We start from the raw sequence: 51,188 nt of genomic DNA, 5'->3' as shown, positions 1-51,188 counted from the left end.
GGTTCGATTCCGGTCAAGGGCATGTACCTTGGTTGGGGGCACATCCCCCGTAGGGGGTGTGCAGGAGGCAGCTGATTGATGTTTCTCGCTCTCTATCCCTCTTTCTTCCTCTCTGTAAAAAGTCAATAAAAATATTTAAAAAAAATTATTGAGTTGGAAGAGTTCTTTATATATTCTATGGATACATAGTTCCTCATCAGATACACTTTTTTCATTCTGTGAGTTATCTTTGCACTTTTAAAAAATATATTTTATTTATTTTTTACAGAGAGGAAGGGAGAGATTGAGAGTTAGAAACATCCATCAGCTGCCTCCTGCACACCCTCACTGGGGATGTGTCCACAACCAAGGCACATACTCTTGACTGGAATCAAATCCAGGACCCTTCAGTCCTCAGGCCAAAGCTCTATCCACTGAGCCAAACCAGTTTCAGCTTCACTTTCTTTTTTCAATTTATCTTTCTTGTTGAAAGTTTTACAGATGTCCCCCTTCCATCACTCCCCATTGACCCCCTTCTAGCCCACACCCACCCCATCCCTTTTCATTTTCTTAAAACATTTTTTATATCTTTATTTTATTTTTGTTTGTTTGCTCATCCTCACCTAAGGATATTTTTCAATTGATTTTTAGAGAGAGTGGAAGGGAGGAGGAGAGAAACAGAGAAAGACACATAGATTGGTTGCCTCTCTCAAGGGCCTGACCAGGGCCGGGCAGGGATGGAGCCTGCAGCTGAGGTACGTGCCATTGACCAGAATCGAACCTGTAGGCCGATGCTTTGTCCATTGAGCTAAACCAGCTAGAACTTAAAAAAAAAAAAAAATTTTTTTTAATTTCCTTCTTTCACTTTATTTTTTAATGAACAACTAAAAACACACACACACACACACACACAAAAACCCCACCCACATATTTTTATTGATTTCAGAGAGGAAGGGAGAGAGATAGAGAGATAGAAACATCAATGATGAGAGAGAATCATTGATCACCTGCCTCTTGCACACCCCTACCTCCTGCACACCTCTTACTGGGGATCGAGCCTGCAACCCAGGCATGGGTCCTTAGCTGGAATTGAACCTGGGACCCTTCAGTCTGCAGGCTGATGCTTTATCCACTGAGCCAAACTGGCTAGAGCAGTGGTTGGCAAACCGAGGCTCGAGAGCCACATTCGGCTCTTTGGCCATTGAGTGAGGATCAGCATTAGAACCACTTCTTCAAAATAGACTCGCCCAGGCTGAAAACTGACTTCTGCACATGGGCCACGAAGTTTCAGTTGTACTGTATGTGCGTGCCTGCAGGTGGAAGAGCCACACTCAAGGGGCCAAAGAGCCACGTGTGGCTCTCGAGCTGCAGTTTGCCGACCACTGGGCTAGAGCCCTCTTTCACTTTCTCAATTGGTTTCTTTGAGGCACAAACATTTTTAATTTTGATGAAGTCCAACTTATCTTTAATAAGTTGGACTTCATCAAATTAGATTTTAGAGAGAGGAAGGGAGAGGGATAGAGAGATAGAAACATTGGTGAGAGATAAACATCCATCTGCTGCCTTAACTGCCTCCTGCTCGCCCCCCCCCCCCCCCCAACTATGGCCTGATCTGCAACCCAGACAAGTGCACAGATAGGGAATTGAACTGTGACCTTCTGGTTCATAGGTTGATGCTCAACTACTGAGCCACACCAGCCAGGCTGTCTTTTTAAAAAATAAATATATATGTGCTCAGCTGTGGGTGGACCTGAGAGGGGGTGGTGAAGGTTGGAGAAGACAGACAAAAGAATAAAGCTGGGGCTTGGTGGGACGCTGCCCTCTGATGGAGAGACAGCGCCACAGCCTGCAATCATTTATTTTATAGCCAGGTTCCACAAGGCAAAGTAAGGTCAAGATGTTTACAATGTTCTCTCAGATTTGGAATCTACTCAATTGCATGCACCTGATCAAGCTTTATTGCTGCACCTCCCACAACCTATATCACTTAGAGTCAGTGTTTCCCAAACTTCTCTCGTGATGAGAATCACCTGATGGAGTTGTTAAAATACAGATTCCTGAATCCCAACTAAGAAGTGCTGCCTCCTACACATCTCTTACTGGGGATCAAGTCCACAACCCAGGCATGTGCCCTTGGCTGGAATCAAACCTGGGACCCCTCAGTCCACAGGCTGACGCTCTATCCACTGAACCAAACTGGCCAAGGCTTGATCTTCTTTTTTAAAATAAAAAAGAGGTTGGCCTGAATCCTTTGAGTTTTCATATGATTTTAGGATCAGCTTGTCAATTTCTGCAAAGAAGCCAGCTGGGATTTTGATAGGGACTGCATTGAATCTTTAGATCCATTTGGGGAGGATTGTCATTTTAACAATATGACACCCACCATTTTACTTTTGTTTTTCTACACCTGTTTTTGTTGTTTCTCTATTCTCCCTTTACTGCTTCCTATGCACGAAGTGACTGTTTTATAGTATAACATTTTAATTCCTTTAATGGTTTTTTCAATATATTTTTTGAGTTATTTCCTTAGTGGTTACTGTAGGGCTGAACATATACATCTTACCTTAGAATCTACTTCAGATTTATTCAGCCTTAATTTTAATGACATATAAAAGTGTGACTTCTATAAGCTCATTTCCCCTTCCCCTTTTGTACAATTATTGTTATTATTGCGCTATTAATGTTGTACACACTACCTCTACATGTTGTAAAACCCCACAATGCATTGTTATAATTACTACTCCATACAATTAAATTGTTTGTCTGTTAAGGAAGCAGACAACAGAAGGGGGCAAGTATATATTTATAGAGTTGTTATGTTAACTTTCTCCTTTTGAGTTTCTGGTTCCCTTGATTAGTCTTTGTGGATTGATTATTACTTGGTGTCATCTCCTTATTCCAATACAACTTTGCTCCCTCCACCTCCTTTGTGCTGTTATGGTCAAATATATAAGCTATAAACCCAACAATACAATTAATATATATTGGATGTCACAAAAAGCATATACACACTTTGGATGATTATAAAGTCAGTGTTTATTAACATACAGTTCATCTTCAAAATTTAGAAGCATCTATAAAAATTAATCTTTTTAAAAAAATCAATCTTTATTGTTCATAATATTACAAAGGTTCCTCATTTCTTCCCCCCTCCACCAGGTTCCCACCCCACCCTCTGCCCTTTCCCCACCCCCTATTGTCCTCATCCATAGGTGCACAGTTTATGTTCAGTCTCTTCCCGCATCCACCACTCCCCTAATCTTTTTTTTTTTTTTTATCCACACCTGTTTTCAAACTGATGCCTGCCCTGGTCCAGGCACTGCTGATAATGGGAAGCATTGGAATCACAAACATCTGGAGTCATTTCACTCGGTATTTGTGTGCCCTCAGTTTGTCCACTGTTGCCGGTTTTGTACTGAAAAGTTTATCTTTCATGTATCCCCATAAACTATTTTAGTGGATAAATTTTCTCTGTTCAAAGCTTAGTCTGACTTCACCCATTATTTCAAGTCAGTTAAACCTGAAAAGGAGTGAAAATTAAGTGAATATACATTTTGGGGGGGGGAATACTGCCCTCCCCAAAAATGTATACCCACTTTGAATAATTATAAAGGCAGTATTTGTACTTCAACTGCGTTGGCAAACGTCCAGCAGCATTTTAGGATGAATTTCCCTTGTTCAAAGCTTAGTCTGACTGAAAAGAAGCATCAATTGGGCTATAACCTGTTGTGTATGCATGTTGTATTTTTATTCATCTGCTTTTTGAATAATTTAAGAGAGAAAAGAAGAAGCAGTACAGGTGTGCTTTCTTTTTATAATCACAGAATTACTTTTATCTGTGGTCTTGCGCAGACCAGGCTAGAGAGGACGCCATCCGGACGGCACTACCCCAAAGATCCATCAGGGGGCAGCAAAGCCCGTTTCTCTCTGGCGGGCAGCTAGCCTGGACTCTGGCTGGTGTGGGGCAAGTTAGAATCCCATTGATAGTTTCCCGGTGCAGCGACCCTCCGGCCCTCAGTCTTCTCACCTATTCCATGAGGCTAATAATAGGTCTCAGCTGGTAGGGTTGTGGTGAGATTTAAATGGCCTGTGATTGTTAGGACTGGGGAGGCAGGAGTCCTGCCCCTGCTGGTTGTGCCCCTCCCTGTGTGTGTGAACTCGGGGCTCTGAGCCTGTGTCCCCAAACTACGTGGAGTGAATGGTGGGTGGAAAGAGGTCCTGATAAACCCGGGGCTGGGACTGGGGCACAAATGAAGTGTCCCAGGGGGAGCATGAGATGGGCCTACGGAGAGTATATAGTGAGGACGGAAATAAAAGGGAGCTGAAACCGGCTTGGCTCAGTGGATAGAGCGTCAGCCTGTGGGCTGAAGGGTCCCGGGTTCGATTCCGGTCAAGGGCATGTACCTAGGTTGCGGGCACATCCCCAGTGGGAGGTGTGCAGGAAGCAGCTGGTTGATGTTTCTCTCTCATCAATGTTTCTAACTCTCTATCCCTCTCTCTTCCTCTCTGTAAAAAAAATCAATAAAATATATTTAAAAAAAAAAAAAAGAAAAAAGAAAAGAAAAGAAAAAAAAGGGAGTGGGGAGGAGGAGGAGGAAGTGGGGACAGAGAGCCCCAGCCTTGAGGCCTCGCACTTCTGTCTCCAAGGTCTTGGTCAGGGTGACCCACCCTGCAGCTGAAGCGGATGATCTAATGTTTGTTTTAAAGGCTTTTTTTTTTTTTTTTTTTTTTTTTAACATTGTGGCTCCCCACCGCACCCCTGACACACAGTCTTGTCCCAGTGCACCCCTCCCTTCTGCTCCACCCGGCCTCCACCGTGCAGGAATCCGAGCCGGGTAAGCTGGTTCTGGACCTTGGACCACAAGCCAGGCCCTCTCATGCTTCACCCACTCTTCCGTCTTGGCTTCTGGCACTGCACGGCTCACCTGGCTGGAGTCCTTCAGTCCCTTCCTCCTCAAAATGCCCAGACCACCCACTCCCCTGTACCCTCGCTGCCAACCCATTCAAACTCTGGCCTCCTGTCCCCGATTGTCCCTGCTCCCGACCCTCCCAAATTTATTCACTCACTCATTCATTCATTCACACCGAGGACACAGCCCTGATCGGGACAACCAAAACCTGCTGTCCTGGGGGGAGCTGACATGCAAACGGGTGAATAAATGAACAAAAACCAGATAAATAAGGAAAACATGCATCTGGGCAGAGGGATAAGTGTTAGGGAGAAAAGGATAGCGAAAAAGGGGTTCTGTGGGCTCTGCCCCTCCCCAGCTGGACCCTTTCCCCTGGGCTCAGCCTCACGAGGGGTGTCCCCGGGCGTTGTCAGAAGGGGGAGCAAGGCAAGCTGGAACCTCTTCCTTCCTGCCACTTCCCATCCCGGCCTCAGTCTCCCCTCGTAAGTGGGACCGCAGCGCCCTCCTCTGGGTGGCTTCATGGCTGCGGGAGGAAGCAGTGGCGGCTGCCCCTGCCCTGCTGGGCCCTGAACGCCTGCTTGCTGTTGTCAGGAACAATACGATTGTTTTTTGGGCTCAGAAGAACTGGTGGCCCAGAAAGAAGCTCACTGCAGACTGATCCATTTACCTTTCAGCATAACCATTATTGCTTGTCTCATTTTTTATTCTTATAAGTATATTTCCAGTAGGACATGATGTCACTCATCTGGGGGAAATGGTGAACAACACAGACTGAGGAACAAGAACAGACCCAGAAATAAGGAGCCATGGGTCAGACTGTCGGACCTCAGAGGGAGGGTGGGGATAAAAGGGAGAGATCAACCAAAGGACTTGTGTGCACACATATGAGCCTAACCAGTGGTCAAGGCCAATAGGGGGTGGGGGCATGAGTGGAGGGGGGGATTGGAATGGGAGGTTGAGGACAGATATGTGATACCTTAATCAATAAAGAAATTAAAATAAAAACAATACAAAACAAAACAAAAAACATTACGATTGTTTTGGTTCATGGTCCACCTCTGAATAAAAGCTCCAACCATTCCATTTCTCTCCTATTCCCTGTGGTTGCATATACTTTATTTTTGTATGAAGCACCTTTTAAACACTATTAACAGATACAAAATTCAACAAAAGGTAAAAGCTACAAACTAAGCCCCCCTTTTTTGCTGATCATGGCTCCCCAGTACGCCTTCCCAGTGGCCACCAGAGGAACAAGTTATTCACGTTTTGTTTTGTTTTTTTTGTTTTTTTAATATATCTTATTGATTTTTTACAGAGAGGGAGAGAGATAGAGAGTTAGAAACATCGATGAGAGAGAATCATTGATCAGCTGCCTCTTGCACACCCCCTACTGGGGATGTGCCAGCAACCAAGGTACATGCCCTTGACCGGAATCGAACCTGGGACCCCTCAGTCCGCAGGCCGAAGCTCTATCCACTGAGCCGAACCGGTTTCGGCCAGTTATTCACATTTTGCTGCAGAGAGAGTCTACACAGAGGCAACCGACATCAGCTCTTCTCCTGGCACACTAACCCTGTCCGAGTGGATGTGCTTCTCACTTCTCCCTCACAAAGTCTCCCCACGCTGTCAGCTTTGTGCCGCCGTGTTCTCTTGCACAGCTGCCCACCATTTCAGGCTGAGAATGGCCATAGTTTTCCAGCAAATCCTCGTTAGCAGGAAGTCAGGCATGTAGGTCGTTTCCGGCTGGCTGCTGGTACAAACAGTGCTGAGGTAAATAAATAACCCTGAAGAGATGTCATTCCCGGACGGCTCACTGGCTTACAGGAGACTCCGGATGCCCAGGGCCACTTCCTCAGCTCCCGGCCGAGCCACTGCCACCCCTCACAGCAGCAAATGAGGATTTGTTCCCACACACCCTTGAGGACACATTGAGTCATACCTTTTATCTGTCAGCGTGATGGGTAGAAAAGGGCCGCTCGTTACTCCTTCCTCTTCTTCCTACCCATCTTTTCAACTTTATCCTATCTAAAAAAAAGGGTGATATGCAAATTAACCATCACTCCATCACAAAGATGGCGGCGGCTCTCACATAGGTGTTTCTCTCTCGCTCTCTCCCTCTTCCTTCCCCTCTCTCTAAAAATCAATAAAAAATCTTACATGTTCTTTCGGCGGAGCATTACCGCAGCTCCTGCTGGTGTGTTTCTCAGGTGGCAGAGAGGCAGATCGCCCTGCGCCCAGCCAAAGGCGCTTGAGGCCACGAGCAGGTACACAGCCCAGCGAGCCCAGCTGTCTCCCCGGCTGACTGGGAAGCTGTTGGCCACTGGCACGCCCTTCACCGCCTGGTTCTTGGTTTACGAGTCACCTCCACCCAGTGCCCTTGGGAGTCTACAAAGAGCTCCTCAGCCGGCCGGTGAGGCGCCGGGGTTGAGCATGAACCATGGCCAAGAGGTCACCATGGTCTGGTTCCCAGTCAGGGCACATGCCCAGGCTGCAGGCTCGATTCCCAGTGTGGGGCCTGCAGGAGGCAGCCGGTCAATGATTCTCTGTCATCATTGATGTTTCTCTCTCTCCTTCTCCCTTCCTCTCTGAAATCAATAAAAATATTTTTAAACAAACAAACAAACAAACAAAGCATATTAAAAAAAGAAGGAAAGCCTGTAAGGGCTCAGTGTTTCTCTAGCTACCATCTGAGATGGCTGTTTAGCCTGTCCACGTGCTATCACCTTAACCTTCAGCTTGGAGTTGCGTTTCCCTGAGGACCAATGCGGTTGAGCATCTTTTCCGCAGGCGACAGGCTCCGCCTCCACTTGGCCTCAGGAGTCACCGCATTCCGTGCTCCGCCTGTCCCCTCCGCTGCTCCTCCATCCTCACCCTGCTCCCCTCTCCTCCATCCTCACCCTGCTCCCCTCTCCTCCATCCTCACCCTGCTCCCCTCTCCTCCATCCTCACCCTGCTCCCCTCTCCTCCATCCTCACCCTGCTCCACTGTCCTCCATCCTCACCCTGCTCCCCTCTCCTCCATCCTCACCCTGCCCCCTCTCCTCCATCCTCACCCTGCTCCCCTGTCCTCCATCCTCACCCTGCTCCCCTGTCCTCCATCCTCACCCTGCTCTCCTCCATCCTCACCCTGCTCCCCTCTCCTCCATCCTCACCCTGCTCCCCTCTCCTCCATCCTCACCCTGCTCCCCTGTCCTCCATCCTCACCCTGCTCCCCTCTCCTCCATCCTCACCCTGCTCCCCTGTCCTCCATCCTCACCTGCTCCCCTCCCACCCCACCTCCTCCCTCCTCAGAGCTCTCTGCCTGGAGAGCCCGGCAGGCCCTGAGCTCTCTGTATCTCACACCCAGCCCTTGGTGCATTCGGTGGCTTCTGCCTAGAACACCCCCTTCTCTCCCTCCCCTGACTCCTCCTCATCCTCACCGCCCACACCATCGCCTCCTCTCCGAGCCGTGTGGGTGCCTCTGGCCGCCCCGGCGCCCTGCGCTGTCCCCATGCCACACCATCACCTGTCACCTGGCCGGCCCGGCACGCCCTCGGCCGTGCACCAGCTCCCGGATGAGCTAATGGGTGGGGTGGAGGCCTGGGGAGGTGATGGGCCTGACCGAGCTGCAGAAGGGCGGACAGTGAAGTGACCTTGGAACCCAGGGCTGGCTGGACATGCTGTGGGGCTGGGTGTTGGTGGAGCCTGGAGTGGCGATTGAGGGGTCTTTGTATATGAGGGGCCCTGGATGTGTATTCCGAATGCTGCCAGGGAGAGGCTCCGGGAGGCGGTGGGGGTGGGGGGTGGGGTGGGGGCACGGGGTGTCTCTTGCTGTCTCCGGCCATGCACACGCCATGAAGCAACACGAGATGCTGGCAGGACACTCGGCTCATCAGACTCGCTCAGTCCAAGCGCAGTTTTGGGTTCGGAGCCAAGAAGGTCGCCAGGGTCAGACTTCTCCCCAGAGCCCGCGCCTCCTGCCCGGGGCTCCCGCGGACAGAGCACAGGGAGGCCCGCCCGCTGGGGGCGCTGGGCGGCCTGGGCAAGGAGGTGGGCTCTGGACACCAGAGGCCTGGAGACAGACGCTGCCGGAGGGAGCGGGCGGCGCGGTGCCGGCAGCGGGACTGGCGCTCCTGCTTGGCTTGTAACCCCCGCCACCTGGCCTGCCGGGTCCACAGGCGCTTCAGCACCTTCGTGCGCCCGGCCGGGACCAGGCGCCTGGGCCTGAGCACCTCGTGCCCGCGCTGAGCCGCGTGGCCGCCCTTGATGCTGCCCAGCGGGTCAGCGCGCTCAGCCCGTCTTCTTGCGCACAGGAGGATGTGACGCAGTCCAGCTTCCTGCCGGGGCTCTGCAGCAAACTGTGGACCCTACGGCCTCAGCCCCCAGGACTGAGGCCCCTGGCAGCGCCGGGTCAGGGGCCGTTCTGCAGCGCCCACTCGCGGTCAGGGTGGCTCCGGAGAGCCTGCCCCTCCGGATGCCTCCGATGCCTTGGGCATCACTGCCTCCATCAACGCCTCGCCTCGGCCACTGTCCCCGCCCTTTGGAGGGCCCCTGCCAGAGCAGGAGCATCCCGGCGGGGACAGCACAAGCCGGACATCGGCTCCTGGCTCAGAGACAATTGACTTCATAGACTCCATCAGGAATGCTGGAGGAGCCCTGGCTGGTTTGGCTCAGTGGATAGAGCATCAGCCTGCGGACTGCAGGGTCCCGGGTTCGGACCTGATCAAGGGCAGGTGCTCGGATTGCGGGCTCAACGTAGCGGGCCTGCCAGGAGACATCTCTCCCTCTCCCTTCCTCTCTGGAATCAAGAAAAATAATTTTATTTTATCAATAAAAATTAAAAAAAATAACAATCAAACCACTGAGCCACGCCGGCTGGCTATTATTTATTTATTATTGTATTTTTATATGAACAACTGTAAACCTGCCTTGGCCCCACCCTGTATAAGAATATAAAGTGTATAAAAATGCAACTGAATTTTGTATATCAACCTTTTAACCTGTACACTTGCTAAATTCGCTTATTAGCTCTAGTGTTTGTCATAGGTGTCCTTGGGTTTTTTATGTAAGCAACCACATGATCTGCAGGCAGGCACAGTGCTCCTTCCTCCTGTTCCATCCAGAATTCTTTTATTCGTGTTTCCTGCCTCGGGGCCATGGGCGTCTAGGAAGAGGTGGTGAGAATGGTGCAGCTCAGCCTTTCACATGAAGTGTGATATTACCGGTAGATCCTTATCAGTTTGAGGAAATTCCCATTGATACCTAGTTGGCTACAAAATTTATTCTTAAATATGTTTGTATTGGCTTCAGAGAGGAAGGGAGAGAGAGATGGAAACTTCAGTGCTGAGAGAGAATCACGGAGGGTCACTGTCAGAACTGGAGCATGCGCCCTGACTGGGAATGGAACAGGGACCTCCCGGTTCATAGGATGATGCTCAACCGCTGAGTCATGCCAGCCGGGCCTATTTTTAAATCATGAATGGGTGTCGAATTTTGTCAAATCGTTCCTGCATCCACTGAGATGATCATATGGTTTCCTGATATTTTTTCTTTGCACTCAGCGAGGCTGAGCGTCTTTTTCTGGGTTTGAGAGCCACTTGTACTTCATTTTCCTAGATTCCTAGGTTCGTAGCCTGCAGTTCCTGACATTTTCTTGTTGCTTTCAGGAGTTGCTTATATAACGAGGATGTTTCTATCCATGTTTAACTTCTTATCCGTTTCCTTTGTTCACTCCTTGACTTCTGATGGGCTTTTTTTGCCAGTAGAAAAACTGGGGTGTTTGTGCCACTGAAGTTTCCCATTTGCTCCCGGGCTTTGCCTCCTCAGAAGGGCCTCATGGAGCCCTCACACCCCCTCTTTGGAGCTGAGTGCCACCTTTGTCTGCACCCTGCTTCCCTCCTGCTCAATTCACAAATGCCGAGGTGACCGTCACCCTGGAGCTGCTGGGGCCAGAGAATCCCCGTCCTTCCTCTGTGGGCAGCAGCCTCTGTCTCAGGGCACGGGATGGGAGTGAAGTTGAGGCTGGGGGGAAGCCCAGAGCCGATACAAGCATCTGCAAGGTGGATGGTGACAAAGATAGCTGGCTAGCTGGCGCCTTCCTAGGGCCTTCCTAGACCCCTGGCCCGAGGCAGGAATTCCACACCTCTCATCCCTCCGCCCTCCTCTCCCTGAACAGCTGTATAAAAGAGGTACCTAGGCCACCTTTTGGCGGGAACTTCCCTGGCCCAGCCTCGGACCAGCGAGCTCCGCCCGGGAGGGAGCGCAGGTTAAAACCTCCCCCCTTTTAATCGCCTGGATTCCGTATTTTGCTTCGCAAACCTCTCAGCTGGGACCTTACAAGTGTGTTTGTATTTCTCTCCACCAAAGCCACTCAGGAAGTGAAAGAAAAACACTAAGCCCCCACAGGGCACTTCCTGCCACAGCCTGCTGTGGCTCCCCTTTGCTGCGGCAGAACCCAAACCCTTTCCTTCCATCCTCGAGGCCCCACCGATCCCTCCAAAGAAGTACCGGCGCATTGTGCCTCTGCCACCCTGCCCTCCTCCGGAGCACTCTGCCCTTCCCAGGAGCACCCTGCCCTCCTCAGGAGCACCCTGCCCTCCTCAGGGGCACCCTGCCCTCCTCAGGGGCACCCTGCCCTCCTCCGGAGCACCCTGCCCTTCCCAGGAGCACCCTGCCCTCCTCAGGAGCATCCTGCCCTCCTCAGGGGCACCCTGCCCTCCTCAGGGGCACCCTGCCCTCCTCCGGAGCACCCTGCCCTTCCCAGGAGCACCCTGCCCTCCTCAGGAGCACCCTGCCCTCCTCAGGGGCACCCTGCCCTCCTCAGGGGCACCCTGCCCTCCTCCGGAGCACCCTGCCCTTCCCAGGGGCACCCTGCCCTCCTCCGGAGCACCCTGCCCTTCCCAGGAGCACCCTACCCTCCTCAGGAGCACCCTGCCCTTCCCAGGAGCACCCTGACCTTCTCCACCGCCCAGGCTTGCCTCCACACCTCCACATCACTCTCTGGCTAATCTTTATTTATATATATATATATTTATTTTTAATTGATTTTTTACAGAGAGGAAGGGAGAGGGATAGAGAGTTAGAAACATCAATGAGAGAGAAACATCGATCAGCTGTCTCCTGCACACCCTGAACTATGGATGTGCCCGCAACCAAGGCACATGCCCTTGACCAGTATGGAACCTGGGACCCTTCAGTCCACAGGTCATTGCTCTATCCACTGAGCTAAACCGGTTAGGACTCTCTGGCTAATCTCATCTGTCCTTGGAGTTTAGTATCAAAGTTGCTTTCTCCAGAAAGCCCTCTCAGACTCGGGGTCTCTCCTAGCAGCCTAGGCCCAAGGGCCACGGCAACAGCTCACGGGGAAGGGATTTCCTCACTGCTGTCTCCTGGTCAGAGGGCGTGTCTGCGGTGTTCCACTCCGGGTCCCGCACCCTTCCCGCAGGAGGTGCCCGAGGAGCATCTGGAAGATTGCATCAAAGTCAGCAAGTCATTTTTGGGCCAGGGCTTGTGATAGGATTACCAAGACAAAAGAGTCCGGAATCGAACCTGGGACCCTTCAGTCTGCAGGTCGACACTCTATTCACTGAGCCAAACCAGGCAGGACTCTCTCTCTCTCTCTCTCTCAAGTTCTCCTCCTCCTCCTCCTCCTCCTCCTCCTCCTCCTTCTTCTTTTTAAATAATAAATCTTTTTTGTTCAGATTATTACAGGTGTTCCTCTTCCCCCCCCCCCCCACATCTCCCCTCCACCTGATTCCCCACCCCACCCCATGCCCCCACCCCCTGCCACTGTCTTCATCCATAGGTGTAAAATTTTTGTCCGATCTCTTCCTGCACCCTTCAGACCACCTTCCCCCTGAGAATTGTCAGTCCACTCCCTTTCTATGTCCCTGACTTTATTATATTCACCAGTCTATTCTGTTCTTCAGATTTTTTATTCACTTGATTTTTAGATTCACTTATTGGTAAGCATGTATTTGATTTTTGTTGTTGTTCATAGTTTCTACCTTTACCTTTTTCTTCTTCTTCCTCTTCTTAAAATATACCCTTCAGCATTTCATGTAATTTTCTTTGCTGTTCATGATGATGAACTCTTTAGCTTTTTCTTGTCTGTGAAACTCTATCTGACTTCAATTCTGAATGATAGCTTTGCTGGGTAGAGTAATCTTGGTTGTAGGTTCTTGTTGTTCATCACTTTGAATATTTCTTCCCACTCCCTTCTGGCCTGTATAGTTTCTGTTGAGAAGTCAGCTGATAATCGTATGAGTGCTCCCTTGTAGGTAACTAACTGCCTTTCTCTTGCTGCTTTCAAGATTCTCTCTTTGTCTTTTGCCCTTGGCATTTTAATTATGATTGTCTTTTTAAAAAATATATATATTTTATTGATTTTTTACAGAGAGGAAGGGAGAGAGATAGAGAGCTAGAAACGTCGATGAGAGAGAAACATCGACCAGTTGCCTCTTGCATACCCCCTACTGGGGATGTGCCCGCAACCAAGGTACATGCCCTTGATCGGAATCGAACCTGGGACCTTTCAGTCCGCAGACCGACACTCTACTACTGAGCCAAACCGGTTTCGGCTTAATTATGATGTGTCTTGATGTGTTCCTCTTTGGATTCCTCTTGTTTGGGGTTCTGTGCACTTCCTGGACTTGTAAGTCTATTTCTTTCACCACGTAGGGAAAGTTTTCTGTCATTATTTCCTTCAATAGGTCTTCAATATTCTGCTCTCTCTTTTCTTCTGCCACCCCAAAAATCTGGATGTTGGTACGCTTAAAGCCATCCCAGAGGCTCCTTATACTACCCTCACACTTTTGGATTCTTCTTTCTTTCTGCCTCTCTGGTTGGTGTTTTTTGTTTCCTCATATTCCAGATCTTTGGTTTGACTCTTAGGGTACGTTGATCTACAGTTGAGTTTCTGTATATTCTTTATTTCAGACAGTGTATGCTTTTTTCTAACTGGTCCTTTTCCATTTTTTTATTTTTATTTTTTTGTATTCTCATTAAGGTCCTTGAAGGTCTCTTCAAGTTTCTCAGCGGTTTTTAGAAGATTCTTGAGTAACCTTATAAATGTTATTCTGAACTCTGTGTTGTCCAATAGTTTGCTTTCCTCCATCTCTCCCATTCGTGACATGCTTCTGTGTCATGCTTCCGCATTTTGGTTGCTTTCCTGGACACAGGCTTTATTGAAGAGAAGAGTACCACTGCCGGCTGCTTCCAGAGAGAGAGTGGAAGAGAGCGAGGGCCGGGGTACAAGCACCTTTAAGGGGAGGACAGGGAACCGGGCTTAAGGCACTCAGCACACGCTGATGGGTGGTTTCATGTAAGGCCTATGATTAGGGACCTAGGGACTAGGAATCGGGGGCTTAGGGTATTTGGCAGGTGCTGATTGGTGGTTCAGTGCTCAGGAATGTCTGGCTGCAGGTGGAGTTTCCGTCCGCCCATCAGTTGGAGGAAGGGAGCATCTATCACCAGCCTGTTGAGGACACTGGCCCGAGTCTCCCCTGGATGCTGTCCAGCCTCTTTCACTGAAAAGAGGACTTCAGGAGAGTTAAACACACAAACAAACCTTCAATCAGACCCTCCCTCTGTCCCTCTCCCTCCTCACTTCCTCCTGCCCCAGGGGCCTCCTCTGCTCTTTAAACTGCTTACATTTCCACGCTTTTGTCCTTGCGGGTGCCCTCTGCCAGGAGAGCTCTTTGTCCTGCCTTGGATCTCAGCTGGATGGATGCTGGCCTTTGCCCAGTCCCACGCAGCCCTGGCCTGTGAGCTAATTTTCTTTGCTGTCCATAAAGATTAATTGCTTCCCTTACAGACAGATGGTGAGGTGTGCCCTCGGGCAGATGCAGCTGGGGGCTGGGCACAGGGCACTGGTGCATGGGAGGGGGGCGCCTCTGCCCCCTCCCAGGTCTCCTGGGAGATACACCTGGAAGCAGAACTGGACCTTTGTCTGAGACAACTTCCTGGCCTCCTTTCTGGGAAGAGCCAGCCCCGTTCCCTTCCCTGGGCATAAAATTAGTTCCTCCGGCTGCCCAGTCCACACATGCCACAGATGGGTAAACTGAGGCCTGGGGAGCTGGGGTGTTGCTAGGACCCCACAGAGAGTGGGTCTGGAGCCTGTTTGTAACCGGTGTTAACGTAAAACACACACACACACACAACACACACAAAAACAAAACAAAACATTGAAAGCTGTAAAGAATTTTTGTGAGTTTATTTGAGCCAAACATATGCCGGAAAGCAGAACCTCAACAGATTGAGATAATGCTTCGAAAAATGGTGGGTTACATTTGTATTTATACACTGCAATCAAGGAGGGACATAGGTGGATTCTCTGAAATTCATTGGTGACGGAATAAGGAGGCGGGATAAAGCAAATCGGTGGGAAACCCCTGGGACTGGATAAAAAGTAAAATGACGGACATGTACTTAGGTGGGTACAGGAACAATTAACATGATAATGAAGGAATCTGTGGTATCAGTCCTGGCGCCCACCACATCTGATTGTGCCCCAGGGGCTCCAGAAAAAGGGAAGTTACAAGTTACCCAGACATCTCACAGATACGTTATCTTAGAGGCAAAAAGGCAAATGGGTTCAGGAAAGATCTAAATTGATTTCTTTGTCAGAAAAATATCAGCCTAGGACATGACTACCCACTATAACCTGTTTGTGGTTCAATATTTGATTTTCAGACCATCTTTTGAACTTACTTTAGCTCTCTGAGTTGGCAAGACCGCCAGGCAGGCCTCCCCTGAGCTTGTCAGGTCAGCATGTGGCTCCTTCTGTCCTCACCGGACAACCAATGGGTCCCGGCTGCCTGTCACCGCCTGAGCAGACACAGGGTTGCATCAGACATGCGTGTTTATTCCAATAACGCCGGCATATGGGGGAGCAGCGGGTCATCCATGAAAATCTGCTCCATCCCTCCCCAGCAGCCACTGGGGAGGAGGTAAAGATTAGCTGGGAGAGGAAGAACTGCAGGCATGGGGAAGTGAGGAAGGCACGATGGTCAGATTACAGGGTGTGCGGGCTGAGGGGTGAGAGGGCGGGTGCCCTGGGCGTCTGTGGGAGGGAGGGGGGGAGACTGGACGGGCGGTCCTCGGGAAAGGAGATGGACTGCATTCCAACGTGAGTCCTCACGTCCCAGGGCGGACAGCTCAGCCCGGTTAGAAAGCACTTCCTCCAACCGGCACAGAACCATCACGGTTATCCATCACGGTTAACAGGACACGATCAGTGCTTCTTTTCATGAGCGCCAGTCCCCGTTTCTCTAGTTCAGCCGTTGACGTACCGAGACCCCTGCCTGACCCGCTGCTGTGCGGGCTTCTGGAAATGTCTGCCCCTCCCCAGCTGGGCCCTCTCGCCTCCCCGCCCCCGTCCCCCACAGGCGGTGACTTTCGGTAAGTGACAGCCGCTCAGGAAGCCGAGGGGCCCACACAGGAAAGGGCCCAGCGGGACTTTTCTCCCTCTGCCACCCGGCTCTGCCTCCCCTCGCTGGCCCAGGGTCCCCGCCTGCCAGGTAAGATCTGGTGGTGCCACAGGCTCTGGCCGGGGCCCGGGGGGAGGGGTTGGGGTGCATGGTTATGTCAGGGCGCGTGGAGGGTCCTGTGACAGCAAGGGCAAGTTTGCCGCCAGGCCTGCGAGGGAGGCTGCGAGAGTGATGTGAGCTTGGACGCCGGGAAGCCCTGGCTCGGGGCCTCCGTTGTGCGGGCATAAAACAGACTCCACAGCCCAGCTCTGGGAGCCTGTGCCGATCGATTGATCACTGTACCAGCTTCGGGGACCAGTTCCTGCCCGGAGCCTGGGGTGACCCAGCAGGTGGGAATTTTGGTGTCAAAACAGGGGCATTTTTCTCGTCCTCCAAACCCGGGTTTTCACCCCGAGTTCTCCTTTTTTCACTTTCGATATTTAAACAATCGTGTGGGGTTTTTTGTTTTTGTTTTTTTTTAAGATTTATTTTAAAGAGAAGACATGCTGTGTGATTCCGTTTTTATGAAAGTGCAAAGTCGGACAAGACCAGGGTGGCTGTCAGAAGCAGGACCGTGGTCCCTGCCGAGGGTGACGGGGTCCCCAGGCTCCGGGGCTGTGAATGTTCCCATCACTGGCCTGGGAGCGGGTGGCACAGAGGGGTTTTTAGGGCAAAGTCCTGTCCCTACCACACCCTCCCTCCCGGACAGGAACCACTAAGCCACCCTGCCAGGGGACTTTCCTGTCTGCTTTGGCTGGCCTTTGTCTGGTGCTTGCTCGCTAAGGTTTGAGTCCGTTACTGCAAATTAAATGGGCTGACACCCCTGGGTGGCTCAGGGGACCCCCTCAGTGAGGTGGGTGAGGTGTCAGCCCATTTCACAGCTGACAGAGAGACCCAGTGGTGGGAGCCCTGGGAGAGTCACATGGGGGGGGGCCGGGGCTGGGATTTGAACCCAGAGCCTGGGGTCTTCATCTATCCCAGCCCCAGGATGTTATTCTGAGTGTGTGACAAACACATTACTGCTGTCCCCTCTTACCCCCATTCCCTACTGTTATTTTGTAACATTTAAAAAAACACTATTATTTTGTTTTCCCCAACGTTCTCTTTGTATCTTCTTAACCCAGGCAGTTTAAGTGGGTCTTGACCCCCTGCCTGATTTTCCTCACTTTCCCCCAGCCAGGTACCCCAAGCTCTGGGGATCCCCAGTGGTGACAGAGGGAGAGAGAGAGAGAGTCAGTCTCCTGGGCTTCCGGCCCTGGGGCCTGAGATGCCCTGAGGGACTCAGTGATAGGAGTGATAGAGACCAGAGAGGGTGGTGAGGCAGACACGGAGACCTCTGTGGGCAGAGTCATCAGACTGGGTCTCCCCGCCGGGCATGAGTCACAGCAGATGCAGAAGCTTCCAGCCAGAAGTGCTTGAGCATCACTCCCTCCAACAAGGGGTGAGGACATCCTTGCTCCTGTAAACCCTTAAGCGCAAAAGCCAGCACCCACCTGCTTCCTGGTTGGCAAATCTGTACATCTGTGATCAATTGCTCCTGCCTTCATGGGGCCGGGGCTGGAGGAGGGGGTCAGAGAGGCTGCAGATGGACTGGAGATGTCTGCCTTGGGCACTAACAAGAGCGTTTGGTGTGAGTTCACACAAACCTGGGTGCAGAGTATCTTCCAGCCCCCAGCACAGACCTCGCCTGGGGGCTTGTGGCTCCTCACCCACCTTGCATACTCAGAACCCCCGCCCCCCCTTTTCCCCCATCTCTTCCTCGTTCTCTCTGTGTACTTCTGTCCCTCTCTTTCTCTTTTCCCCGCCGATTTCCTACCTCACCCAGCAGTATCTCTATTCCTCCCCCAGTCCCACCCCTCACCCCTTTCTCAATCGAGGAGGTTTGTGTAGTAAACCATTTTGTGGAGCTCGATTGAACAGATTTGGGCTATAATGGACAAAATTTCTGGTCTGTATGTGAAGAGTAATACCCTGTTAATTTTAAAATGCTTTTAACAAAGACTTGCTAATAATTAAACTAACAGGTGTTTTTTGTTGTTGTTATTAATTCACTGTTATTTTATTATTTTTGCTTCATTCTCACCCCAAAATATTTTTTCTATTGATTTTTAGAGAGAGTGGAAGGGATTGGAAGAGACAGAGAGTGAGAAACATCCATGTGAGAGAGACACAGGAGCCCTGACCGGGGGCCAGAATCAAGCCAGCAATCAAGGTACATGCCCTTGACCGAAATCAAACCCGGGACTTTAGTCCAGAGGCCGATGCTCTATCCACTGAACCAAGCCAGCTAGGGCAATCCATTGTTATTTTTAACAAATTTTGGCGAATAGACCATATGTTGGGGAAAAAACCACACTAATAATTTCGCTGACATAAATAAATGTTACATATCTACAGCTATAGTTTACATGTTTAAATCTAGGAGTCACGGCTCCTAAACGATGTTCAGGGACTGACCAGCACGTGGTCACACCACCTCACGCGTTGGCTCTGCTGTCTGTTGGTGTGACTTTCCGCAGAGGCCAGGGTTAAGTGTGCCCCCAGCCACCCCGCCCGGGGCGTTAGCTCACTGTCTGTGCCTGGCGGATGCCTTTACTAGACCTACTCAGCATAAATGTAAAGTTACAGCGATAGATGTAGAAAACTTTTCTATAAAATTAAACTGTCACTACTAATTAAAAATTTTTAAATTTAATTTAATTTTATTGATTTTTCACAGAAAGGAAGAGAGAGTTAGAAACATCGATGAGAGAGAATCATCGACCAGCTGCCTCTTGCACACCCGCTACTGGGGATGTGCCCGCAACCAAGGCACATGCCCTTGACCGGAATCGAACCCGGACCCTTCAGTCTGCAAGGCAGCGCTCTATCCACTGAGCCAAACCAGTTTCGGCCCTACTGACTTAATTTTTAAATATATATATTTGTATTGATTTCAGAGAGGAAGGAAGAGGGGGAGAGAGATAAAAACATCCCATGTGGAGAGAGAATCATTGACGGGCTGCCTCCTGCACGCATTCCTGCTGGGCTCCAGCCCACCACCCATGTGCCCTGACTGGAATCCAAACATGACCTCCTGGTTCATAGATCAGTGCTCAACCTCTGAGCCACACCGGCCGGGTGTGGCTTAATTGTAATTACACAAGTGTGTCTACATAAGCAGAAACAGGTAAACTATCTAATTTGCCAAGTTTTAAAAACATATTTTTATTGATTTTTTTTTTACAGAGAGGAAGGGAGAGAGACAGAGAGCTAGAAACATTGATGAGAGAGAAAGATTGATCAGCCGCCTCCTGCACACCCCCCATTGGGGATGTGCCTGAAACCAAGGTACATGCCCTTGACCAGAATCGAACCTGGGACCTTTCAGTCCGCAGGCCGACGCTCTATCTGCTGAGCCAAGCCGGTTTTGGCTGTCAATTTTTTGACGTACACATTCAGAAAACCCACTTTATTACATAATGGACTTTTGGCTTTAACGGACCCCCCCCCCCCCCCGCCCAAATTAGCCCGTTCTGTCAACGTTTTACTCTATGTAGTCCTGCCCCTCTGCCCAGAACTCAGGCCTGCCTCTCTCTGTCCAGGCGGCTGCGCTCATGGCACCTCCCGGTGAAGAGACACCGCTGATCCCTGAGCGCTCTTACAGCCTCTCGTCCTCCGAGCCCGGAGCCCTGCACGTGCTGCTGCCCCCTCGAGGCCCCGGGCCCCCTCAGCGCCTGACCTTTTCCTTTGGGGAGCACTCGGCTGAAGAGCTGTGTGTTCGGGCCGCCAAGGCCAGCGGTGAGTGGGCCCTTAAAAATGCGGGGCCGGAGGGATGGGTGGGAGTGAGGGACCCGGATTGGGAGCTAGAATAGCTGCCAGCCTGAGTGAGTCAGCATTGGGCCTGAGGCTTTGAGGGATGCGTAGGAGTTTGGTAAGGGAGGAGGAGGGAATGGCGTGTGATAGCACAGGAGGGAAAACGGCTGATCATCCTTTACGTAGAGAGTACAGGGGAGAGACACTCTGGGGAGAGGGGGAGAGAGCCTGAGAAGATGGTGAGTGAGTGTGAGCAGGGGTGGCGCAGTGTCATAGTTGAAGGTGCCAGGGAGCCCTGTGGCACTGCGTGGGGGCTGCAGGGGACAGATGGAGACCAGGAGGGCGCTGACGGGGGCCTCCCCTCAGGCATCCTGCCCGTGTACCACCCCCTCTTTGCCCTGGCGCTGGAGGACCTGTCCTGCTGGTTCCCCCCGAGCCACATCTTCTCCGTGGAGGACGAGGGCACCCAGGTCCTGGTCTACCGGCTCCGGTAGGAAGCACTTCCTCCCCGCCCCCCGGCCCCCCCGTACCCCCCTTGCACTGCCTGCAGCCTTTGGCGGAGGAGAGCTTAGGAAATGGGAGTTTGAAACAGTGATCCTACAACGAATCATTTCCCTGTACCTCACAATGAGTGCTCCAGGGAGGGTGTGATCACTGTAGGGAAACTGAGGCCAGAGAGGGTGGATAGCTTGCCCAAGGTCACACAGCGATTCACTGGCACACCCTGGGCTCTGTGAGGTCTTGGCACAGTCCTCTATCTCCTCCCCGCCCCTCTTCCCGGCCAATACCCCACACTCCAGGGTTCTCCCCTCCCCTCCACAGCTTTTACTTCCCCAACTGGTTTGGGCTAGAGACGTGTCACCGCTTCGGGCTTCGAAAGGACTTGGCCAGCGCCATCCTTGACCTGCCAGTCCTGGAATACCTGTTTGCTCAGGTAGGGGTCCAGGTGGGGCCTGGCCCAGGGCTGGGGGCCCGCAGAGCAACCTCAGGGGTGGCCTTGGCTGATCCTCCCTGTGGCAACCCAGGGGCGGGGGTCAGCCCAGGGGCGGGGGTCAGCTCAGGGGCGGGGGTCAGCCCAGGGGCTGGGGTCAGCTCAGGGGCGGGGGTCAGCTCAGGGGCGGGGGTCAGCTCAGGGGCGGCGGTCAGCCCAGGGGTAGGGGTCAGCCCAGGGGCGGGGGTCAGCTCAGGGGCGGGGGTCAGCTCAGGGGCGGGGATCTGCCCAGGGGCGGGGGTCAGCCCAGGGGCGGGGATCAGCCCAGGGGCGGGGGTCAGCCCAGGGGCGGGGGTCAGCTCAGGGGCGGGGGTCAGCCCAGGGGCGGGGGTCAGCTCAGGGGCGGGGGTCAGCTCAGGGGCGGGGGTCAGCCCAGGGGCGGGGGTCAGCTCAGGGGCGGGGATCTTCCCAGGGGCGGGGGTCAGCCCAGGGGCGGGGGTCAGCTCAGAGGCGGGGATCTGCCCAGGGGCGGGGGTCAGCCCAGGGGCGGGGGTCAGCCCAGGGGCCGGGGTCAGCCCAGGGGTGGGGGTCCACAGGCCACCTCAGGGCTCACAGTTGGGCTGTGACCGGCTCCCAGCACCGCAATGACCTGGTGAGTGGCCGCCTGCCAGTGGGCCTCAGCCTGAAGGAGCAGGGCGAGTGTCTCAGCCTGGCGGTGCTGGACCTGGCTCGGATGGCCTGTGAGCAGGCCCAGCGGCCGGAGGAGCTGCTGAAGACCGTCAGGTGAGGGCCTCCGGACTGTGGAGCCCAGCTGCCAGCTGGGAGTGTGCAAACATGGCTCCACCAGGGCATCCCAGAGCTCAGGAACCCCAGAAGGCTCCCTGCCTACAAGCCTGCAGTGAGACCTAGGCCTCAACCCAGTCCCATGCCCCACTGAGGCTCCAGGGCCCTGCCTCCTGCCCCCAAAGGCCTGCCTGTGTCCCTGTCTGTCCCGTGGGCCCCAATGGCCTTCACCACGCTGAGGCCCTCCTCCCCTGCATGCCCCTGCGGGTGTCCTCATGCCTGCAGACAGGCCACACTACAGCCCCTCAACTAAAGCCTGGGTTGGGGGTGTGTCCCTGTCAGTCCCTGCCTCACGTGGCTGAGAGTCCCGTCCTGTCCTTCCCCTTCCCCCCTCCGCTCACAGCTACAAGACCTGCCTGCCCCCTGGCCTGCGCGACCTGATCCAGGGCCTGAGCTTCGTGACGCGGAGGCGCATCCGGAGGCGGGTGCGCCAGGCCCTGCACCGCGTGGCCACCTGCCAGGCTGACAGACACTCGCTTATGGCCAAATACATCATGGACCTGGAGAGACTGGACCTGGCGAGGGCCACGGAGACCTTCCTTGTGGGCCTCCCCGGGTCTGCTGGCGGTCCCGACGCGAAGGGGCTGCTCCGCGTGGCCGGGAGCAGCGGCATTGCCTGGAGTCCAGGGACACAGGAGGTGCCCACAGATCTGGGCAGGGGCGGGGCCAGAAATGGGCGGGCTATTGGGGCGGGGCCCAAGCTGGAGGAGGGACTGGGAGGGCTCAGGGAGTGGCTAGCAGAGTGAGGGGCGGGGCTGAGTGAGGAGGCGGGAGTGAGAAAAATGGATGGGCGGGGCTGAGAGGGAGGGCGCTGGTTGGGCGGAGCTAACCAATGGTACAGGGAGGAGGCGGGACTAAGGGCAGGGCTTCCGACTGGACTAAGAGAGAAAAATAAAGTGGAGCTAAGCAAGGGGGTTGGGGGGTGCTCAGGGAAGGTTCCCACTGAGAGATGGAGGAGGGTTTAAAAAAAAATATATATATATATATATATATATATATATATATATATATTTTTTTTTTTTTATTGATTTTTTACAGAGAGGGATAGAGAGTTAGAAACATTGATGAGAGAGAATGATCAATCAGCTGCCTTTTGCACACCCCCTACTGGGGATGTGCCTGCAACCAAGATACATGCCCTTGACTGGAATCAAACCTGGGACCTTTCAGTCTGCAGGCCGATGCTCTATCCACTGAGCCAAACCGGTTTCGGTGGAGGAGGGTTTTGGCAGGGGCAGGGTGGGGGGAATTTGGGGATGAGCAGGGGAGGGGTCGAATGGGGTGTGATTAACAGAAGAGGAGGGCTTGGCAGGGGCGAGGTGGGAGAGGAATGGACTGGGCCCGGCCGAGAGCTGTGGGGTTCATTGTGTGGGTCGGTAGGGTTCAGGCTTCCAAAAGAAGTTTGGGGGCTCCGAGGAAGCGGACTCCCGCCCTCAGGCCTCCGCTTCCTCCCTCCCAGGTCTTCCAGCCTTTCTGCGACTTTCCAGAGATCGTGGACATCAGCATCAAGCAGGCCCCGCGCGCTGGCCCCGCTGGGGAGCATCGCCTGGTCACCATCACCAGGACGGACAACCAGATCCTGGTGGGTGCGGGAAGCCCTCCCTCTCCCGACTTACCCGGGAGCGAGGACCACCGCAGGCGCTAACGCGGCCCTCGCCCGGCCCCTCGCAGGAGGCCGAGTTCCCGGGGCTGCCGGCCTCCCTGTCCTTCGTGGCGCTCGTGGACGGCTACTTCCGGCTGACCACGGACTCCCAGCACTACTTCTGCAAGGAGGTGGCGCCGCCGCGGCTGCTGGAGGAGGTGGCGCAGCAGTGCCACGGCCCCATCACGTAAGGACCCGCCTTGCATACCCGCCGCCCTCGGAAGCCTGTTCCACCAGGTCCAAACCCTGGTCACTCCCCTTCCTGGTGCCTCAATGTCCTCGCCTTCCTCAGCCCTGGACCAGGGGTCAAGTGCTGGACAGCCACTGCTGCATAGTCAGCACTCAAAGAGGCTGGGTCTCCTTTCTGCGCCCAGGCCACCAACTGTGTCCCTCCCTCTGACGTCTGGGGTCCCAGGCCATTTCCTCCTGCTTAATCATTTGGTCCATTTTACATGGGGCGGCGGGGAGGGAGGGAATGTTACCTGGTGAGGATCCCAGAGACCAGAATTAGAACCCAGGTTGACCATAGTGCTTGGTTCCTCTGCCTCCATCTCTTTGTCTTGCAAACGTGGCTCCCTCCCACCTTCCCCCAAGCCTGGATTTTGCCATCAACAAGCTCAAGACTGGTGGCTCCCTCCCTGGCTCCTACGTTCTCCGCCGCAGCCCCCAGGATTTCGACAGCTTCCTCCTCACTGTGTGTGTCCAGGTTGGTCCACCACCAGGAGCCAGGAGGTCAGGGAGGGCTTCCTGGAGGAGGAGAGATTTGAGTCGCGTCCCGAAAGGCGTGTGAGCATGTGCTTCCTGAAGAAGGGAAGGGAAAAGACGTGCCCAGTGGAGGGAAACAGCATGTGCGAAGGCTTGGAGATCAAGATGAGCCCGTGGTTTGCCGAAACCGGTTTGGCTCAGTGGATAGAGCATCAGCCTGCGGACTGAAAGGTCCCAGGTTCGATTCCGGTCAAGGGCATGTACCTGGGTAGTAGGGGGTGTGCAGAAGGCAGCTGATCGATGATTCTCTCTCATCGATGTTTCTAACTCTTTATCCTTCTCCTTTACTCTCTTGTTAAAAAATCAATAAAATATATTTTAAAAAAAGAAAAAGATGAGCCCGTGGTGCTCAAGAAAGAGGGAGAGAGCGTGGCCCGAGCTGCCTGCTCCCCACTCAGGGGCCACTCCTCCTTGCAGACCCCGCTGGGCCGCAATTACAAGGGCTGCCTCATCCGGTGCGACCCCACAGGAACCTTCTCCCTGGCTGGGCTGGGCCGGCCCCACAGCAGTCTCCGGGAGCTCCTGGCGGCCTGCTGGGACGGTGGTCTGCATGTGGACGGGGTTGCCCTGAACCTCACCTTCTGCTGCCCCCCCAGACCCAAAGGTGAGCCTGCCCTCTCCCTTGAGCTGAGGAGTCTCTCTGGGGCCCTGCTCTTCCGGGTGTCACAGCTCTTGGGTGGCCAGTGGCAGGAAATGCAACGTGGTTGAGGGAAGAAACGCTGATGTGATGGCTTGTGGGGTGGATCACAGTCTCAGGCACAGCGGAATCCAGACTCTGAGGGAGGGAGGTCACCAGCACTTCATCTCTCTCCATCGTTTGCCCTCCCCTCTGGGTGCGTTCACTCTCAGACAAACCCCTGGGATGGGGTGGCTCTGTGGAGACCGGGGCAACACGGAGACAGGTTGACCATAGAGTAAGGTGACCAGACGTCCCGCTTTTGGCGGGACAGACCCGATTTTTAACAATTAGTCTCCAAAAATTTTTAACAATTTTTTTCAAAAAATCGGGACTTTTTTTAAAACGCCGCAGGACACAGGACAAATTGTTAAAAATTGGGACAGCCCCGCCCAAAATCGGGACACCTGGTCACCTTGCCATAGAGCTGGTTGCTCATTGGCACCCCAAGCCCCCAGGTTCTTGCCCTCTCTGTTTCCTCACCTCGGGGGCTGCCAGGAGTCTCCTCTCCCGTGAACCACGGGTCCTGCCGTCCTCACCGCAGGGCCGGCTTCCTGGGGAGACTTCCAAACGACGACAGGAAGCGAGCGAACCGTTGAGGGCCTCTGACCTCTGACCTCTGACCTCTGACCTCTGGTTTTTCTCTCTCCACCCCCGCGCCTCGTAGAAAAGTCCAACCTGATTGTGGTCCGGAGAGGCTGCAGCCCACCCACATCGTCCCCTGTCCAGCCCCACGGGGGGTGCCAGCTGAGTCAGATGACATTTCACAAGATCGCCGCGGACAGCCTGGAGTGGGTGAGGAGCCTCAGGGACCGGGGGTGGAGGGGGCCCCTCCGCTGGAGTCAGAGACCCGGTCTGCATCCCTCTCTGCTGTGTGGCCTCAGGCATGTGACGTGACCTCTCTGTGCGTCTGCTCCAGCATCTGTAACATGGGGCGAGAGGGGTGGTGGGGGTGGGAGGGTCGGGATCCCCTTACCGGCCTCTCCTGTTGTTCCCTCACCCTCCAGCGGGAGAACCTGGGTCATGGGTCCTTCACCAGGATCTACCGGGGCTGTCGCCACGAGACTGTGGATGGGGAGCCTCGGGAGACGGAGGTGCTGCTCAAAGTGCTGGACGGGAAACATAAGCACTGCATGGAGGTGAGCTGGTGGGGACCAGGCCTTTGGGGCCAGGGCTGGCTGCAGAGCGGGTCACGGGATCAGAGGCGTTTTAGAACACAGAACTGTAGCCACAGCCTCTCCGAAGGATGGAGTACGGAAGAGTCCGGGAACGCCAATGCCAATGGGAAGAGTGCAACTAACCAGTGCAAGGGTCCTGAGGCGGGACCGAGCAGGGCACATCTGAGGACCAGTGAGGAGGCCAGTGGGCTAGAGAGGAGCGTGCAAAGGACAGGGAGTGGTGTCGGTGGAGGCATCAGAGGGGCTGGGCCTTGCTTAACCTCCAAACCTCCCACTTACCTGTGAGAGATTGGAGGCACACTACGGTGCCCACTTCCAGCCGCCATCAGAAAATTATACTATGGAGTGCAGTGTCCACTCACAGTGGGACCCAGGCCCAGAAAGAGTGGGGGCCAGGCCTCCTCCTAGGGCAGGCGTGTGAGCTGTAAGTGTGGGGTCGCTGGTCGGAACCTGGAGTGAGAGGAACCCAGGCATCTTCTCTCCCTCCTGACCTCCCCAGTCATTCCTGGAAGCAGCGAGTCTGATGAGCCAAGTGTCATACCAGCATCTCGTGCTGCTTCATGGCGTGTGCATGGCCGGAGACAGTAAGAGACTCCCCGTCCCCCACCCCCACCCCCCACCCCCACCGCCTCCCGGAGCCTCTCCATGGCAGCATTCGGAATACACATCCAGGGCCCCTCATGTACAAAGACCCCTCAATCGCCACTCCAGGCTCCACCAACACCCAGCCCCACAGCATGTCCAGCCAGCCCTGGGTTCCAAGGTCACTTCACTGTCCGCCCTGCTGCAGCTCGGTCAGGGCCATCGCCTCCCCAGGCCTCCACCCCACCCATTAGCTCATCCGGGAGCTGGTGCACGGCCGAGGGCGTGCCGGGCCGGCCAGGTGACAGGTGATGGTGTGGCATGGGGACAGTGCAGGGCGCCGGGGCGGCCAGAGGCACCCACAGGGCTCAGAGAGGAGGCGATGGTGTGGGCGGTGAGGATGAGGAGGAGTCAGGGGAGGGAGAGAAGGGGGTGTTCTAGGCAGAAGCCACCGAATGCACCAAGGGCTGGGTGTGAGATACAGAGAGCTCAGGGCCTGCCGGGCACTCCAGGCAGAGAGCTCTGAGGAGGGAGGAGGGGAGGGGGGAGGGGAGCAGGGTGAGGATGGAGGAGAGGGGAGGGGACAGGCAGAGCACAGAGTGTGGTGACTGCTGAGGCCGAGTGGAGGCGGAGCCTGTTGCCCACCGTGCAGCCCCGCCCTTCCCTGTGCGGCCACCAGGCGTCATGGTGCAGGAATTTGTCCACCTGGGAGCCCTGGACACGTACCTCCGCAAGTGCGGCCACTTGGTGCCCGCCAGCTGGAAGCTTCAGGTGGTCAAGCAGCTGGCCTACGCTCTCAACTACCTGGTGAGTGCTCCTCTGCCTGCTCCGTCCTCCCTTCCCAGAAGGGAGAGGGCGTGGAGGGCGGGCTCAGGGGTGTGGGGAGCAGTGTGCTAGGGGAGGCATCTTAGACAGAGGGCAAAGCCTATGCACAGGCTCAGAGATGCCAGAGCAGAGGAAGGGGCAGCGGGTTGTCTGGATATTGGGGAGCAGTGAGCCATAAGGCTGGGTCGGGGGGGAAGCCTTCCCGAAGAGCGGGGTGTGGGGGTGTGGGGGGGAGGCTGGAAGGTTGAGTTGGAGTTCCTGGTGAGGAGAAAGCAAGGAGGGCGTGTCCGGCTGAGGGGACAGCCTGGGCCAAGGCCGTACAGTGAAGAGGGTCTGGGGGCATCATTCCGTTCGCTTGGCAGGAGATTGTGTGTGTGTGTGTGTGTGTGTGTGTGTGTGTAGGTGTGAAAGAGAGAGAGAGAGAGAGAGAGAGAGAGAGAGAGAGAGAGAGAGCGAGCTCATGGGAAGAAGGCACAGGGCTGGGCTTCAGAAGGCCTTGAACGCCAGGCTGAGGACCTCTGACCTTATCCTGAAGCCCCTGGGGAGCCTCCGGGTGGGAGAGCAGCGTTTGAGAAGGGGAGTGCCATCGTCAGGGAATAGGGGGTGGGCTAGAGGAAGCCAGTCAGGCTGCCAGTGTTCTGGGGAAGATTCCGGAGTATGGCCGGCGCAGCCCAGAGGGGCTTTGCAGGGTGTGTAGCAGTCAGCAGCCAGCATAGTCACCCATCAGACCCTCCCTGGCATTCCCGCACACCCGGCCCCCTTAGGAGGACAAAGGCCTCCCGCACGGCAATGTCTCCGCCCGGAAGGTGCTCCTGGCTCGGGAGGGGACTGACGGGAGCCCGCCCTTCATCAAGCTGAGCGACCCTGGGGTCAGCCCCACGGTGCTCAGCCTGGAGAGTAAGTGCAGAGGGCTGGGGGAGGGATGGACCCCGTGGGGCAAGGAAGTGATCCCTGCTGCCATCTCCTCCCCCCTCCCCCCAGTGCTCACTGACAGGATCCCCTGGGTGGCCCCTGAGTGCCTGCAGGAGGGCCGGACACTTGGCTTGGAAGCTGACAAGTGGGGCTTCGGGGCCACCGTCTGGGAGGTGTTCAGCGGTGTCACGATGCCCATCAGCACCCTGGAGCCCGCCAAGGTCAGCGTTTCCCCTTGGACAGCTTGGGGAGGGTGGGTGGGTCTGGGAAGGCCTCCCGAGGGGGCACCGGGGTGACTGGCTCCTCCTTCCATCCTCAGAAGCTCCAGTTTTACGAGGAGCGGCAGCAGCTGCCTGCCCCTAAGTGGATGGAGCTGGCCCTGCTGATCCAACAGTGCATGGCCTACGAGCCGGACCACAGGCCCTCCTTCCGCGCCGTCATCCGCGACCTGAACAGCCTCATCACATCAGGTGCTGCCCCGGCCACGGGGTGGGCAGCGCCTGCGTGTGGTATCGGGCCCCGTGGGAGCAGAGCCCAATCGGTGTGCCTAGAAAGATGGGCGTGTGGGTCCCGTAACCGTCCGCTGTAACGGTCAGTTTGACGGCAGCTGTAACAAACAGGCACCTGAGCTCAAGGCTGAGCATGCTGGGAGTGTAGCTCTCATTCCGTGAGGGTGGTGTCCAGGCCAACAGGCACCTCTCTGTGGACCCACCCCCGGACCTCAGGCCTCTGTTGGGTCCTCTGTAGTTAAGAACGTGGAGGGTCCCATTCTAGGTTTCCACGTGCCAGGCCTGGAGGGGTACAGAGTGCATCACCCTCATCCGTCTGAGCTCAGTCATGTGACCACAGCTCACACCAGTGGAGTCTGGGAAGGCCCTTCAATGCCCACAGCCACGTGTGGTTGCACAGGGTGTGCCCTGCCTGAGGGCCCTGCCTGGGCCCAGCGGGCACTGCTTCAGCCCTACACAGTACCCTCTGGCTCGCGGTGGCCCTGTGCACAGAAAGGGTGTGCCTGCAGACTGAAGTCACATAACAGATCCCTGTCTGCGGCCCCCAGATTATGAGCTGCTTTCGGACCCCACACCTGGTGCCCTGGCGCCCCACGATGGGCTGTGGAATGGCGCCCAGCTCTACGCCTGCCAGGACCCCACCATCTTCGAGGAGAGACACCTCAAGTACATTGCACAGCTGGGCAAGGTGAGGTGGGCCGGGCCGGGCTGGGGTGGGCAGGGTGGCACCTGGGCGCGGACACCAGCCCTGCTCTCCCTCAGGGCAACTTCGGCAGCGTGGAGCTGTGCCGCTACGACCCGCTGGGAGACAACACGGGCGCCCTGGTGGCGGTGAAGCAGCTGCAGCACAGCGGGCCGGACCAGCAGAGGGACTTCCAGCGGGAGATCCAGATCCTCAAAGCCCTGCACAGCGACTTCATTGTCAAGTACCGCGGGGTCAGCTACGGCCCAGGTGCACCCCGCCCCAAAGCCCACTTCCCCATCACCCCTCAGTGCCGCTTTGGGGGAGTCTGGGAGCCCCAGCGGGTGCCGTAGACACTGTTATTTATTCCTCGCTATGGCTTCCAGCCCTGCCCCCAGGGCTGACCTTGGATGGTGATTTTTCTGAGTTTCAATATTCCCACCTGAAAAATGGGTCATGATGAGGTGTCAGTGAGTCAGTATACCTGGTAGGAAGTATTCAAGAGACTTCAGCAATAGGAGTTGTTGCCTTCCCACCTATCTATACTAATAAAAGGGTAATATGCTAATTAAACCGGGAGGCCTTCCAGGAGACCTTCCAGACGTCCTTTTGGACAAAGCCAAGGAATTGCGGTCAAGGCAGAGGTGGTTAGGGGTGATCAGGCCAGGAAGGGAGAGCAGTTGGGGGCTATCAGGTCAGTGAGGGGTCAGTTGGGGGCAAGAAGGCCAGCAAGGGGAGGACTGTTGGGAGAGAGCAGGCCAGCAGGCAGAGTAGTTAGGGGCAATCAGGCAGATGAGCAGTTAGGGGCCAGTGGTCTTGGATTGTGAGAGGGATGTCTGACTGCTGGTTGGGCCTAAACTTGAAGTCAGACATCCCCCGAGGGGTCCCAGATTGGAGAAGGTGCAGGCCAGGCTGAGGGACTCCCTCCCTCACGAATTTTGTGCGCCAGGTCTCTAGTCTATAAAATGCTAATTAGACTGGATGTCCTTCCTGACTAAGCCAGGGCTGCGACAGCCGCCACATTTCAAGCACTGAGCTTCTAGCTTTGTAGAAAGCAACACTGAGTCCAGGAAGGTCCCACTCTGAACAGGGGGAAGAGTGGGGAAGGGAGTAGAGAGAGCTGGGCCCCGGGTGACGCCTCCGCCTCCGCCTCCCCACCTCCTAGGCCGCCAGAGCCTGCGGCTGGTCATGGAGTACCTGCCCAGCGGCTGCCTGCGCGACTTCCTGCAGCGGCACCGGGCGCGCCTGGACGCCGGCCGCCTGCTGCTCTACGCCTCGCAGATCTGCAAGGTGCGGGAAGCCAGGGACCTGCGGGCCCAGCCGGCTAGCCTTGGGTGGGAGTCTGAGGAGCCTGGGAAAGCTGACTTGGGGTCCAGGTCTGGTTGGCGGGTGAGGTTGAGTTTGGGCTAAGGTCAGGACTGGAGCGTAGGATGGGGCAGAATGGGGTTAGGCTTGGGATCTGGGTTGGGACTGGGGCTGGATCCAGGTCAGGCTCGGGGACCCTTGCTGAGTCACACTCTGTACCCCATGTCCGGCCGCAGGGCATGGAGTACCTGGGCTCCCGCCGCTGTGTGCACCGCGACCTGGCAGCACGCAACATCCTGGTGGAGAGCGAGACGCACGTCAAGATCGCTGACTTCGGCCTCGCCAAGCTGCTGCCCCTGGACAAAGACTATTATGTTGTCCGGGAACCAGGCCAAAGCCCCATCTTCTGGTGGGAAACCCGCTTCAGCCCGGCCCTCTTCCCCACAGGCTTCTCCCTCCCTGGCCACCCCCTCCCAGGGCACTGGTCCCGCCCACAGCGGCAGCTACACCCTGAGCCCGCCCTAGTCCCCTGCTTCTCCTCTCCTCTATCCGGGCCCCTCCTTTGCTTCCCCTGCTCTGATCTGGCCCCTTCTCCCCTTTTCCTTACTGTCCTGGGCCCACCCTAGGCCTGCCCCACCCACAGCCCCGGCTCCGGCCCTTCAGCCCGGCCCCTCCCCCTCAGCACTGGCCCCGCCCCCTCAGCACTGGCCCCTCCCGTCCCCACAACACAGAGTTGACAGTACCCACCTCCCCCCAACACCCCCTCCCCGCCCCCAGGTCCCGGCCTGTGGCCACAGATTGAGCTCCATCCCACAGTCAGGGGACCTGAGCCTGGAGCTGGAGTCTGACCTTCCTATAGTGCAGCCCACCTGCCCTGGACAGCCCAGTGCTGCTCCTTTCCTGTCCTCGGCCCCCACTCGCACCCTAAGGCCCCCTGGCCCCTCCAGGTACGCCCCGGAGTCCCTCTCCGACAACATCTTCTCGCGCCAGTCAGACGTCTGGAGCTTCGGGGTGGTTCTGTACGAGCTGTTCACCTACAGCGACAAGAGCCGCAGCCCTTCCGCGGTGAGTGCGCGCCCTGAGCCCCTGGCACCCTCCTTCTCCCGCCCGCTCTCTAGGCTGGCCGCCTCCCCTCAGGCAGCCCTCCCGTCACAGAGGACCCTCCCCTACCCCCGCCAGGGCGAGCCCCCCTCCCTGCAGGAGGGCTCACCCCCCATCACCCCGTTCCTCTGGCCCAGGAGTTCCTGCGGATGATGGGATGCGAGCGAGATGTCCCGGCTCTCTGCCGCCTCCTGGACCTGCTGGCCGAGGGCCAGAGGCTGCCTGCGCCTCCAGCCTGCCCTGCTGAGGTGAGTGCTCGGAGGAGGGGTCTTGGGCAAGCCCGCTGGCCCCCCTGCGTCTCCCCGCCGCCTGCTCCGCGGGGGCGTGAGGCTGAGCGTTTTCAGAGCCACAGTGACCCCCATCCAAGAGGGAGACAGCAGTGCCTCACAGGGTGGGGAAGCCCAAATTGCGGGGCTCATGTTTATCACCACAGCTTTGTGGTTTTTGTTAGTCCTCACCAGAGCAAAATTTTCCCGTTGATTTTTATGGATCTTTTTTAAAAATATATATTTTATTGATTTTTTACAGAGAGGAAGAGAGAGAGATAGAAGTTAGAAATATCGATGAGAGAGAATCATCGATCAACTGCCTCTTGCACACCCCCTACTGGGGATGTGCCTGCAACCAAGGTACATGCCCTTCACCGGAATCGAACCCGGGATCTTTCAGTCCGCAGACCGACACTCTATCCATTGAGCCAAACCGGTTTTGGCTTCCATTGATTCTTAGAGAGAGTGGAAGGGAGGGAGGGAGAGGAAGGAAGGGAGAGAGAGAGAGAGAGAAACATCAATGTGAAAGAGACACATCAATTGGTTACCTCGGTGCACTCCCTTGACCAGGAATTGAACCCACGACTCTTTGGTGCATGGCACAACGCTCTAACTACTGAGCATACCAGCCAGGGCGATCATCACAACTTTTGTGCAAGTTTCTGCCAGGCACTTGGTCATTCGTTTGGGCCACAGATGTGGAGCCACGACTGTGTTCTAAAGCTGGGGACTCAGCAGGGCCCTCCCAGTCACCAGCGGAAACCAGCGGGAACATTCTGGAGGGGCCCTGGCCCGTGTGGCTCCGTTGGCTGGGCATGATCCTGCGCACAGAAAGGTTGCTGCTTCCATTCCGGGCTCAGGGCACACGCCCAGGTTGCAGGCTTGATCCCTAGTAGGGAGCATGCAGGAGGCAGCCAATGGATGTTTCTCCCTCTCCCTTCCTCTCAATCTTAAAATCAACACAAATATTGCCAAAACCGGTTTGGCTCAGTGGTAGAGCGTCGGTCTGCGGACTGAAAGGTCCCAGGTTCGATTCCAGTCGGGGGCATGTACGTCGGTTGCAGGCACATCCCTGGTGGGGGTGTGCAGGAGGCAGCTGGTCGATGTTTCTCTCTCATTGACGTTTCTAGCTCTCCATCTCTCTCCCTTCCTCTCTGTAAAAAATCAATAAAATATATTTAAAAAGAAAAAGAAAGCCATGCTGGTGGGAAAGAGGTGAACGGGGAGGTGGTCAGGGAGGGATGGCCAGGGAGGACCTCTCAGAGGAGGTGGTACAAGAAGAGGAGCCCATCCATGGAGGAATCAGCAGCTGTAAGGCCCCGAGGTGGGAAGGAGCTTGGTGCGTGTAAATAACGGTGTGGCTGCCTGGGAGAAGGGAGGAGTGATGGAGGGAAGGAGGCAGAGGAAGGTGAGATTCTGTTCTGAGACCCTTAGGGAGCCATGGGAGGCTTTGGAGCAGGGAGGGAGGGAGTCTAAGTGTATTTTAGAACAAGAGTCATGTCCTTCCCACCACTGCCTTGTGACCTGATGTCTCCTCCTCCTCACCCCCTCCCTCCAGGTTCATGAGCTCATGAAGCTGTGCTGGGCTCCTAGCCCACAAGACCGCCCATCCTTCAGCACCCTGGGCCCCCAGCTGGAGGCGCTGTGGAGTGCAAGTCGCGGGTAGCGTGCGGAAGCATGAGATGCACAGCTTCCCTGCGTGTCTGGAGGGAGACCCTCACTCACTGTGGTTTTTATATCTCCCGCACCTCTGGGTTCTTGTCGCCATGGACGGGCCTCGCGAGTTTGGGCAGGATGCTGCCACCTGCTTCACGGAGACCCCCATGAGTCAAATGACACTGAGTTTGGGGGCACCCCTGGCTTGTGGAGCGAGGGTGGCAGCTTCGTGGCCATTGGAACTTGTAAATATTCAAGACAGACGGCCCAAGCCCTGCTCCCAGCGGGGCGGGGCCACATTTAAGCTCCTCCCATTTCCCTATCCTCTCAGAGACTGTCTTCCCTGACTAGCTTCCAGTAGGGACGTTGTGTAGCTTTAAATGTATATGAGCGCAGTCTTCTGTTTGCCCATCCTGCTCTCACTGGAGGAAGCCAAGGACAGGAGCCGCTGCTCTGGTTGGAAATTTACGTTTTGGAAGAGCAAGTTTGACTGGGACTGTGTGAAGGGCCAGGAGATGCTGGGGTCCCCGTCCACCCTAACTGTACCCCAGGGCTTGTTTCCCCGCCTGTACACTGGGGCCTTTCTCTCTTGATCAGAGGATTACACACTGATGACTCTGACAGGAGCTTTTCAGCAGCTGAGGGAAGGAAAGGCATTCTTGGCAGAGGGAACATCATGGCGACAGTGAGGAAGCTCAGAGGACAGAGTTCGTTGGAGCCACTTATTTGCTGTGTGACAATGGGCAGGTTGCTTCCCCTCTCTGGGCCCCAGTTCCAAATGCTGGCTCCTCGGCTGTGCAAAGCCCACTTGTGGTGGCTTGTGCAGGTTAAGCCCCACCAAACCTTCTCAGCTGCCTGCAAGGCTTTGCTGCCACTTAGCCTCCCTGGAAAACCTGCATTCACCTCTCAAACCCCAGCTGTCAGTCACCTCCCCGCAGCCTTCCTTCGTGTGCTCCCACTACACCCGCAAGGCCTGTGCTTCCTGCTGACCATAGGGCTGGGGTGCCGACCCGCCAGCTGTCTCTTCTGCTCTGGAGGCTCCATGGGGGCTGGGCAGGGTGGGCACAGAGGGGACTCTGGGCTGTTTGTTGAATGAATAAAGGAGTTCAGTGGAAGGGATGGTTTGTTGCTGGACTTGGGTGATGGGGAACCTTGAGGAGGGTACTATCAGGGGAGAGATGTGGTTAGGGCTGGGGGGGGGTAGAGACCCCTGAAGGGCACAGTGGGGGCCTTGGGAGAGGCTGCGGGAGGAGGACAGCAGGGTAGGGCATTGGCTGGGGCCCTGGAGGACAGAAGCCCTCCCCCAGCCCCAGCTGCTGGCCTCGGCTCTGTCCTGGGGAGCTGATTACAGGGGTGGAGGGAACAGGCTGTTCTGCGTGGGTCAGAGGGGAAGGCCCGGGTGGAAGAGATAGGCTGTGGGGCGGGGTTCGTCATCAGGAGGGCTAGTCCCTGTGTGCTCCTCAGGGCTGCTGGGAAGGCATGGAGAATGAGAGAGAGAGAGAGAGAGCATGGGAGAGACAAACAGAGCCCTCTCAGCCAGGAAAAGCCACCTGCTTTGGTGGGAAGTGCGGGGTGAGTCGGGCTGCAGGCTGCTCTGAGCTCTCTACCTTAGCTTCCGTGCTTGGTGAAACGGGGTCCCAAGGCCTCCTGGGCACCAGGTGCCACCCCATAGGTGCTGAGCAAATGCAGCCACATTAGTTCTGGGTCCTTCCGTCTCTGCCCAGGGGACCCTAATGTGAGAGAGGAAGAGCCAGCCAGCACCCGCATTCCAGGGCCCGCCTCCTGTGACCTTGGGCAAGTGAGGGGTCCGCTCTCTGAGCCAGTTTCCATATGTGTACCCTAATAGCAAGACTGTAGACAGCCCTGGTCTCAGCTGGCTGAACGCCACCCTCACCCCATGAAGTTATTTCTCAGTTTATCTCTTTCACTTCTTTCAAACAGTTAAAGATAGTCATAAAGACTCCTCAGCCAGCAGGCCACTGGAGATGGGGACACCCTTGCCATTTTATGTCCCTCACAGCCTGTCAATAACCAGCGCTGTGGCTGGACCAGCCCCTGAGCTTATTGCGAGTACAAGACGCCATCAGTAACCATCCGGGAACTCTGAAAAAATCAAGGTTTATTATTTATTTAGAACCTGGAAATGGCACCACACACGTGGGGCCACACAGCCAAGTGGCAGGTAGAGAGAGAGCCTGACCAGGTTGGGGTTCTGCTTTTATTGGCATCAAGGATTGGGGGGCTTTGCACTCTCATCCTTTATTGGTGACTTAAAAAAATATATTCTTTATTGATTTTTTACGGAGAGGAGAGGAGAGAGATGGAGAGTTAGAAACATCGATGAGAGAGAAACATCGATCAGCTGCCTCCTGCACACCTCCTACCGGGGATGTGCCTGCAACCAAGGTACATGTCCTTACCGGAATCGAACCTGGGACCCTGCAGTCCGACGCTCTATCCACTGAGCCAAACCGGTTAGGGCCTTTATAGGTGACTAAAACATGAGAGTGGTCATTTAAAGTGTCAAAGAGAATGGGCAAGTGGCCCCAACGGTCAGTGATCAGAACCAAACAGAAGCCTGGGTGGGGAAGGGCGCCTGGCGCTCCATCTGGCTGCTTGGCAAGCGGGTGTTTCTGGAGATGGCCACATGGGGGGCGGTCACCTCCACAATCAAAGCTCCATGAAGTCAGGCACTAGCATGACAGCAAAGAACACGGCGTCAGGGCTCCCGCTGCATTCACCCTGACCCCGACCCTGACCCTCTCCCTGGGCCCTCTCGCACGCCGCCTCCTTCCTCCAAGGCCCCCAGCTGGGGCGGCCGGGAGCCTATAAGGGGGGTGCCTGCCGGGCTCGGGCGCTTCCCGCCGCCATGGCCCCCCGCCAGCTGCCCTGGACGCTGGTGCTGCTGAGCTGGGCCCTGGTGGCGGCGCCGGGTGCGCCCACCCCGGAGGGGCCTGGGCCCGAGAAGCTGTGCGGCCACCACTTCGTCCGCGCGCTGGTGCGCGTGTGCGGGGGCCCGCGCTGGTCCCCGCAGACCGGGCGGCCAGGGGCTGGCGGAGACCGTGAGTGGGGCGGGCAGGGCTGTGCTCCCGGGTTTCTAAGCCGCACGGGGCGCCTGTGGGCCTCGGGGCGCGGGCGGGTGTGTGCGCAGCGGACCGGGATCCACCTGCCGGCTACCAGGAGCGCAAATCCGCGGAGGATGCTCCCCCGCTGGGCGGGACCGGCGCGAGGCTTAGCGGAAGAGTCTTGCAAGTGCAGCCAGATCCTCTACCATTTCAGTAATTTGATCTTTTTTAAAAATATATTTCTTTATTGATTTCAGAGAGGAAGGGAGAAGGAGAGAGAGATAGAAACATCAATGATGAGAGAGAATCATGGACCGGCTGCCTCCTGCACACCCCTCCTTGGGGATTGAGCCCACAACCCAGGCATGTACCCTGGGCTGGAATTGAACCCGGGTCCACTCAGCCCGAAGGCTGACGCTCTATCCACTGAGCCAAGCCTGCCAGGGCGATCTTCATTCATTATATATATATATATATATATATATATATATATATATATATATATATATATATATATATATATATATATAAAATTTATTTTTTTACAGAGAGGAAGGGAAAGGGACAGAGAGTTAGAAACATCGATGAGAGAGAGAAACATCAATCAGCTGCCTCCTGCACACACCCCAACTGGGCATGTGCCCTTGACCGGAATCAAACCTGGGACCCTTGAGTCCGCAGACCAATGCTCTATCCATCGAGCCAAACCGGTTAGGGCCATGCATTTTCGTATTAATTTTGATTTAAAAAAAAATACTGCATTAAAATGATTTTCATTGTTTTGGCATGACCAGTGCTCACTCTCCTCCCCTAGGCCTGGTGCAGAGGGCATAACACAGGTTTGTGTGCACGTATGTCACACAAGTGTGTGCTGTGTGGGTGATGTGTGTGACATGAGTGCAGAAAGGTGTGTAGAGGTGCACATGGCAGGTGGGGGCAAGTGGGGAGGGGTTTGAGGGCATGTTACTTGTGTGTGTGCTCATCCAGGGGTGTGCTCGTGTCCATGTGTACCCACTGTCAGCACACCCATGCACATGAGTGTGTCACATGCGTGTGTGTACTGCAAGGGGCTTGAGTGTGGATCAAGCATGCACACGCCTGGATGGTTGGTTAAATCTGTGCCCAGTATACAGTAGTTATTTAATAGGTGCTCACTATTTGCGTGCATGATGTGTTTGGTGGGGCACTTAGCAGGATGTGAGCAAGCAGGGGTGTGCACTCAGAATGGGTGTCTTCTGGGGCCCCCTATCTATGCTGAACTCTACCCTGTCCCCAGGTGAGCTGCTGCAATGGCTGGAAGGACGGCATCTCCTCCATGGCCTGGTGGTCGAGGACCAGATGCTGGTACTGGACCCCCAGCCCCTGCCCCAGGCCTCTCACCATCACCACCACCATCACCACCACCACCACCACCACCGCCGCCGGGCAACTGCCACCAACCCTGCCCGCCACTGCTGCCTTAGCGGCTGCACCTGGCAGGACCTGCTGACCCTCTGTCCCCACTGAGCCCTCCTAGGGCATGGCCTCGGGGGAGTCGGAGGCCCAGAGGTTCTGGTTTGGTGACCTCCTGAAGCCATACCGTACCATAAAGCCCCATGTGTGTGTGTGTGTGGGGGGGGGGCATTGTTGATTACATCCTGGGACAGGGAACTCACTGCCTGACCTAGGTCACCCATCTTCTATGGGGTCACTGGGGGCGGGGCACCCCACCACCCTGGCTTGGAGAATCCTTGATTTTACAGCGATGTCAGACACCAAGGGCCAACTGTCCTCCCTCTGAGGAGCCCCAGGCACCACCCTCTCTGCACTTGTGACACCCCATCTTGCTGTCTCCCCAACAATAAATAAAACTGCAGAATTCAAAGTTTGTTTGTTTGTTTTGCATTTTCTCAAGAAAAAGGGACCAGTCTAGGTCGGCCCTCATGGCAGCCATAGGCCCACCAACTTCTGGGAGTTTGATAACTTGAGAGTCATCACAATCTCCTCCTCCCTTTCTCTCTCACAATAAAAAATGGAAAAATTAAGGCCCTGGGAGATGACTGCTGGCCAAGATCAGACAAGGTGGGAATGACCAGGTGCGAAGCAGGATTCAAATCCTGGGAGGGCCTTAATGTCATTTAATACCCATTAATGGTGCGCGCAAGTGTGCGAGCACACACACAGTGGGTATTCATTGATCCAACTCTGACCATTCTTCTCACCTGCATCCTCCCTTCATCCTGAGATGGGGATCCTATGATGCGACCTCCTTGCTATAAGGTGGGTCTGTGTCTCTGACCCTTCCCCTGGGCCTGGGAGTACAGGGAAAGGTGTGCAGCACACAATAGGTGCGCGATAAACACTTAAAGGGAGAGGAGGAGGCAGGATGGAGGACAGCAGAGGGACAGTCCTCACGGGAGGAGAGAGGCGGTCGGGTGGGATTGGGAAGGGGCCTTGCCAGAAGCAGGAGCCGGAAGTGGGCCCAGTGTCCCTTGCCGACAGGAGCAGACTCAAGCCGTAGTGAGACTGCCACCAAGCCGGCCCTGAGAGTCAGACGTGGGGTGTATAAGCTTAGGGCTCCGGGAGCCATGGTGGGTGTGTGAACAGGGATGAGGTAAGGTCAAATCAGCATGATTGAGATTCCTGCAGGTGTATATTTCCTACTGGAAATGAGGTTTTTATAAATAAATGTAGATTGACCTGAGCTAAAACTTATAAACAACAACAACAACAACAACAACAACAAAAGACCCCAGGTCTTCACCAAACATTTTATTCCCTGAGGACCCACTCCCCAATCTGTGCTCTGCTGCCTGAGGTGCCCACCACCAACCGCCACCTGTGAGGCCCAAGACCCAGACATTTGCCAAGGCCAGCAGGATTGGGGTTCACCCGTTCGCTTAGACCTCCCTAATCAGAAAGACACTCTGGGTTGGGGGCCAGTCCTGTGTCCCAAGAGCTCAGGGTCACTCCAGGATCTGAACCTCCTTCTTCTCAGGGCACTGGGGTGAGTGTCTGTGTGGCCTTGGGCCCAGGAAAGACCCCTCTGGGCCCAGTACTGTTTCCGGAGTTCTTGGGGGTCCCAGGTGTGGGGCCTGGGGCCGGCCAGGTACTCCAGACCGAATTTTCATAGCCTGAGACAGACCGCAGCCTTCCTCCTCTGCAGCCTTCCTCCTCTGGCCAGTATTTCCGCCACCAGAGCACTTAATTCCACAGGCAGGGAGGAGCGGTCCCATTCGTGGCCGCTCTGACCCCTCCCACCATCTGAGGGTCCAAGGCCCTTCCTCTAGCTGGAAAATGCTTCTCCCTCCAGCTGCACGTGACCTTGGAAATCAATTCCCAATTGGCAGTGAACCATGGCCCAACGCACCCACGATTAACCACTGCGGACTCACTACCAACGAGAGGCTGGCACTCTTTGGGGGCCTGCCCATGACCGAGGTTGGGGCTGGGATGTGGGATTTTGATTCAAACGGGCTGGAAGCAGCAGCAGCAGCAGCAGCTGGGACCCTGGCCGACGTGCCTCTGCCAGTAGCTGCCATGGAAAGAGACGGTCCCTCCAGCGAGAGTCTAGGAAGGACGATGAAGCTGGTCTAAGCAGTCCTGGGCGAGTTTTGAAGGACGTGTAGGAATTTGCCACAAACCTCTTCACCCATCAGCCCTGGCCAGGGTGGCTCAGTGAGTTGAGCACTGTCCCATGTTCAGTTTGATTCCTGGTCAGGGCACACGCTGGGTTTTGGGCTCCATCCCCAGTGGGGGCATGCAGGAGCCAGCTAATCAATGTTTCTCTCTCTCTCTCTCTCTCCCTCTCCTTTTCTCTGTTTCTCCCCAAAATAAATAAAAATGTATAGATATATAATTAAAAAAAAAAAAAAAGCAAACAAACAAAACTATTCACTGGTCAAACCCTCGCTGGCACTTCCCTATGGACCCCCTCCTGGGGGGTGGGGGTGGGAGCCCGGGGCTGGGCCCTGACATCTCAGTAGACCCGCATGCGCCGGCCGCAGGTGAGGTTGGGCTGGCTCAGCGCGTCCCACATGAGCCGCATCTCGTAGGGCAGGAAGCGGTGCACCAGCAGCAGCTCCCGGTAGAAGCAGGGGTCGAAGGAGGACAGGCGCTTGGAGGGCGCCCAGATGCCGGCCGTGCGGATGCCGCTGTGGGAGGCGGGCTGGAGGCCGGCGCGCTGCAGGCACATGCCCAGGAAGACGTCGTCGATGGGGAAGAGGTCCAGGGCGCGGGCGGCGCGGCGCAGGGCGGCGGCCGTGAAGCGGGACAGCAGGAAGCCGCCCCCGCCGCAGTAGGGCGGGTAGCGCTCCTCCTGCGTCACCACCGTGGGCACGTAGTACTTGCTCCAGGAGACCCGGATGGGCCCCACGTTCCGGATCAGTTGCCCCACGAAGAGGTGGCGGTCGGGGTCGTGGCCCCGCAGGTAGGAGACCATGTTGTCCGTGTGGGCGAAGACGTCGTCGTCCCCGTTGAGGAGGAAGCTGGCGTTGGTGCACCGGGCCTCCTGCCACTGGAGGAAGAGCACCTGGGGGGGGGGGGGGGCGGGTGCGTGGGCCTCCGGGCTGGGACTGCCAGCCTCAGGTCCCGGATGTGTCCCCAGGCAACCCAGCCTGGGTTCAAGGTCTCCCCCGCCCTCCATCCTGTGGGGTGACCTCAGCAACCAACTGCTCTTTCCTGTGCCTCAGTTTCCTTTTCTTTTTAAAAAGATATTAATTTTTTAAAATATATATTTTATTGATTTTTTACAGAGAGGAGGAGAGAGCGATAGAGAGCTAGAAACGTCGATGAGAGAGAAATATCGACCAGCTGCCTCTTGCACACCCCCTACTGGGGATGTGCCCATAACCAATGTACATGCCCTTGACCGGAATCGAACCTGGGGCCTTTCAGTCCGCAGGCCGATGCTCTACCACTGAGCCAAACCGGTTTCGGCTGTGCCTCAGTTTCCAACTTTCCACTAAGGCCTCATCTCAGGACCTGCCTGCAGGATGGCTGGGGATTCAGGGAGACGATGTCTGCTAATAGCGCCAAGAAATGGTCACATTTATGTTTATTGTTATTCCTTCCCACTCTGCCTGGTTGAGTGCCGCTGTTATATAACACCCATTGTGGGCTTCGTGCCCCACAGGGGCCAGACTCATGTCTAAGCTCATGTTTACACTCATGTTTACCATGCCCTTGGGTGTTCTGTGTTAAGAACTCGGCGTGTTGAGGGGTTCTGGCCCTCTGTTTGCTTTGGCTTCCGTTTCCTCCATCATGACCTTTGCAGCCTGCCAAGTGATGTCCTCAGGGCCTGCCCTGCTTTGAATGCCTAATGCAGCCACAAGAGGTAAATCTTCAATCCCATTCACAAATGAGGAAACGGAAGCTGTCCAGAGACAGCGCCTGGAGCAAGGTCACAGAACACAGAAGTAGCTCCTTGCGACCTTGGCCCAGACCTGTCTGTACCGACAGGAGCAGGGACCCCAGGGAGCAGGGACCACAGCTGGATCTCTGCTCAGCGTGCTGCCCCCACCCACCCTGGCTCGATCCTGAGAGCCTCCAACTCCTCCTCGGCACTCGGATTCTCCACCTGCCACGGGTTCTTGTCCATCAGAAATGTCCTTATTGCCCGGCCAGAGTGGCACAGTTGGTTGGGCACTGCCCCATGCACCCAAAGGTTGCCAGTTCGCCTGGACCGGTTTAGCTCAATGGATAGAGCGTCGGCTTGGGGACTGAAGGGACCCGGGTTCGATTCCGGTCAAGGGCATGTACCTTGGTTACGGGCATATCCCCAGTAGGGGGTGTGCAAGAGGCAACTGATCGATGACTCTCATCGATGTTTCTAACTCTCTCTCTCCCTCCCTTCCTCTCTGTACAAAATCAATAAAATATATTTTTTTTAAAAAAAGGTTGCCAGATCAGTTCCTGGTCAGAGCACATACTTGGGTTGTGAGTGTATCCCCGGTTGGGGAGTATACGAAAGGCAACCAATCAATTTTCTCTCTCCCTCCCTCCCTCCCTTCTCTCCAAGCATGTTCTCGGATGAGGATTAAAAAAAAAAAAAAAAAAAAAAAAAAAAAAAAAGTCTTTATTGCCCTGACCGGTTTGGCTCAGTGGATAGAGCATCAGCCTGCGGACTGAAAGGTCCTGAGTTCAATTCCGGTCAAGGGCATGTACCTTGGTTACGGGCATATCCCCAGTAGGGGGTGTGCAAGAGGCAACTGATCGATGTTCCTCTCTCATCGATGTTTCTAACTCTCTATCTCCCTTCCTCTCTGTAAAAAATAAAAATAAAGTAATATTTAAAAGAAATCTTTATTGAGTACTCACCGCAGAGACTAGACCTCATGGGGAGACAGAACCAGATCGAATAAACAAGACGCTTTCTGTCCAGTACCCGCCTCCCCCCACACCAGCCCGGCTCTGGCCCAGGTGCCTAATCTCATCTCAGGTAATCCTGACAGCAGCCCTCACGGGCGGGTGAGTCCAATTAATACCCCAACTTCCCGGATGAGGACACGGAGGCACAGAGAGGCGAACCATCATTAAGGACCACACAGAGCCTGGACTGAAGCCTGGGTTCTCAGGCCCCAATGGCCAGGCTAGTAACCCCTGGCCAGCCCGGCTTCCCCCTGCCTCCGGGAAAGGAAATGGACCTCAGGGGCCAGGTAGACAGGAGAGGGGGGTAGGATAGGGGGATGGGGACGGGCCTGCGGGTCCCCTCGGAGCCCTGGGAGGAGATGGTGGTGATCTGGGCAGGAGGGCCAGGGGACACCCCGCCAGCCTACCTGCTTGAGCGTGAGATTGAAGAAGGAGTCGTGGAAGTCCCACTGCAGGATGTCGCCGTGGACCCGGGCCTCCATGGCCAGCAGCTGGTTGACCTTGCGGGCCTCCCTGGGCTCGGCGGCGGTGCCCACCAGGAAGAGGCGGCGCAGCGGGGCGCCCTGCACCTCGCGCTCGCGGCCCCACGTGCGGCGCACCAGCTCGCGGCGCTCGTAGTTGCTGGGCGAGGACTTGATGACCAGCAGCAGGAAGGCGTGCGGCGCGCACTTGCCCGGCGGCGCGTCCTGCAGCAGCGGGAAGTCGCGGCAGTGCCGGTGCAGCAGGAAGTCCCGGATGTGCGGCGGCTGCCCAGGGAAGTCGGGCAGCTTGGCCATCGAGGCGTTGGCCCTGCAGGGCGCGGGCGGGGGCCGGCGCGGGGCGGGCGGAGGGCGCCAGGTCCCGGGCCCAGGGGTGCCCGGCGGCCCTGCCAGGCTCCCGCAGGGGCTGGGCGGCGCCGTGTGCAGATTGAGGAGGAGGAAGAGGAGCGAGAAGGTGCAGAGGACCACGGCCAGGACCGTCTCTGTCCGCAAGGACCGGAAACACCTCCTCATGGTCTCCAGGTTTGGGGTCGGTTCAGGGGGACCCACGGGGTGGCTCCTGGAGGAGAATACCATTCACAGAAGGTCCCGGATGGGCCAACCGCCTTTCTTTCCTGAGACACCTGCGGGCCCCAGCACCTGGTGCAGGGTACAGGCGCTCAGGTTAGTAAAATACGGAAATTCACCCCCATCGAGTCCCCCGCACCCCTTCTCCCCGAGCACCCCAACCCAGGTGGGCTCGGACAGTGGCCGGGGGTTCTATATTTACAAAGAAAACCGAGGCACAGGTATGCAAGGAGAGACCGCCAGACTCAGCCTGCCCAGAACCTGCCCTCCAGATCCAGCCTGGTCCTCCTCCTGGCCCCGCCTCAGGGATGGCCCAGGAGCCAGCCCGATGGGGGGCGGGGGGAGGAGGGCTGGGGGGCAGAGAACGCTATCAGCTGGAGCTGCTGGGGTCCTTCTTGCTTCCCTTTCACCTGCCCCTCCAGGAAGCTCTGAGCCCGTTCTTAATGAGAAGACCTCTGTATAACGGACCATTTCGGGCCAGCAGTGTCTGTTACAGCTGAAAGCCTATTATATAATAAAGTAGGTTTTCCCAAATGCATATGTTAAAAAATTATTAGATCAGTTTACCTGTTTTTACTTATGTAGACACGTTTGTGTAATAAGTATGTATGGCCCTGGCCAGTTGCTCAGTGGTTAGAGCATTGAGCCGTGGAGCTAAGGGATGCAGGTTGGATTCCTGGTCAAGGGCTTGTGCCTCACTTGCTGGTTCCCAGCCAAGGTAGGGGCTCATGCTGGAGGCAGCCAATTGATGCATGTTGATGTTTCCCTCTCTCTTCTGCCTCCCTTCCTTCCACTCTCTCTAGAAACCAATGGAAAAAATGTCCTCGAGTGAGGATTAAAAAAAAAAAATTAAGTAGTTATGAAAGTTTAATTTTATAGAAAGGTTTTTTATATGTACTGCTATAATTTTAATTTTTTAAAATTGATTTTTACAGAGAGGAAGGGAGAGGGAGAGTTAGAAACATCAATGAGAGAGAAAAATCAATCAGCTGCCTCCTGCACACCCTGAACTGGGGATGTGCCCGCAACCAAGGTACATGCCCTTGACCGGAATCGAACCTGGGACCCTTCAGTCTCTAGGCCGATGCTCTATCCTAGGGGTGTCAAACTCAATCAGAGAAGGGGCCAAAATCTAAAATCCAGCCTAAATCACGGGCCGAATGGTTTACTGAACAGTCATAAACTGTCATTGTGATGGAAACGCAGCGGAGTGCAGTGATGACAGCGCGGTGCGGGCCACATTGCAAGGCCTGGCGGGACGGATTTGGCCCGCGGGCCTTGTGTTTGACACATGTGCTCTATCCACTGAGCCAAACCGGTTACGGCTGTAATTTTATTTTATTTTATTATTTTTTTTTAATATTTTTATTGATTTTTTACAGAGAGGAGGAGAGAGGGATAGAGAGCTAGAAACGTTGATGAGAGAGAATCATCAACCAGCTGCCTCTTGCACACCCCCTACCGGGGATGTGCCCGCAACTAATGTACATGCCCCTGACCGGAATCGAACCTGGGACCCCTCAGTCCGCAGACCGACGCTCTACCACTGAGCCAAACCGGTTTCGGCACGGCTGTAATTTTAAATTTATACTAAGAAGGTCCAGCAAATGCATGCACGCACCAGTCACGCAAGTAAACAGAAGCACACATGGCAGTTGAGCCAGTTGGCGTTAAAACTGCTGCAGAAAGTCATTCGTGCATACAGGAACCAAATACCGCGACTGCGGTGTGGCTCTGATCATGCTGGGGACATTGTTTACGAGCGATGACTCTGCGATTTAAAAATGTAGACCGCCCTGGCCGGTTTGCTCTGTGGTTGGAACATCAATTGCAGACTGAAGGGTCTTCGGTTCGATTCCCGGTCAGGAGTATGTACCTTGGTTACAGGTTCCCCGGCCCTGGTCGGGGCACATACAGAAGGCAACGGATAGATGTGTCTCTCACATTGATGTTTCTGTCTGTCTCTCTCCCCCCTCCTCCTCCCTCCCTTCCACTCTCTCTAGAAATCAGTGGAAACAATATTCTCGAGTGAGGATTAAAAGAATACATATGTGTATCTATCATAATAAAAGCATAATATGCTAATGAGACCAGACGTCCTTCTGGACTCCTTCCAGATGACTTTCCGGATTAAACCGGGGCTGCGAGGGAAGCCCGGTCCCGGGTGCCAGAGGGAAGCTGGTGCTGGCAGCTGGGGGAAGGAAGGCCTACTCTTGCATGAATTTAGTGCACCGGGCCTCTAGTATATATATATATGTAATTATGGTTGTAGATCTGTAATAGTTATTTATGTTGGTGAAATTACTATAGTGTTCTTTCCCAACATATGGCCTATTTGCTAAAAACAAACAAAACAATGAACTGCCCTGCTGGTGTGGCTCAATGATTGAGCATCGACCTATCGATCCAGGAGGTCAGGGTTCAATTTCTGGTCAGGTCACATGCCTGGGTTGCAGGCTCGATTTCCAGTGTGGGGGGTGCAGGGGAAGCCGATCAATGATTCTCTCTCATCATTGACATTTGTATCTCTCTCTCCCTATCCCTTCTCTGAAATAAATTAAAAAATATTTAAAAAAACAAAACAAAAAAAGCACAGCCCTAGGTGTTTTGGTTCAGTGGGTAGAGAGCATTGGCCTGTGGACTTCCGGTCAAGGGCACATGCCGGCTTGTGGGCTTGATCCCCAGTAGGGGGCGTGCAGGAGGCACCCAATCAATGATTCTCTCATCATTGATGTTTCTATTTCTCTCTCCCTCTCCCTTCCTCTCTGAAATAAAAAATATATGTATATAAAGAAAAAACACACAAAAAGTAACCTGCTAGTTATGAGTAAATGTTGGTTAAAATCATTTTTAAATTAAAAGTGTGTTAAGTTTCACATATAACATACAGACTGGATGTTTTTCCATTAAATTTGAAGTCCATTAAATCGAGGCCTGCAGCATCGAGGATTTACTGTCTTTTTAATGCCCCTTTGGCCCCTCAGTGTACAAATAAAGCTATCTTCTTTGGCAAACTCCCATTCCTCCTTTAAAATTCATCGCAAACAGTCCATTTTCTCGGAAGCTCTCTCTGACCCCTCAGAAAGAATCCTGGTTCCCTGTTGGTACTTTAGCCCAGTCTCTTGCTCTGGCTCAGTCCTGATGCCATGGGGGTGTCTGTGTCTGGCTTTGTCTTCCCAACACTGGGGGGTCCTTGTATCACCCAGCAGGAGGCAGACACATGGGGGAAGCACGGAGTGTTTGAATGAATAAATTTATGAATGAAAGGAAATTCATTACATTTCTCTCTGGAAAACTCGTATTCAAACTTCAAAACCCTAGCTGTAATGTCTCCTCCCCCTGGATGCTTTTCCTCCCCATATCACGCTGTAACAAGATGTCTGTGCCCACAGTGGAGGCAGGGATTCCATAACACAAGATGGCTGAGCCCATAGCAGCGGCTGAGTTCCATAGGAGCAGTCAGCAGGGACCTGAGGCTGCATGGTGCTGGGCCGGGGCAGGGGACCCGAGGCTGTGCCTCCTGCCTGGTGGGGCTTGACCGGGGACCTCAGGCCACGCCCCCTGGCCCAGGCCAGGGGAACTGAGGTCACACCCCCCACCTGGCAGAGCCAATGGGGGTGGGGCTGGCTGGTTATGGATCTAGCCCAATGGGGGTGAGGTCGTCTAGGTCTCCCTGGATTTCGAGGTGCATGTGGGTGGGTGAGGACTTTACTCTGGGTCCCGTGGTGCACCCCAGACTCTGACAGGAGGAAGATTTTCATATACATTTTACTAATTTTCTTTAATCTCTGACACTTCTATTATAGAGAAAGGGCAAATTAGCAATATTAAAACATTTCCTCTAAGTAATTCCTTTTTAATGTGCCCACAGGGACGCCTGGCAATGCCTGGATACAGTTTTGGTTATCGTGGCGTGGGTGGGGGGAGGGTGGGAGGCCAGGGATGCTGCTTCACATGATGCGGCCCCACTACCTACAAGCCCCGAATGTCGGCACTGGCAGCATTGAGCAACCCTGGTCTAAGCCAACAGAAACCAGAGTGGAGAGCTCCAGATGAAGGACGGTCAGAAAAGGAGAACTAGGGAGTGAGCCAAGAATCTTAATGTAGGTTTATGTAAATTCACCATAGGGAATGGAATATGTATGAGATTCACTACTGCTAATTTATGCATTCCTTATATATTTTTAAATTTAAAAAAAAATCAGCCCTAGCCAGTTTGGCTCAGTGGATAAAGCGTCGGCCTGTGGACTGAAGGGTCCTGGGTTCGATTCTGGCCAAGAGCATGTGCCCGGGTTGCAGGCTCAATGATCCCTAGTAGGGAATGTGCAGGAAGCAACTGACCAATGATTCTCTCTCATCATTGATGTTTCTCTCTCTTTCTTTCGCTCTTCCTTCGTCTCTGAAATCAATAAAGAAATATAGGTAATGAATGAATGAATGAATAAATAAATAAATAAATAAATAAATAAATCAAACCTCAATGGCCAGGGATCAGTTCACTGGGAATGCATTCTGTAAGTTCTAAAAGGGCGTCTTAACAAAGGAAGACTTCTCTGCAGATACAAATAGTTACAGCTCAGCCAAACCTGAGGGCTGGGGAGGGGAAAGGCCTGAGAGGAGGCAGAATAATTACCGTATTTTTCGGACCATAAGACGCACTTTTTCCCCCCCAGAAGTGGGGGGGAAAAGTCCCTGCGTCTTATGGTCCAAATATAGCCTACACGTATACTTTAAAAAAAAAGTTTTTTTACTTGCCCGGCTCTGTGTGGTCTCTGTGTGCTTGCCCAGCTCTAAAATGGTTCTAAATGCTGCTGTTTACTTTACAGGGTTGATTACATGTGTTTATGACTGTGATGTTGGGTTTTAATATTTTAGGACACTATTTGTTTCAGAATCTTTTTTTCTTCATTTCCCTTCTCTAAAAACTGGTGCGTCTTATGGTCCGAAAAATACGGTATGTAACGGCTCCTATGACTGGGGTCCGAGTCAGGGCAAACTAGAACCTCTCAAGGTGGCCACTGAGTTAATTAATTCCACTAATGCCTGTTCCTTTCCTTGCATTCTTTTTTCTTTCTTTGTCAGAACTCTTTGCAAATGGAACACCCTTTGTTGGCTATCTGCAGTCTCAACTTTTTCTCACCTTGTCTACCTATCCTTTCCCTAAATGGAGGAATCCCAGGGCTATTCCGCTCTGCAGGCCCCCATGAGGATCCTGATGGAGTTAAGAACTTGTCAGAGGCTTGCTTCTCCTCCCCTTGCACTAGACCTCCATTAATGCATCCAAGATCTGCTTCCCTCTTGCATCCACCAAGGGCCTCTGCTAACTCATGGTCTCTCTTATTTTTTATTTTTTAAAATATATTTCATTGATTTTTTTTTTTACAGAGAGGAAGGGAGAGGGATAGAGTTAGAAACATCGATCAGCTGCCTCTTGCACACCCCCCACTGGGAATGTGCTGGCAACCAAGGTACATGCCCTTGACCGGAATCGAACCCAGGACCTTTAGGTCCAAAGGCTGACGCTCTATCCACTGAGCCAAACCAGTTTTGGCTATTTTTTGTAATCTTTATCATTGTTTGTAAAATTTATAATTTTTTAATTCGACGTGTCCATTTTTTTTGTGTCGGTATTCTTTTCTATTTTTTTTGTAATTTTGTATTTTCCTTTGTGCTTTATATATATATATAAATAAACAAAAATATATATATATATATATTTCATTTATTTTTATTAAGTATAAATAAATAAAAATAATATGAAATTACGTCCTCCGGGCGTGACGTACTGACACGTCCTAGTGAAAGAGTACGCACCGTTACAGGTTGCGTCATTAAAAAGGGAACTCCCCGGTTAACAGGTTAAAACATCAATCAAGAAATGTTGCCAACCTCGCACTACGGCATGTCTAGGTTGGCTAGAGAAAGAACCTCAGGAGGCCTGAGGGCGCTGAGGGTTCGCTGGCCCCGTGAACCTTGCCCGGTGCCTCTGTGGGCTGTGCCGACCTGTCCTCGAGGGTCTCCCTGTCTGAGGGGCTGGGACCCCACACCTGCCGTGGGAGACATCGGGGTTCGAGGCTTGGCTTAACCAAGGAAGGGATGACGCTTGGCATTACTTCTTGCCACGAGAAGCTCCTCTCAGGCTTGGGTTCGAGTCCCTGACCCCCACCCGAGATCCTGCTGTCCACCCTCTCCAGGTCTCATTGTAAAACAGAACGACTAGCATTGCTGAGGCCCAAACAGCTGTTGAGTCTGAAGTTCACAAGGTCTGAAGAACTCTGGGGGAAGCCTTCACCCCCACTTTATAAATGGGGAAATGGACCCTGGGGGCTGTCCCACATGCATGCTTCACGTTACCACAGAAAGAACACATTTTGTCTCCTGGTACTTCAGCCCTAAGCGTGTCAGCAGCTCTTGTCCCAAACCAACACATGAAAATCGCTCATTTACTTACCAAATAGGACCTGAGGGATCCAAGAAGCCTAAACCCTGAGCCTGGCCACTGGGAAACCCCTAATCTAGGGGAGATAAATCCAGACACCCAATGGATCAGGGCTGGGCCAGAAGAAGGCGCCAGGATATTGAAGCTGAGGCTTTGAAGGATGCAGAGGAGCTCACTAAGGGCGTGGGAAACAAGGCATACCCGAGGAGCTGCAAACAGTGTATTTTGCTGAAGAGTAGAATTTGGAGAGGGGGTGATTTCTGTGGCCAGACCCTGTAAAGACC

General features: G+C 54.5%; 3 protein-coding genes across 3 annotated transcripts; 2 read left to right on the top strand and 1 right to left on the bottom strand.

The window, feature by feature from the left end:
* Positions 1 to 16,034: 16,034 nt before the first annotated feature.
* JAK3 (Janus kinase 3) lies at positions 16,035 to 35,116 on the top strand. The gene is made up of 25 exons (XM_036450034.2): positions 16,035 to 16,386; positions 18,448 to 18,547; positions 19,920 to 20,115; positions 20,497 to 20,620; positions 20,953 to 21,064; positions 21,699 to 21,844; positions 22,248 to 22,542; positions 23,364 to 23,486; positions 23,576 to 23,733; positions 24,141 to 24,252; positions 24,729 to 24,915; positions 25,655 to 25,782; positions 25,995 to 26,126; positions 26,665 to 26,749; positions 27,427 to 27,554; positions 28,337 to 28,469; positions 28,554 to 28,705; positions 28,804 to 28,954; positions 29,542 to 29,681; positions 29,756 to 29,945; positions 30,841 to 30,965; positions 31,217 to 31,389; positions 31,928 to 32,045; positions 32,219 to 32,329; positions 33,909 to 35,116. Exons 3-25 carry the CDS (start codon positions 19,932 to 19,934, stop codon positions 34,014 to 34,016), a joined length of 3,315 nt encoding a protein of 1,104 aa, XP_036305927.1. The 5' UTR covers positions 16,035 to 16,386; positions 18,448 to 18,547; positions 19,920 to 19,931; the 3' UTR covers positions 34,017 to 35,116.
* A 1,378-nt stretch (positions 35,117 to 36,494) lies between these two features.
* On the top strand, positions 36,495 to 38,982 carry INSL3 (insulin like 3). Its single transcript, XM_036450043.2, has 2 exons — positions 36,495 to 37,068; positions 38,348 to 38,982. The coding sequence occupies exons 1-2, from the start codon at positions 36,876 to 36,878 to the stop codon at positions 38,575 to 38,577; spliced, it is 423 nt and encodes a 140-aa protein (XP_036305936.1). The 5' UTR covers positions 36,495 to 36,875; the 3' UTR covers positions 38,578 to 38,982.
* Positions 38,983 to 40,961: 1,979 nt separating this feature from the next.
* Positions 40,962 to 44,557, bottom strand: B3GNT3 (UDP-GlcNAc:betaGal beta-1,3-N-acetylglucosaminyltransferase 3). Its single transcript, XM_036450042.2, has 2 exons — positions 43,827 to 44,557; positions 40,962 to 41,581 (listed from the first exon to the last, which is right to left on the bottom strand). The coding sequence occupies exons 1-2, from the start codon at positions 44,472 to 44,474 to the stop codon at positions 41,030 to 41,032; spliced, it is 1,200 nt and encodes a 399-aa protein (XP_036305935.1). The 5' UTR covers positions 44,475 to 44,557; the 3' UTR covers positions 40,962 to 41,029.
* Between the last annotated feature and the right edge of the window lie 6,631 nt (positions 44,558 to 51,188).

The sequence above is a fragment of the Pipistrellus kuhlii genome, unplaced genomic scaffold (assembly GCF_014108245.1).
Source record: "Pipistrellus kuhlii isolate mPipKuh1 unplaced genomic scaffold, mPipKuh1.p scaffold_m20_p_21, whole genome shotgun sequence".
Lineage (NCBI taxonomy): Eukaryota > Metazoa > Chordata > Mammalia > Chiroptera > Vespertilionidae > Pipistrellus > Pipistrellus kuhlii.
Note: the sequence above shows the minus strand (reverse complement) of the source record. Positions and strands in the feature narration are given on the sequence as shown.

Bases quoted from the DNA above. Each gene is read 5' to 3' on its own strand.
- INSL3 (XM_036450043.2), top strand. From the start codon at position 36,876: ATGGCCCCCCGCCAGCTGCCCTGGACGCTGGTGCTGCTGAGCTGGGCC. The intron at 37,069-38,347 runs GTGAGTGGGGCG...CCCTGTCCCCAG, and splicing joins GCCAGGGGCTGGCGGAGACC to GTGAGCTGCTGCAATGGCTG.
- B3GNT3 (XM_036450042.2), bottom strand. From the start codon at position 44,474: ATGGTATTCTCCTCCAGGAGCCACCCCGTGGGTCCCCCTGAACCGACC. The intron at 41,582-43,826 runs GTAGGCTGGCGG...CCCCCCCCCCAG, and splicing joins TCAATCTCACGCTCAAGCAG to GTGCTCTTCCTCCAGTGGCA.
- JAK3 (XM_036450034.2), top strand. From the start codon at position 19,932: ATGGCACCTCCCGGTGAAGAGACACCGCTGATCCCTGAGCGCTCTTAC. The intron at 21,845-22,247 runs GTGAGGGCCTCC...CTCCGCTCACAG, and splicing joins GAGCTGCTGAAGACCGTCAG to CTACAAGACCTGCCTGCCCC. The intron at 27,555-28,336 runs GTGAGTGCTCCT...CGGCCCCCTTAG, and splicing joins CCTACGCTCTCAACTACCTG to GAGGACAAAGGCCTCCCGCA.